The sequence below is a fragment of the Culex quinquefasciatus genome, chromosome 2 (genome assembly GCF_015732765.1).
Source record: "Culex quinquefasciatus strain JHB chromosome 2, VPISU_Cqui_1.0_pri_paternal, whole genome shotgun sequence".
NCBI lineage: Eukaryota > Metazoa > Arthropoda > Insecta > Diptera > Culicidae > Culex > Culex quinquefasciatus.
In genome coordinates this window covers 145,792,035-145,864,123 of record NC_051862.1, presented here as the reverse complement: position 1 = coordinate 145,864,123, position 72,089 = coordinate 145,792,035, and the positions used below count along the sequence as shown (strand labels likewise).

Here is a 72,089-nt window from a genome sequence, read left to right as displayed (position 1 = left end):
CTTTGAATGTCGCGGCATTTTGCGGTAATTACCAAATTTCACGGATTACGCGGCTTCCGCGAAATCGTGAAAAATCACAAGTCCTAACAATTTGTCATGAAAATAAATCAACATATTGCGCGGATACAAATTGTAGCATAAAACATTATTAAACTTAGAGTATTTCATTCCAAAAGTATTTATTACAAAACAGAAGCCCAAAATATTTTCTCAGTCCTCTGCCATATTACACCATTTCATTCAAAAACATTTTTGAAATAAATCTAACTGTAGACAACAGTATTCAGAACAAGTTCGGTAAAAAGTGTCTGTTTGGTTCATTATAAGCAGACAAATGCTTAATTTCGTGAAACAGAAACTGACCTTCTCAAAAATTTCTGGGTTTAATGTCCTCTCACATGATGAAACCCGCCTTCTCAGATTATTGTGACTATGATAATATTTTGTTAAAACATGAAAATTATGTAAAATTTAAATGAAATTCGTGGAAATTGTTTTAGTAAAATCATTTTTAAAAAACATTGTGATAAGTCAATGAAAAATGTTTTAATAAAGATCAAATTAAGATGGAAGCTGAAAAATGAACAAAAAATGTCAATTAAACATTTTTCGATAAATCAAGCTACAAGCGGTTCTGTCTGTGTCCTGTACTTTCGCTCATTCAGCAGCGACTTTTCCGCCAAAGCTTTTCCCCACCTCACTGCTGGTAACAGCGAATCGGTCGGTCGCTTTTCCCGAAGGCACCTGTCTCTGCTCTTACCTCCCGACCAAAAGAGAGCGCCCCCAGCGAGAGAGAAAAAAGCTCTGCCGGTGTGCCGAATAAGTGCGGCAAGTGTGGCTTATTTTCCCCGTGTGTTTTCCATCCACCATCCGCTCGCGCTCGGTTCGTTCGCCAGCAGTTATTCGCAACAGGTCCGGGCCCGGGTTCGTCGCCGGCAGTTGAGGTCTCCGCGCAAGTTTCAAGATCATTCCGTGTTTAGATTTCGCGCAAAACGGTCGTGTCTTTCGCGTGCAGCTACCAGGTGCCAGTGCCAGTTTGTGATTCGATCCAGGAAAAACACATCGCTCAGCCGGTAATTTTGGAGTTTTCCAGAGTTTTCAAGTGTGGTGTTTGTCGTTCAAAAGCTTGTTCGCATATCGAGCGCTCGGTGAAGAACTTGGTGAACACTTTGAGTTGGGGGTTTTCTCTACTCGGAACTAATTTTACTCTGCAGAGTGCTCACGGCGCGTTGAATGTGGAACAAAAGTGGCTTATTGTTATTGTGGACTGTTTTTGCTCTCTGAGACATCGTCACCGTACTTGCCGAGTACGCCAAGGAAAAACTGAAATGAAAAACTATGCTGTGTTTGGTTACCTTCGTTCCGTTCGAGCTGTTCGCGCTCAAAGGGCTCAGTGACATAGATCAAGGAGAAACGACGTGTAATTTCGGTCTTTTGGGGGAATTGCCAACTGCTGCGATGGATTAACTGTTGGAAACAATTTTCGCAACAACAACAAAAAAACACGCACTGACTCTAGCGGGCCAATGAGATCGATCAGGAGGATTCGTGACCAATTCCGGACCCGGGGTAACGGAGTTTGCAGTCGGTTTGATGTGCACGCGCACTTTTGCTAATCGATAATTGCAAGCAGGTTTGTGGGAAGAGCTGTGAGCTTCAAGGTTGCAGCGCAAGTAGCAGGAACAGGTTGTAGAAAGTAAAGCTGTGGGAAGGCTTTTCTTTTTGCACAACGTTTATCGTCGCGGGCTTCTGTTCGTGCAGCAAGTAACGGCAAGAATCGTAACAGACACCTGCAGAAGGTGTCTGAAGTACCGCGGTGGTGTGATGAGCTGATAAGATGATATGAAGAAGTCTGTCTATTTTATGTATTTGAAATTAATAAGTTTCTAAATGGACTTAATGTTAATTTTTTTTTTTTTGAGACAATAAAAATATATAAAATTGTGTGATTATTTCTTGTAACAATGGCAAGCGTAAGAGTTGATATTTAAATCAATGGTTTTAAGATGATTAAATTTGGTAAATCCAGAATCAATTTTTTGAAGAATAAAATATTTGTTTTGATTCTTACTTCTGTCTCAGGGTTAGATTCATGCATTACACTTTTCTTTTCTAAATCAACTTTTATTTCTATTCTATTCTATTTCGTAACATATTTCTGGTTTTCAACACCAACAGAATAGAAATAATACCATTTTTCAGAAAAGCTCGACTTACTCACAGTCAGATTTTATAAAGGATTAATATCTATCTAAATTCATATTTTAGAATCTCAGAAGGTATTATTTGTATCAATATTACCGCTGAAAATTATATTTCAGATACATTCGGCTTCAAAATGTAGAAAATTCGACTGTTGACCGTTCGATTTGATTTCAGATTTGATCAGATTTTAAAAGGCTTTTTTCAAAATGTCACTTTTTAAATACATTGGTAATTTTTGCGATTTTCTTCAATATCAGTGCCTTGTAGACCAGATTATGATGAAAAATATTGGTCTCTCTATAGGCCCCTTAAAGTTTGACTTTATTAAAAAATGACTGCAACAAAATCATATAAAAAAAAGGTAATGTTTCGAAATGTTCATTGTTGCTTTTGATAAGCATTTAAAATTTAAATTTTATATTTTGATATTGAATAGTAACGTAGAATTGTGAAAATCTGAAATAAAAATAATTTGAATAATAAAATGGCATTTAATCCTGATTGTAGAAATCTCAAATGCTGGACATGTGCACTTTGATTTTTTTTAGCTGAGTCTGGAATGGAGAATTTGAGCGATTCGCTTCTCCTAAATATTGCATAAAAATTTCGAATTGTATTAGAGCGTCCAATTTCTCGGGGTTAAAAATTTCCTGGGAAATCCTGGGAATTCCAGGGAAATTTTAAATATAACGAAAATTATTCTGATCCTGTTTCTGATTAATATTTTGCAACAGAATTGTTTTGCACAGCAACTTTAATGGTCAAAATGAGTGTGAGGATCAATTAATGGTGAATGCTTGTAAAAAGATATCATAAATTTCCTAATTTTGCAATGCTGTTTTTCAAATCATACCAAATAAAATAAATATCATTAGTATTTTTTTGTTGAGAAATATTTTTTTAATCAAGGTGTTTGGACAAGCTTGCTAGCAAATGGCTTTAAAATTTGTCTCAGTGACCATAAAGTTGTAATGAATAAAAATCATGCAGAAATATTGTTTCTCATGGCAAATTACTTATTTCAAAAAAAGTATTCTCAACTTGTGAATAAAAAGATAATCATAGAATTGTCCTTAAAAATCTAATTTCAAGCGCTATTTAACATGAAATACTATTTCATGAAATTACAACTCAAAGTTTTTTAATATTTGAAGCGAGTTTTCGAAATATGGTAGCATTTTTTGGGTAAATTTCATATGATACATTTTTTTAATGATTTTTCATTGTTTATAGTTATAGGCCTAAAAAATTAATTAGATTAAAATAATTTTCATAGTGTAAAAGTGATTAGAATTTAAAGATATTTTTCATATGGGTAATTCTCCGCCAACTCACACAGCAGTTGCCCCGACCCCTCTTCGATTTGCGTGAAACTTTGTCCTAAGGGGTAACTTTTGTCCCTGATCACGAATCCGAGGTCCATTTTTTGATATCTCGTGACGGAGGGGCGGTACGACCCTTCCATTTTGCACATGCGAAAAAGAGGTGTTTTCAATAATTTGCAGCCTGAAACGGTGATGAGATAGAAATTTGGTGTCAAAGGGACTTTTATGTAAAATTAGACGCCCGATTTGATGGCGTACTCAGAATTCCGAAAAAACGTATTTTTCATCGAAAAAAACACTAAAAAAGTGTTAAAAATTCTCCCATTTTCCGTTACTCGACTGTAAAAATTTTTGGAATATGTCATTTTATGGGAAATTTAATGTACTTTTCGAATCTACATTGTCCCAGAAGGGTCATTTTTTCATTTAGAACAAAATTTTTCATTTTAAAATTTCGTGTTTTTTCTAACTTTGCAGGGTTATTTTTTAGAGTGTAACAATGTTCTAAAAGTTGTAGAGCAGACAATTACAAAAATTTTGATATATATACATAAGGGTTTGCTTATAAACATCACAAGTTATCACGATTTTACGAAAAAAGTTTTAAAAGTTGGTCGTCATCGATCATGGCCGTTCATGGTCACCCGCGACAGACACGGACGACGAAACAAAGAGAAACGCAAAAGTAACTTTTTCAAAACTTTTTTCGTAAAATCGCGATAACTTGTGATGTTTATAAGCAAACCCTTATGTCTATATCAAAATTTTTATAATTGTCTGTTCTACAACTTTGTAGAACATTGTTACACTCTAAAAATAACCCTGCAAAGTTAGAAAAACACGAAATTTTGTTCTAAATGAAAAATGACCCTTCTGGGACAATGTAGATTCGAAAAGTACATTAAATTTCCCATAAAATGACATGTTCCAAAATTTTTACAGTCGAGTAACGGAAAATGGGAGAATTTTAAAACTTTTTAGTGCTTTTTCGATGAAAATACGTTTTTTCGGAATTCTGAGTACGCCATCAAATCGGGCGTCTAATTTTACATAAAAGTCCTTTGACACCAAATTTCTATCTCATCACCGTTTCAGGCTGCAAATTATTGAAAAACACCTCTTTTTCGCATGTTCAAAAATGGAAGGGTCGTACCGCCCTCCGTCACGAGATATCAAAAACGGACCTCGGATTCGTGATCAGGGACAAAAGTTACCCCTTAGGACAAAGTTTCACGCAAATCGAAGAGGGGTCGGGGCAACTTTTCCCGATTTCGTGTGAGTTGGTAGAGAATTACCCATATTTCAAATTTATAACTCCGAACAGTTATTTCTCGAATACTTTTAAACAAATTCTTCACGAACAATCCTTTTTGAAAAATTTAATTATATCAAATCAATTTTCATCCAATTTGGTCAAGGTAAACAAAAATGGTAAATATCTTATTTTCAAATTATATAACAAAAAAATCGTTGAAATAGGTTGTGGAAAATAAAATAGGTATCATTCAATCCAAAATAGCGTAATTTTTGTTGCCCAACATAATATGCAAACAATATTCCTAGTTGAGAATGCTTCAGAAATAAATATTATATGAATTAAATCTTGACATTAAATTTACAGACAAGCTAATTAGTTCAATATGAACAGTAGATTGAAATGAATAAAATCAAATCAGGTTCTCTAATTATTATTTTTTGTATGATGCGCAATCATTATTGACCGTTTTTGTTAGTTATTGTTGAAGTTTTAAAGTGAAAACATGAAAAAAATATTTAGAATCAGGGTGAAAACTGGGTTCTATACCCTGTCATAACCCTAACTCTAAATACAAAAAAAAACATTAGAAACTATAATTTCGCTCTCGACCTCAACGTATGATCTTCGGTTGAAATTGAAACAGCAAATCAAATCAAGTAGCATTACTTTTCTCTATCCGGACGTCAGATCACCACACTGCAACTTTGCTTCATCTCGAGCAGCCGCGCAATAGTCGATGCTCTAAATTGGCTAATTTTATCTTTATAAAAGAATGCATCCGTCTGCACGACCAGGTACGTTTAATCACCCTCCACGCGCGCGCTCGCTTCCACTTCCCTTCAATCTCCTGCAACTTGCGCCGAAGGAAAAATGTGTAATTTTCACAGCAAGATTAGTAAACTGCCCTGCCACGAGAGAGACAGAGAGAGACCTCGCCGGTGATGATCGCCGTCGCACCGCGATGGGAAGTCGACTAGTTTGGGTCGGGTTTTTTTTCTTCTTGTTGTTGTTGCTTCAAATCACCCCGCGTACCTAATAGCGGAAAATCGAGAGCAAACTCGCCCGCGTTTTGCGACTGCTGCTGCAATATAAAAACGAAAACTAGTCTACGGCGGCGTTGTGGAAAATGTGCCAACTGATCGCTTTGGGGGGTTTCTTTATCGCACACGTGTTACATTTTTAAGTTGATTTGGTTTGGATTGTTTTGATTTCGGTACAAGCACAGTCCGATTATCCATTTAACTTGTTTCATAGTTCGTTTTGAAATTGGTTGCTCGAGATTTAACATGAGAGAGAGGAATTTGTTTTGAAGATATAACCTGTTTAATGCTATTTTTACAACAACCGAGTACAGGGAACAATATACCTTACCGAAATGTTCAACTTTATAGCGATATTTTAACTGTATTATATTTGAAATTATAAAATTCAGCTTCATTTTTAAAAGGATACAAATCATCATTCAAAAGTAAAGCACAATTTGAAAAGTATTCAAAATAATAATAATAACAAAAAATAATTTCAGCATTGAAAATCAGTCCAATGCCTGCTGTGGCAATGTTATTAAAATATATGACAATTTTTAAGCAATGAATATTTTAAAAAATAACATTGTTTCACATTTTGTTAACCTATAACAGAAGCGGTTTCTAAGTAAAAATAAAATAAGTAACAAAAAACTTTTGGAAAAAAAATCAGATGTAGTCGAGCATGGACATGACTTTTACATGTAAAAATATCAGTTTTGACATGAAAACTATGCTTTTTTTAATTTGTATATAGATATACACATTTTGCTTCTCTGAATCTTGTCTAACCGATACCACTTAAAAAAATCAAAATGAAAGGTTAAAACAGCTGTCCCAATTCGGCCCAGATGCAGTACAATTTTTTTAATAATGTGATATCATTTTTGTTCAGAAAAGTGTTGACTTGTCCCGTTCACTAGGGTGAATCTAGACTTTAGTCCGAATTAGAGTTGTTAGATCACCTGAAAGCTTCAAATTTAAACTCAATTTAAATAAATGTTTCTCTGTGTCTGTTCTAGTCGGTTTCATCAAAATCAAAATTGCTCATTTTATGATTGTTGATTGAAATTCTCAAAAACTCATTTTTTTTATTTAAAATCATTCCAGTGTGCAATAAACGCCATTAAAGTTTGATAAAGTTTTGACAAATGTAAATTTTTGTGGTTTTTTTTCTCTTGAAATCAAATGCTACAAAATAAAATTGTTGTCTGGCTTTTATTTTGCATGATTTTTCTTTCTTAATAATATCAGTGTTATCTTATCTACATCTTCCTTATACTTTGAAATTACTCTTTTATTTTTAAACTTCATTAATTAAAAAAATTTGGTTTCAAATGAAAGGGAAAAATGTCTAATAATGTTTGTTGAAATATGAATTTATTATCAAAGCAATATCAGACCATGTCATTTAAAACCATATTTTAATATTGATATAATTATGAAAGTTGGTAAAATTATTGTAGTAAAAAACGGCGTTCTCAGCCAAAGTCGTGCATTGTGTTGAATACAATCTTTTTTTTTTTAATTCAGGAAACACATTGGTTTGTTTTATTTTCAGTGAAAAGTCGATTTTATTATCATTGAGACTGAAAGTATACACCCAGAACTGGGCATCGGCATACGAGAGAATAAAGAGCACGATTCGGTAGTAAAATGGTACTGTGTGCGGACGGAGAGGATAAATCCCGAAATTACCGAGAGTACTTTACTCATGGTTCATTTTCCAAAAAAGTTCATCTATCAAAAAAAAAGTACCGGTACCGAGACTCGAACCCAAGACCTTCGACATATTGAACCGTGCCTTTGCCGTATGGGCCACCATGGTTCGGTGACTAAGTTGCGGTCGTTTGTCCATATAAGCCACTCATAGGATGAATTGTTCCAATGAACGAATGAACACGCGAGAGGACTATACTCTCGCAATATAGCACTTTCCTCACGTTTCTTTTCGTGAGGACTATCTCCTCGTTCTTTAACTTTGGGTGTACAGTAAAAAAAATCATAGTAATATTACATCTGGGAGGGGGTACATCTTTTAAGTCAGAGAAAAGTGTAATTTTACCTATGAAAATGTGTGAAATTCCTCTTTTCTGGTGAAATGTCACTTTTTCCAGTCAAATTGAGGTAAAATTACATCATAAAAGAGGTTTTATTCATTAAAATTAGCATTAGCAATTAAGATCGCACAATTCTGGATGGATGCGTAACGCTTATCTTGCTTACCATCCAAAATTACATCTTCCAAATTTACACAATTTTTTATTGTGTAGCTTGCAGTATTGTTATTTTTGCGATCCAAATTAGGACAGTTCATTATTCAAGAACGACTGTAAAAGTAAGTTCACAACGCAATTTACATCATTTACAAGATTGAACGAAACTATGTTTATTATTCTTCACGAACAAACTCAGTTTACAACATCGTGAACAAATTTCATGGTACTTTTTTTATAAACGTTCCATGAAATTTGAACACTGTGTTCTAGATTTCCAATTTCATGAACGCTTTTTAACGATTTTGGGAATTAATTTCTGTCCGTGTTGAACTATTTATTATTGCGTTTTATTGAGATTTAAAAGGAGGCATTTTGAAGCAAAACCTGCAGCCTTTCCACAAAAACAAAATAAAACAAAAGGTTAAACACCTCTGCCAAATTGTCCAAAATCAATCTTCAAAATCTTCAATCGTTCCGCCCGAAATTTGCATCAATTTTCGCGTTACGTTGCGTTCCCGCCCGATTGATTGTTGGCAATTTTTCCGATGAATCAACAACTTGTGCCCCTGTGATTGATCCCGCGGTGCTAATTGAACGATTCGACACTCTTTGGGGTCCTCCCCCCTCAGCAAAAGTGCAGATCATAGCAATTTAATGTTGATGGCGCGAGGTATCGCGATTAGTTTAGAAAGTCTCGGGTGAATTTCGACGGTTTGTGGGTACAATATCTTTTATTTTGATGTTGTTTTGTTTTTTCTCGATTTTTTTCCGGTAGTCACTGTAATCAAGATCGAGATCAAGGCCGTAGTCTTCGCGTTCAGCTTTGGGGTGAAATTTGTTGTTGACGCGCGCGCGCACTAGTAGGGAAAGTATCACCCGAGACACTTAATCGAATAATGAGTGTTTGTCTTAGGCGCATGAGCAAATTTCACGTCACGCTACCTTTAATTTTTTTTTTTTTATTAAACTATTCATACAAGGTGCCGACGAAAGTGAGAGTCTCTTGGTTTGTTATTGTTCGAGGGCATTCATCACTCAAACAATATTTTGAATAAATGAAGTGAACTTCTTGGGAGAGTACTTTTTTGTCCAAAATTTCCCATGAACTTGAGAGCTGGGGCTTAACAATGTGCTCAACACATTCAAGTTAATGCAAAATTTTGTTTATTATTTGCAAATGATTGATCGGGGAACTGAAGAAGACACCTCCTCCGGCAAGGTAAACGAACCCCTGCGAAGGCAAATAAACCTCCCCCTCAATATCAGTGACCATTCATCCTACCGCGATGTTGTTGTTGAGTTGTGGGATGATTCTCATGAGGGTTCATTGAATGTGGGTTTGAAAAAAAAACACAAACTTGTTTGTTCGCGCCCCCACTCGCGTGCCAACCTGGCTTGCAGGGTAAATAACTTATCTATACTTTCGAAACTACGAACACAAAGTTTCAATTTGTTAACCGCATCGCAAAACAACCTTTCGATTTCATCCAAACCAGAAACTCTCACCCCCGCGCGCGCAATTCTGGATAGAAATCGAAAGCCTGCATGGTTTCACCTTGAAACAGAAGATAAAAAGTGCGCCAGGCTGCTGCTGGTAATAATTGAGGTTAAGCCCGCAGTCAAACACCTTTCTCCAGTGGAAAGAGAAGCATAAAAAGTGCCAACCAAGAGATGCACTGCCAATCGCAGCATCCGCCAACCGGCCACAGTGCATTTAACTAGACCTCTAGAAAAAAAACCGGCCCTTGTCCAAAGCGGTTGCTGCGGCTTCGGAACTTCAACTAGTGGCACGCGAGTCGTTGGCGCGTGAACCGATTTGGCGGGAGAAATTGAACATACGTTGGCGTTGGAGTCACTTTGAGTAATCGAACATATTCTGTAAAAAGAAGGTTGCTCAAGGTTGAATTATTAATTATGGAATGTGTCATATAAGTCTTGCCATTCTCTCTTGCAATATTTCCCATATTTCCTATCGGACTTAGGCTTTCGAAAGTTGACTCAAAACTAACTAAACTAAAATTAATCCAATCTTGGGAATCCAACTTACAACCTACGGGCTGTGAATCCAGACAGGGGTCTCTTCTTAATATAATCTAATACCCCATCCAGACGAGCTACTTATAATCGGTTTTAAAATGTATACAAGGTTTGAATTCATACAGCTTTGACAGATACGGTTTTTAAAAATGGCTTTAACCGGCTATAACTCGCCCTGCAAATTTGGTATAAATGCAATTTATAAAAAGGCCAATGCCAGCAAGGTGCTTGAAATTTGAAATTTTCATATTGGGAGGGTTGAAATTACACCTTTTATGTAATTTTACGATACAATTTGGGTAAATAAACAATCAGTCCCAATACTGAGCAATTTTAATTTGTCAGAATCGCCACGAATCCACGGGTCGACCTTGGCTGTGCTATATCTTTCAAGATTAATCATTTTGTCCCAATTTCTCTGGATCAGAAAATGCAAAACAATCATAAACCCCAATTGACAAATTACCTTCTCTTCGCCACTTGGATCTCATAATTAAAGCGTGTCCCAAAATGAAGTTGCAATAATTCGCATTTCTTTTGCACTTTTCTCTTTTTCTCGCTTTTTAACTATTTTTGCACGTGTGAAAAATTAAAATCAATCTTCCGCACTTGTCAACCCGTGCGGAAAACACTCCGGCTGCTGGCTGCTTGTTCAATTATAAATCAATTAATGCAAACCCCTGAACGGAGAAACTTTGCGCCCTGTGGTGTGTGGCAAGCGGGTGCCATACTGCCTCCACGTGTTCGTTGCGATTGGTAGGGTAGAGTAGTCATCAATGAGACACGGGGAACAATGATAAAATGGCTCTCACAAGTCGTAGCTTCAACCAATCAGGCTCATATTTGGGGGAAAGGTGTGTCTACTGGATACACATCTGCCATAATAGTGGCTTTGGTTATGGACGCTCCCTTGCAAAGTTATTCATAAATGTTTAATTTTGGGGTGTAAAAGTAAATTATGACTGAAAATTACATTTTCGCTCATAGGCTGCCAATAACACAAAAACTAATATTTATCCAAATTTCTTTCGTCATTTCATAGGGCATGAGTTGGGCTACAATGGCCTTTCATTAGATTTGACCAAAATTATGAATATACCCAGAATCCAGGGCTGTCTCATTGTTCCCCACTCTTTTCAGCCCATGGGTAACAATGAGACACTTTGATTTTTCTTCGTTAAACTTTTCAAAATCTAGGGAAATCTTTCAAAATATGAATTGGAAGTGATTTTTGGCATATTTATTGAGGTTTGACTTCATTTAGCCAAAAATATAAAGTTATTTGGTATAAATAAATGGATTTTACTAAATTTATTTACTTTTTAGTATAACTTTTGTTAATTAAAGTTTCAAGTTGGCAAAATTGCTTTAAAATGTTCAAGGTAAGTCACCTGCAAAGGAACAATACAAAAACATGATGTTTTACTAGAAAAGTATTGATTTTCGTAGAGTGTCTCATTGTTCCCCACCTGTCTCATTGTTCCTGCCAAGTGCGTCTACAATGAGACAGTTGGATAGCTCTGGCTGTAGAGGTCGGATCGATCTCATATTTTGATCAATGTTAGAACACATTAAAAGAAAGAAAATGCAACAAAAAGCTCATTAAAACATGCTGATGAAAAAAATACAAAAATCGTTGAAAGTTGAAAACCAAAAGTGTCTCATTGATGACTACCCTACCCTACTCGCGTGAATGATGGTTTGATGGCCCTGCTACTTTCGACGCACACCTGCCTTCTTGTGGAGTAGTACCATTTTAGGGTGGTTCATGGATATATGAAAAAGACAAAAGTGTTCTATTTCGTTTGCATCAACCGGAATTTCAAAGTTCTATGACCCCAGAAGCTAGCCTGAAAATTTGAGCTCATTTGGTTAAGGTTTAGTTGCTCCAGTTTTGATCTGAATTTAGTATGGAACTTGATTCAATTTAATATGGAGAATTGTTAATTTTACATGTTCTTATAGAAAATTTCCCAAAACCCTATCAAATTTTCCTATTCATAAGTTTCTTATAGGTTTTGATCTACAACTTTGTAGAACATCGCAAAGTGCTACGAATTGATCCTGGAAAGATACAGGATGTTTTTTAGAGTTTACTTTTTTCGGCAAAATTTCAAAATATGCTAAAAAAATTAATCTGTATCTTTTCGGGATCATTTCCTAGCGCTTTGCGATGTTCTACAAAGTTGTTCCCCGAATCAAAACCTATAAGAAAACTCTTACATGATAAAGTTTTATCGGGTTGAGGAAAACTTTCTAGAAGAAGAGTTAAAAAGTGAAAAATAAATCAATTAAATTTATTGAAATTCCATTCTAACTTCATATCAAAACTGGAGCAACTAAACCATAACCAAATAAGCTAAGCCGAGCTTCCGTGTCCGTGAGGTTACGGGTTTCGCCTTGTAAGCGGAAGGTGATGGGTTCGATTCCTGTCTGGCTCGGCAAAGTCAGATCCCTTCAAAGAGTAATTCTACTCACTGGGAATACTGACCGGTAGGGGATGGGTTTCGACTAGCGGCGTGCTGGGTTTCCAATCCAGCGGTCGTGAGTTCGATTCTCGTACCGGGATGATGAAGCTTAAGTAAAAAAAAAATTTCAGGCTAGCTTTTTGGGTCATAGTACTTCAAAATTCCGGTTGATGCAAACGAAATTGAACACTTTTGCCTTTTTCATATATCCGCGAACCACGCTAATGTACAATAACCCTTGTCGGATTTAATTGCTGCGGTTATAATGTAAATAATGCGCGTGCAACGAGAAAGTTGACGGAACATCACGGCTGTGGTGGGTCGGGTTATTGCGGAAGCTGTGACCACGTGCAGGTTGAAAGTTGAAAATATTGTTTGTTCACCCATACAAGGTAACATACAATTTTGACAGGTGTCCATTATGGTACCCAGAATTTGGGACTTTTTTTCAAAACCTAGCTCCACAAGTTGAGCTCCTTGAGATAATTGAGAACTCTGTGCCAAATATGAGCAAAATCGGTAAACATTTTTCCGTTGATACTCAAGGATGAAAAATCGAAAAAAAATATGAAAACCCCAATTTTCTGACGGTTTGGTCTGCAGGGTGCGCTACTTCCATCCAAATACATATTTCCAAAAGTGAGATTCCCGTTGGAAATTGAAAAAAAAATTGCTAAATCTGTAAAACTCGATCTTAATTTATTATAATTTGAAAAAAGTAATTTTTGCAATTCTGTCGTGAAACTACTTACTTTTCCTGTCATTCTTGAACGACGAAATAACCTACTTTTCTGTACCGAAAATAACAGAATCGAATAGCAACACTTTTCAAAATAAATGCTGAAAAGTTCTACTTTTCAGCACTCAAATGGGTGCTGAAAAGTTGAACTTTTCAGCACTTGTTTCGAAAAGTATCACTTTTCAACATTTTTTTTGATTTAAACGATTTATTGACAAAATACATGAAAATTTGACATAAAATTTCACTCAGTGTGTGTTTTTTGGAATCGCAAAAAATGTTGTATGGAACTCGTTGCCAAACTTGATTTTTCCAGCACTCTTCATATTTATCCAACTCGGTGAACCTCGTTGGATAAATGTACGACTCGTGCTGAAAAAATCCTCTTTTTGCAACTTGTTGCATAAACTACTATTTTGTATGAAATTGTTTACCAACTTTTGGCTCGGTATCAATAGGTTAAACTTACTTTTTGTGTGTGTGTGTGTGTGTGTGTGTGTGTGTGTGTGTGTGTGTGTGCAACCAACCAAACGGGACCACGCGGTCGCTTCTTACAAATTGAGTTGTTTCCATGTATTTTTAGATCTACAATCTATACATGCAAATAACTCGCATAGGCATTTGGAAGGTGTTAGCTCTACCGAGCTTCGGTGACCCATTTCTACGCTGGCTAGCCGAGCGCGAGGTCCCTCAGCTTTTATCGACAAGCCCCGCCCTGAAGAACGTTTGCACCAATCGGGTTCAAACGTTATTTAGAACTTCCGAACCCTTGTCAAATGGACAAGGACCCAGCGCGTATATAGTTTGATAGTAACAGTATTCCTAATTCCAGACGTCGCTCACCAAGCCGTGATGGCCTAGTGGTTAGCATTTTTGCTTACCAATCCAAAGGACGGGGTATCGAACCCCGACTCGGGCGACTTTGAATTTTCGTTCATGTTCAGAGTTTCAAGATTAATATTTCCTATACTTACTCGTTGGGAGCAGATGGGAATCGAACCCAGGACCATTCGCTTAGAAAGCGAACACCGTAACCAGTCAGCCACGGCCGCTCCTGGGTTAAACTTACTTTTCATACAAAAATGGTACGTAATATTCAAAAATCTGTATCTGTTGGAGGAATTTTCTGTTTGATTTGGGGTCTTCGGCAAAATTGATGAGAAAAAAAGAGGAAATATACTTTCAACCAGTCAAAATCAGTTTATTTTATTTGTTTATTTTTTGTATGATTTAGGAGACAAAAACCCGCAAAAAAACAAATATTTGCCGCCAAGTTATTACATAACGCAAAAAAATAGATTTTGACGATGAGGTGTTTGAAGCGTCCGGGAATTCGAATCATGACGTTATACCAAATTTTCAGTTTTAGCTTTTTGGGAGTTTTTTAATACCCCTGACTCAAGGTGGTTTCAAAAACACCCAAAAAGCAAAAACTGAAAATGTGGTTTATTTGACCTTTAAAAAAAAACTCCAGAAATGCTCTGTATTTAATTCATTTTTGCACCACAATGAATCAGCATATTCTAGTTGTACTCTTCACTAAAGACCAATGGATTTTTTATGTAAATCTAATGTATCTGTACAACTTTTTTGAGGGCCCTGATTCCTCCAAAAGATACAAATTCTAGAATAATTTCGTAACATTTTTGCTTCAACAGCACGTCAGTTGTGTGCTTTCTTGTGACAGCGACCATTTAGTACTTTTCGAGAAAATCGATTTTTAAAGTTTGTTGGTGAATAATTTCAAGACTTTGAATGATAGAGCCAAACTTTTTGAAGCAATCGGTTCGTATACTATCGCTTAACAAACGCTCTAAGTTTCAACTAATTTGGTTAAACCAGTTAAAAGATATAGTAAATAATGTATGTTTAAAAGCAACGATATTAAAGTATTACAACAACTGCTAATAATGTTTCAGAGATGGCGAAAAAGATTCCACTTGGTGCAGGTGGGATTTGAACCCACAACTGATCAACGGTACTGATCCGCGTTACCAATTATGCTACTGCGACCGGTGACAAATTTGTTGTCTATTGGTGTACAGCACAATCGAATGTCGCGTATTGGATTTCAAAGCTTTCCCATACCAATTGTTTCTCTTTCTATCCTTCTCTTCCACACTACCGTCGTTGCTATTGTATCTCAAATTCTCGAATAAAAACGGTACATTAAATAATGTAATCAAAAATCTGAAAAGCACGTGTCACAAGTGTGTTTCGAAAGTAAAATTGTACTACGTGTCACAAGTGTGCACAAAATTCCCATACAAAATAAAATAAGCTCAAATCAATATTTTAATCGACTTAATCAGTATATTTTTATAAACAAAAGGTTGCATTGCCTTTAGAAAGTATGTGTGGACATAAATTTGTGAAAAACAAGAAAAATTTTCCACATTTTCCAACAACATGTATTGCGTGTCACAAGTGTGCACAATCATGTTGATGATAAATTGGTCTATGTCACAAGTGTGCATTGCGATATCCGGGAAACGGAAGCGAATTTCCAAAATCGGGTTAAAGCATCTTGTAGTGTTTGTTAAGTATAGCAAAACGTCATCATTAACTCATTTTCGACCAAAATGGTCTATGTCACAAGATAGCACACAGCTGACGAGCAATCAAAATTGTATGAGTGAGCCAATGACCCAAAATTTCTTCTTTGGTCATAGGCCCCTACAAAGTTTGAGCCAAATCAAATAATACAAATAAAATCAATTTCGGGCTTTGATGGAGAATTGCTCAGAATTTTTCGATTTTTTAGTTTAGTTACAATCTTTTGCTTCAGTAATGTGGATATGATGATGGTTTATTTCTCTACAGAAAATACTCAAACCTTGAGACCCAGTTTCGAATAAAAATCAATTTGCTAAATTTCCTCTCCCAGGCTGGATTCTCTCGCCATCAAGCTTTCCCGTTGATCCTTCAGTGCGTTCCCATGCAGCCACCAATTATAACGTTTCCGAATTACCGCCGGTAACCTAATTCCGTAACCACGCAGAATCCCACTACTTCCCCCATATGTGAACTGAAAACTCATTTCCAGAAAGTGTAAGTGTGAGCGCACACACACACACGCGCGCGCACACATTAACGCTAATCGATCTTTCAACACCGCAACATTTCGGGGGTTCCACCGGGAAATGAAGAAATTTCGAACAAACAGGTGTTTACACGCGAACGTGCGCACAAAACAGTTAAAACGAAAACGACACCAGTATAGAAGCCAGGTTGCAGAGAGGTGAGACCCCAGAAGACCCCGTGATTAAGTGCAATTATCACCACCGGAGCCAACACACGCGAAAGAACTTTTGTGTACGCCCGCAGGGGGGTTGGGTGGCAAGTAGTGTGGTCCAACATTAACAGCTAATTTCCAAATTTGTTTTTTTTTGTGTTTAGAAGGTCATTTTGAACACTTTTTGTTCTACATTATTTAACTTATCTTGTTTCGTGTTTTTAAACTTGATTGTTTGTTTCCGTTAAACGAAAAAAAACAACAATTAAATTGCCACAGATGTTTCACACTAGTATAGTTGAAGCAAAAACGACGAGCAAACATAAACACCACAGCTTGAAAACGAGATGCTGTCCACTTTGTAACGAGCTAATTTTAATGTGAGTTTTTCTTTGTTCTTTTAGATATTCTCTTTTTCTTCAAACTACCAACAAACGGCAAATCTTCAAATTAGCAGCGAAATTAAACAAGGACCCCAACTGCCAAGTGAGCGGAGCCTTGAGGCGATCGACGCTCTCATCGGGAGGGGCCGGCTTATTCCTGCTTATTCTTCCCCTTTTCATCGAACACCGGGAGTAGAACCGAACTGTGCACGTGGGCATCGTCGTGTCCCACACCGCGGAGAAGATGCGGCCAAGCAGCAGGATGGCGCGCAGCAGCAGCACCAGAACCGCCCAGCTGTTGGTGGTCGCCACGGTGGCCTTTTCAACGGTAAGTACCTTGTAGAAGCGCAACTAGTCACGGTTATTGGGTGTTGTGCTTTGTGTTCGATGAGCATTGTGCACAAAAGAGTTCAACGTGCGGAAGCAATGAACCCCGCTGGGTTTTTTTTATCAGCGATTTGCTGGGATTTGTTCTAGGCTGAAGTTCCAAAGAACGGTCGAACGCCGAAGTTTATTTTTAAACATTTTTTTCCTTTAAAATGGGCGAGAAGTCTAACCTACCAACCAATTTTCAATTTTTGTTAAATTCCAATGTACAGCACTGCAATACTTGGGATATTTTAAAACCTAACATTTCAAGGGACATAAACATCAGAAAAAAATATTTGCAATGACCTTACTTGCTAGTAGATTTACACAAAAAAAAATGATGGTAATATTCATCAGGAAATGGTGACAGATTTTGTGTCTAAAAAAATGATTAATTTTACCCCAAAAAATGATGAATTTTCATCAGTTTTCGATGAATATTCATTAGGTTCACATTTTACACATTTGTTATGTAATATTACTCAAAAAAGAGGTAATATTCAACCTACCAAATTTTCAACATTCCAAAATTCTACTTTTTTCTGTGTATCCATTACTAATCCAGTTACTTTATGTTAACATTATATTTGTGAGTTTGTTTCAGCTGTTGAGTTACACATATTGAATTTTGATTATCAAAATTAAAAATGAAACTGTTATTGAGCAATTCCAGCACAAATCTGGAATTATTCTGGTACTTTTTTACTCAACCCTCTCGGATTTCAACGAAACTTTGTGCACATATCACCCTAGGCTTATATAAGCCATTTTTGTGTATATGGAGCCAGTTGCACTCGAAAATGACATTTGACGTAAGTTATTTAAATATTGAGCAATTCTCTGAGTTTTCGGTCATTAGATTTTTTTTTGTATTTTTTAATCCGGCTGAAACTTTTTTGGTGCCTTCGGTATGCCCAAAGAAGCCAATTTGCATCATTAGTTTGTCCATATAATTTTCCATACAAATTTGGCAGCTGTCCATACAAAAATGATATGTGAAAATTCTAAAATCTGTATCTTTTGAAGGAATTTTTTGATCGAGTTGGTGTCTTCGGCAAAGTTGTAGGTATGGATATGGACTACACTGAAAAAAAATGATACACGGTAAAAAAAAATTTGGTAATTTTTTATTTAACTTTTTGTCACTAAAACTTGATTTGCAAAAAAACACTATTTTTAATTTTTTTTATTATTTGATATGTTTTAGAGGACATAAAATGCCAACTTTTCAGAAATTTCCAGAATGCGCAAAAAATCTTTGACCGAGTTATGATTTTTTGAATCAATACTGATTTTTTCAAAAAATCGAAATATCGGTCGCAAAAATTTTTCAACTTCATTTTTCGATGTAAAATCGAAATTGCAATCAAAAAGTACTTTAGTGATTTTTTGATAAAGAGCACCGTTTTCAAGTTATAGCCATTTTTAGGTAACTTTTTTGAAAATAGTCGCAGTTTTTCATTTTTAAAATTAGTGCCCATGTTTGCCCACCTTTGAAAAAATATTTTTGAAAAGCTGAGAAAATTCTCTATATTTTGCTTTATTGAACTTTGTTGATGCGACCCATAGTTGCTGAGATATTGCTATGCAAAGGCTAAAAACAGGAAAATTGATGTTTTCTAAGTCTCACCCAAACAACCCACCATTTTCTAATGTCGATATCTCAGCAACTATAGGTCCGATTTACAATGTTAAAACATGAAACATTCGTGAAATTTTCCGATCTTTTCGAAAAAAATATTTTCAAAAATTTAAAATCAAGACTAACATTTTAAACGGGCCAAACATTCAATATTACGCCCATAACATTTTAAACGGGCCAAACATTCAATATTACGCCCATTTGAAATGTTAGTCTTGATTTTAAATTTTTGAAAATATTTTTTTCGAAAAGATCGGAAAATTTCACGAATGTTTCATGTTTTAACATTGTAAATCGGACCTAAAGTTGCTGAGATATCGACATTAGAAAATGTTGGGTTGTTTTGGTGAGACTTAGAAAACATCAATTTTCCTGTTTTTTAGCCTTTGCATAGCAATATCTCAGCAACTATGGGTCGCATCAACAAAGTTCAATGAAGCAAAATATAGAGAATTTTCTCAGCTTTTCAAAAATATTTTTTTCAAAGGTGGGCAAACATGGGCACTAATTATAAAAAATGAAAAACTGCGACAATTTTCAAAGTTACCTAAAAATGGCTATAACTTGAAAACGGTGCACTTTATCAAAATTCACTAAAGTACTTTTTGATTGCAAATTCGATTTTACATCGAAAAATGAAATTGAAAAATTTTGCGACCGATATTTCGATTTTTGAAAAATCAGTATTGATTCAAAAATCATAACTCGGTCAAAGATTTTTGCCCATTCTGGAAATTTCTGAAAAGTTGGCATTTTATGTCCTCTAAAACATACCAAAAATAAAAAAATAAAAATAGTGTTTTTGCAAATCAAGTTTTAGTGACAAAAGTTAAATAAAAAATCACCAAAATTTTTTTACCGTGTAACATTTTTTTTCAGTGTAGTCCATATCCATACCTTCAACTTTGCCGAAGACACCAACTCGATCAAAAAATTCCTTCAAAAGATACAGATTTTAGAATTTTCACATATCATTTTTGTATGAACAGCTGCCAAATTTGTATGGAAAATTATATGGACTAACTAATGATGCAAAATGGCTTCTTTGGGCATACCGAAGGCACCAAAGAAGTTTCAGCCGGATTAAAAAATACAAAAATTAAAATTAAAGAAAAAAGACCGATTCCGTAGAGAACTGCTCTATTGTTTTATTTCGTAATTTAAGAATTACTGCATCTCGAAGCCGTTGCATCGTATCAAAAAGAGATCAAAAACAAACGTGTAAGAAATTGGACGGGCTCTCTGAAAAAATACACTGAAAGAAAAATATATGCCACTTCTATGTGATTTTTCAATTTTAAAGCTTAAAAGTTAAATTTTAAAACGATGTCACGATTTTTTCTGTTCAAAAAATTGAAGAAATAGCGCAAGATATTACAAGAAGACTCACAAAAAAAAGTGTGTCTCTCAATAAAAAATACAAAAATCATTTACTAAAGCTGTTTTTTTTTATTTTTCCAAACGTTAAAATTTCTTATGAGAAATTGGACGAGCTCTCCGGTAAAAATATTTTCGAGACTGAAAAATCGAGTCAATCACTTTTCACTTTTCAAAAACCCGATTCAATCCCACCAGGGGTGAGATAGATTAGAGTATTAAAATGATATGTTTTCCAAAAGAAATTGAAAACGTAATTTTCACCGAAAGAATATTTTTAATCGTACATAATCAAACATAGCAAGCTTCCCATGCGCCAGTGACGAAGTACGCCGCGGTTTTGGTTTTCTAGTTTTAGTGCCGCACAGTGCAGGGAACCTTGCCATTCAGCATCTCGTCAGTTGTGTGCTATCTTGTGACAACGACCATTTAGTACTTTTCGAGAAAATCGATTTTTAAAGTTTGTTGGTGAATAATTTCAAAACTATGAATGATAGAGCCAAACTTTTTAAAGCAATCGGTTTGTTTACTATCGCTTAACAAACGCTCCAAGTTTCAACTAATTTGGTTAAACCAGTTAAAAGATACAATAAATAATGTAAACAAAAATCTGAAAAGCACGTTTCACAAGTGTGTTTCGAAAGTAAAATTGTACTACGTGTCACAAGTATGCACAGAATTCCCATACAAACTAAAATATGCTCAAACCAATGGTTTAATCGACTTTATCAGAATATTTTTATAAACAAAAGATTGCATTGCCTTTAGAAAATATGTGTGTAAATTTGTGAAAAACAAGAAAAAAATTCCACATTTTCCAACAACATGAATGACGTGTCACAAGTGTGCACAATCATTTTGATGATAAATTGGTCTACGTCACAAGTGTGTATTGCGATATCCGGGAATCGGAAGCGTGTTACCAAAATCGGGTTAAAGCATCTTGTAGTGTTTGTTAAGTATAGCAAAACGTCATCATTAACTCATTTTCGACCAAAATGGTCTATGTCACAAGATAGCACACAGCTGACGATCTACGAAAGTGAGAGAGTCAGAGATAGCTATTTTTACAACCGCACCAGGCTAAGGCTAAGGTTACCAGGTGGGCTTTTACCTTTTTAGGGATTTTTTCTGGATTTTTTTGGTAGGTTAATCAAACGGCTTTAACTCCAGAACTAAATGATGAATCCAAATGAAAATTTGGGAGGTTGTAGAGCTCGAAAAATGCATTTTTTGAGACAAATAAAAGATATGAAAAATATTGAACATATTTTCATTTGGAAACTATGTATTTTGTTGAAAAGTCTGGCCACATCCGAAAACAGATGGATATTTCAAAATTTGAGCGGCAACTCGCCCAGGTTCAGCACACTAGCTTTCATCTGCATTCAGAAGAATTAAAATCGGATTCAGGGGAACTGAGAACAACGCGACACAAAATTTGGCAAAATTTTACCACACACGAACATCACTCGATCTCCACGGAATTTATTTTCTCAAAATTCGAGGGTTGAAGATAGACGATGTCAAGATGAATTGATAGAGTGTCGAAAATCGATGCAGTGAGATTTTTAGCGATTTTTTCCGAATAAAATTCATGCTGAATCGTCATATTTATGAACATGAAAATGATGTCCAGCCATAAAGTAAAACCTAGACCTTTCTTTAGTGAGAAAGGCAAAGACAGTCTTCGTTAATGATTTTTGTATTTGTTTAGGAGAGACATACCATTCTGCAGCCGTGAGTCTTTTTAGTATTTTCGTTTCAGTGTATTTTTTTATAAAGCTCTTCCAATTTCCTACAAGTTTGCTTTTGATCCCTTTTTGATCCGATGTAATGCGCCATGGCTTCGAGATGAAGTAATATTTAAATTACGAAACACAAAAATGTTAAAATAACTTACGCTCTTATCAAATATCATTTTCAAGTGAAACTGACTCCATATACACAAAAATGGCTTATACTATAAGGTGTACAAAGTTTCATTGAAATCAGAGAGGGTCGGGTAAAAGTACCAGAAAAAATCCTGATTTGAGGTAGCATTGCTCTATTACAATTTGTTTGAATAAAATTAATTTGCGCAAAGTAAATTAAAAAAAACAGCTGCTTAAAACTTAGGCACTGGAGAGAAAAAAAGAAAAAATTTGTTTAATTTGGGTCATAAAAATAAAATGTTTTTTACTGTGACCATTAACAACCTACAGAAGCAATTTTCAAGTAATTTATAAGCTGTTAAGTGGAGCATTTTTATGCTACGTTAACATTTGATGTGGTCTAAACGTGCTTTCCACGAAGTTCATCCAGAATCCGCGGCCACGCGGCTCTAGTCCACTCAAAATTGGGTCAAACGCGATATTATTACCCACGCTCACGTTCACGGTTCTAATGGTTGCGTTTATTCGCCATTGTGCAATTCGAAAAATATATATTCCATGCTTGCTTGCGTACAATGTCTCTCTATCTCTCTGGGGCGGCCAGCTTTAAAGAGCATATATTTTACCTGTTGATATGCAGTTCGCACAAAACTACACACTGATAGCCCCTCTTGTACAGAAGTTATGTTTTGATATCTCGCTTGCGTGTGTTTTCTTGTGAACAGTTCCAACTGCTGTTAGTAAATTTAAACATAGCGAATATTTTAGAACCATTCCTCTTTCCTGATTTCTTTGAAAAAAAAAATTGGATTCTCTGGAATGTTACAAAAAAAGATGTAATCTTAAGTCAAATTATTTATAAGTAAATTATCAAAACAAAACAACGGGTATCTGCTCTCATTTAAAACCTTCTTAACGAGAAACCTGTCTGCCTTCCAATAAACCAATTCCGTGCCGAAAATGAGTGGAGTGGCCTACCTTCTCGTTTGTGGCAATTGATCCAATAATGAACAGAAGATCGTAATAATACACTTCACATTTAAATTAACGGCCGCGAGCGCGCGGTAGGCAAATTGTTTCACCTATTTGCTTATTTCAGCGGTTTCCACTTTGGGGCGAAATTGAAAAATCGTTTCTCCTCCTCCAGTTTAAGCCGAGGAATGCTTCACCGTGCGAAGAATAATGAGAGGAACATGTTCCCCGCAAGTGAGAGTGAAGTTTATGTTCACTTTTATGCTGCTCTGCAAGTAGATCAGTTTCGCTTTGGCCCTAATTGAGCGCTGCGGAATCCCCCAGGAGATATACATCTCAAAAGAATCGCAACATATCCGCTGGACGGATCTTTTTTCTCCTTTGCAGACCACCTCGGCAGCATTCGCAAGTCGTGTAATTTAATGGAATTGAGCCATCCTCTAATTAGTATCTCTTTTACCTTCTCTATTCACCTCACCACTGCAGAGATTGTATTAGATATTTACCGCTCAATTGCATAATTACTGCAATCACTGGAGTGAGCATAGACTTTGGCTGTACAGTGAAGGGACAAGATTTACGAACCTCTCGTGTGATGAAACCGAACAATTTCGCAGATTGTTGAGCCGCGTGCCAACCCAAGTGTTACTAACGAATTTAGTTGGTCTTCTTATCAGCTCCAGAAGAGCCCTCGCGCAACCTGTAAAATCGATCACCAGAAACTTAGGTAACGTCTTCTTTCTACATAAAGCACGCAAAGCTTTGAAGCAAATTCCAATTACACGTAAAGCCACACTGCAGTTCAGTACTGACGGCAGAGGAGTTGTCAATGCTACCAATTTAGCTAACGGAAGCCCCGGCCCGGCCTAGTGGAAGTAAGACAAAACGGTTGCGGTTGCTAAAAGGCTGTCATTACGTGCACATTGCACAGCAACTGCACTTGGAACGGCCCTGAAGACCTGAAAATAAGAATGCAAGCGGCAATGTGCGGTTTCGGGGGAAAAATGGACCAACATAGCAGCAGTGGCGGAGTGAGGGACCATCATGAGACTGTTGCAATTGCCGGTCTGGTACTGAGTCAGTAAGACAGTGCAACGGGTGACATCGTTTTGTGACTGCGCCTCCAGCGGTAATATGGACGGATTATGTGACGGGAGTTGCGGTGTACGGTATGCTATACATAGATTGTGCTGCAAAGTGCTTGCCAATTTATCTGGTGATCTGCGGTGATGATGCAATTGGAATAAAGTGTTGGTTGTCTGGAGATTCTAGAGATTGACTCATTTAAGATGATTGTTGAGGCCCTCAACCTGTTCGTACCAATTCGGCACGGATCGACTAGTGTACGCATTCAGTTTCCTTTTATGTTTGAGTTTATTATATTATATATAAAATTTGAAAAAAGGCAAATGTACAGATGCTGAAAAGATTCACAGTTGACTCAACATCAAAAACACATTGTATTGTTTCTAATAAAAACCTCAAATTTAAATGCGATTAATTGAGCCTCTGATTGGTACCAAGTCATTAAATGTAAATTTGAATAGGAATGCCTCATGTTTCCACTTCAATATAGAACAATTAAATGTACAGTTGATCTCTTATTTTCCATATAAATTTTATAATTTGTGTTTCCATAAATTTTGCAGATTTTCGACCATTGTTTTAATATACTTTTTAAATGGGTTTTTAAAGCGTCCAATTTCCCGTGGTTACAAAATTCCTGGGAAACGAGAAATTTTCGCAGGAATTCCCGGAAAATTTCAAATTTATCGAAAATGATTCTGATACTGGTTTTGCCTTCCTCACTGAGGTAAGGCTATAATTCTGCTCTATAAATGAACTTGTTAAAGCTCGAAGACCCACCTCATGTATACATATCGACTCAGAATCGAAAACTGAACAAATGTCTGTGTGTGTGTATCCGGATCCATCATCCGACCCATCGATGGTTAGGTAATCAAGAGACCGTTCTAATGCGTCCACAACATTGAAGATCTGGCAACCCTGTCTCGAGTTATAGCCACTTAAGTGATATTTATGTACTTTTTTGAAGCCGGATCTCAATTAAATGTATGCAAACGATGTCAGGATCCATCGTTCGACCCATCGTTGGTTAGATAATCGAGAGACCTTTCCAACGAACTAACACCATTGAAGATCTGGCAACCCTGCCTCGAGTTATGACCACCTAAGTGATATTTATGTACTTTTTTTAAGCCGAATCTCAATTAAATGTATGCAAACAATGTCTGGATCCATCACCCGACCCATCGTTGGTTAAGTAATCAAGAGATCTGTCAACGAACTCACAACATTGAAGATTTGGCAACCCTGTCTCATGTTGTGACCACCTAAGTGATATTTATGTACTTTTTTTTAAGCCGAATCTCAATTAAATGTATGCAAACAATGTCTGGATCCATCACCCGACCCATCGTTGGTTAAGTAATCGAGAGACCTTTCAATGAACTCACAACATTGAAGATTTGGCAACCCTGTCTCGAGTTATGACCACCTAAGTGATATGTTTGTACTTTTTTTAAGCCGGATCTCAATTAAATGTATGCAAACGATGTCCAGATCCATCACCCGACCTATCGTTGGTTAAGTAATCAAGAGACATTTCCAACGAGCTCACAACATTGAAGATTTGGCAACCTTGTCTCAAGTTATGACCACTTAAGTGATATTTTTGTACTTTTGTTAAGCCGGATCTCAATTAAATGTATGCAAACGATGTCCAGATCCATCACCCGACCCATCGTTGATTTGAGAGACCTTTCCAATGAAAACACAACTTTGGAGATCTGGCAACCCTGTCTCGAGTTATAACCACTCAATTAATATTTATGTACTTCTTTGAAGCTGGATCTCAATTAAATGTATGCAAACGATGTCCGGATCCATCACCCGACACATCGTTGGTTAGGTAATCGAGAGACCTTTCCAACGAGTCCACAACATTGATAATCTGGCAACCCTGTCTCGAGATATGACCACTTAAGTTATGAGAAGTATTATGTGTTTATCAAAGTGTTTGGACAGTGAGTAAAATTAATTCATGCTCCACATCCATAAAATTGTTTTCAAATTTGTCTCTGTGACCAGTTTGAGAGAATATAAATACACCCAAAGGAAAAATATATATCAAAATCTGCAACAGTGGATTTGCTGCAGAAAATGTTAAATTTTCAAACAGTTTTTGCAGCATGCTCATAGCTCATTTTTGCCCGCGTGTAAACATGTCAGCGATCTGCAGTTCTCACCAACACATATAATGCTGGCGCGTCCCTTAGCAACACTCCAGAGAGAAGCTTATGTTGGTGCATGTCCCTCACATTTCATCAAGCGTCCATGGCGTGGTGGTAGCGTGTCGGATCAATAACCAAGAAGTTGATGGTTCAATCCTCGTTCTGTTTAGATTTTTTTCTCCAATACAATCAATCAGCCGTCGGTAATGTCGATAATTGTCGGTAACGGGCAAAAATGTCATACCCCTATATCGCAAAAAATGCATGAGGACAGATTTCATGCAGATTCTGACATACTTTCATGCCGCCATGCATCACAATAATGCGACTGCCAGTTGGGTGTAACATTGGCACATAAAATTGAAATGAAAACAAAAATCATACAAAAAATATGTTTTTGATGGCAAAGAACGCGGTAAACAAAAACTAAAATAAACTAGATTATTATCATGGCCGGAAAAGGTTAGTACCTACCTCATTTACAAATGATATAACACCAATTATCCTTAAAAACGGTTACCAAAAATAAAATATTACATTTTTATTCCAAAGCATACAGTGCTGGTTCCTCTCTAACAAATAAGCAATATCTATTCCCAGTTGTGAAAGCTTCAGAAAAAAAGTTATCTGAAATGAATCTTAACATGAATCAGACGAACTTATAAGTTCAATTTGAACAGTAATCTAGCAAGTCTTTTTTTTAATTTTGCTTGCTCTTGTTACTGCCTTAGTTAGGATTATGATGCAACACACAACTGAAAGGAACTCCAAAACTCTTTTATGAATTGCAGTAGAACTGATTGTATCTTGATTATTCACCAAAAAACCGGAATTGAATTGAATATGAACTGTCAATTGAATTAAATCATATTAAGTTCTCTCACTAATTTCTTTAGAAAATTATATTATAATTTTTTTTCCGGGGAATCCCGTGGATTTGGACACTCTCAGTTTTACTTTTAAAAGGCTTTCCATGTGACCCATTTGTAATTGCATTTTGGAAGTCTCAATAAACTCTAATTACCTACTCTAAGTCACATATAAAGAAGATACTCTAATATACATACAGCCATCCCTCATATTCGGAACAGTTTACAGATCGGCCAATGTTCAAAACATCATAGCAAATCGATAATTGAATTTAATGATTCGCTTTTACCTTCATTTGGAAGCTTTTCATGCGATCTTTCGAATTCTGTATCGAACAACTGCAAATTTTGACTTTTATATCAAGTTTTTGAAGAAAAACTTTGACCCTTGAAATCCACAAATTCGGAACACTTTTTTCTTACGGAAACTTTGGTTCTCTCCATGAGTACATCATTTTTACAAAATAATGACTTCACGCACTGATTTTTTTTGTGAAAATATCAGTTAATTTCAGGTGTTCCACAATTGTGGGAGGCACAATAACATCCCACAATTATGGAACAGGCAATTTGGAGGCAGTGTTTTACTGCTCTGGATAAAATAGTCTTGAGATGAGGTTTTTTGTTCAAAAAGAACTACTTTTACTAGTGAAAAAGCAAGAGAATGTCCAAATCAAGGTCCTAAAAATAACAGGGTCGACAGAAAAGCTGCATTTGGCATGTTAAAAAGTGTTCCGAATTTGTGGGTGTTACGCATATGTGGATGACTGTACAAAGAAGACAATTTTTTTATATGATTTTTTGGGTGTAATTTTTTGCTCGGAAGTTTTTTTGCGGTAAGTTTTTTTTTTATTAATCACACATTAACTATAAATTTTGAAAATCGTTTTATCTTTTAATGCCTCATCACAATCTGGAAAAAATAGGCTCCTCAAATGCCCAACCGGCATCAAAAAGAAAAAGTTCAAGATGGTATGTCAGAGACATAACCGAAAGACATAGGACCAAAGAATTTGAATGTGTTGTTGGATTGCTAGTGAAATCTGGAATAAGATTATTTTATTTTGTTTCATAGATTTGTCGGCAAAATTGTCATAAATGTTCTCCCAAGGTGAACCTTCCATGAGGGCACCGGCAACTCCAGGTTGTGGCCACTACTGTCGAAATGGCCATTATTATGTTCAGTATCAAAAACCATGAATTTTGATACCCATATTGCCACAACTCGTACGTTTCTGTAAATGTCCCCCCAAGCCCCGGGGGAACCTTCTTTGAGGGCACCGGCCACTCCAGGTTGTGGCCACTACTGTCGAAATGGCCATTATTATGTTCAGTATCAAAAACCATGAATTTTGATACCCATATTGCCACAACTCGTATGTTTCTGTAAATGTCCCCCCAAGCCCCGGGGGAACCTTCTTTGAGGGCACCGGCCACTCCAGGTTGGGGCCACTACTGTCGAAATGGCCATTATTATGTTCAGTATCAAAAACCATGAATTTTGATACCCATATTGCCACAACTCGTATGGTTCTGTAAATGTCCCCCAGGCCCCGGGGAACCTTCTTTGAGGGTACCGGCCACTCCAGGTTGTGGCCACTACTGTCGAAATGGCCATTATTATGTTCAGTATCAAAAACCATGAATTTTGATACCCATATTGCCACAACTCGTATGGTTCTGTAAATGTCCCCCCAAGCCCCGGGGGAACCTTCTTTGAGGGCACCGGCCACTCCAGGTTGGGGCCACTACTGTCGAAATGGCCATTATTATGTTCAGTATCAAAAACCATGAATTTTGATACCCATATTGCCACAACTCGTATGGTTCTGTAAATGTCCCCCCGGGCCCCGAGGGAACCTTCTTTGAGGGCACCGGCCACTCCAGGTTGTGGCCACTACTGTCGAAATGGCCATTATTATGTTCAGTATCAAAAACCATGAATTTTGATACCCATATTGCCACAACTCGTATGTTTCTGTAAATGTCCCCCCAAGCCCCGGGGGAACCTTCTTTGAGGGCACCGACCACTCCAGGTTGGGGCCACTACTGTCGAAATGGCCATTATTATGTTCAGTATCAAAAACCATGAATTTTGATACCCATATTGCCACAACTCGTATGGTTCTGTAAATGTCCCCCCGGGCCCCGAGGGAACCTTCTTTGAGGGCACCGGCCACTCCAGGTTGTGGCCACTACTGTCGAAATGGCCATTATTATGTTCAGTATCAAAAAGCATGAGTTTTGATACCCATATTGCCACAACTCGTATGGTTCTGTAAAAGTTCCCCCAGGCCCCGGGGGAACCTACTTCGTGGGTACCGGCCACTCCAGGTTTTTTCCACCACCAATTCAAAATTTTTCATGAGAACCGCCGCATCATAGTGGCTTCAACGCGGTCCACTTCGCTCGAATTTCCTCCTTCTGCTGCTGGTGATTCTTCCTTCTGGTTGCTGGTCCTCTTCTTCTATTGGCCGCTGCTGCTGCTGCTACTCCGCGCCGGCCCGACGTGCACAGTTCGAGTGCTCGTTCCAAAGTGACTTGCTTTTGCGAAATTTTTTGCTTAAATAGCGGCAGAGCCGGAGAACGGCACAAAAGGGGCGCGGTCTCGAATGCATACGCTCGCTCTGATTAGTCATCTGTCCGATTTGTACTGAAAAATTACACATTTTGATTGCATATTTTAAGTGCTTTAACTATGTTTAGCCAAACTATCTATGTAGTTAAACAATAGCTGAAGTCTTCCTCTTTCGATTGGTGGTCCAACCGTCTGTATTGATTCACAGGGAAAAAAGATATAAGCGTTCAAAATGTCCCCTTTTTTAACGCTTAAATGTGACGCTTTGGATCGAATTTCTGAACTGGCCCCCCAATATAGTAAGTAGAGACATAGTCCTATGTCAAAAAAGAAATTGAAATTGAAAATTCGGCTATTATGCCAAGTTCAATATTCCGAACAAAACGATTTAAAAAGATCGTCAAGGAAAATTTTCTCATAAGAATGTATGGGTAATGGTTTGGTTGCATTGGAATATCTTCTACCATCCACAACCCAACGAGCAACTTCTTGTTGCTTCCTCCAACAATTATGACGATTGACAGCCCGCACAGGTACAAATTGGCTTAGCCACGTGCGCACTGGCGCGATGTAATTGTGTCGGGAAAAGTCCACAAATGTGACATTTTCCAGTGAAGGAAGTGAAAGAGAAATTGTGACAAGAAAAGTTTCCTCCCGCGCCCGAGGGACTGGACCACAATGAAATTCAAGGAATGTAGGTTTTGTGAAAAGAAAGAAAAAAAAAACAAAATCGTTGCAGTGCGCTGACAGACAGATGACACACGTGTGTAATGGGACGGTATAAGGCCAGTTTTTGCACTGGTTGGTCCGAATTTAGGTCAGCGTGGTTTAACTGAAGCGGCACGTAATAAAGTTTGGATGAACCTTTCATGCTAATCCAGATTTGTTGTTCTTGGTTTTATCAGTATTTTTTCACGCATAATTTAATAATCAACCGCAAAGTGTAGGTCACTTAACATCTTTGCCGAAAAGCGCTACTGCTGCCATGTTTTTTCTGCCTTTAATTATTACGTTGTAGAATTAAACATGCATGCAGCATATTCACACACTAACGAGTCACCTCCTCCTCCTGAACTTGATAATAGCTCTTCCACGAAAAACAACCTCCTGAACTAATTTTAAGCCCAGTTTTTTTGTAGCCACTCTCTGTATGGTAATAACCACGTTGCCCTGACTGTTCTTTCACGCTTTTTTTTTATCTGTGCGTAATCATGTTTCCCATGCATATTATGGCTTATAATGTTGTTATACGAATAGGAGCGGCTTTTACGGTCGCTATGAAAGCAGGTATGGGCGATGGGAGTTTTTTTTTTTCAAATGTTGTTGGAGAAAATATGCCCGAGATTTGTTTGTAAATTGTTACTTTAAATGACAACCTTCCGGTTTTCAATACATATATGTATATATATTTTTTTTCGTTAAAATTCCATCAACTATTTTTACTTTTGACTTTTGAGCAATTTTCTACGAAATCGGCAAATTTCAACTATTTTTATGTATTTTTTGATTGGCTGAGAGCCTTTATTTGCGCATTCGCATTCGCATTCGCATGGAGGTGGTGATCTTAGCGGGTTGCAGACTGGATTTCGTCATGTATATGTGATAATTGTCTAGCCCAGGTTGCTTAGAAATTGTTTAAATTGATGAAATTGATTGGCTGAGAGCCTTTATTATGGTCAAAGAAGCCATTTAACCCATACAAGTCTCGATCGAGAAATTAAAAGTGAGAGTGTGTGCGTGCAACATGGAGTTAAACTATTCAAAGTGCTATGGTAATCTTCACAGCAACTTCACAGAAAGTTTAACTCCATGTTGCACACACTCTCACTTTTAATTTCTCGATACAATTTTGGCAGCTGTCCATACATAAATAGGCAGTGAATGACATAAATGTTAAAGCTGCCTGAAATAAATTAACTACCACCACCCTTCATAAACGGTACGTAAATATTTGTAAACTTATAACTTTTGAAGCAATTTTCTGATCAATTTGGTGTCTTCGGTCAAGTTGTAGTTATTAATGAGGACTGTTCAGAAAAAAATAATTACACGAAAAAATGTTGCCGATTTTTAATTAACTTTTAAGTTTTTTCACAAAAAAAACTTAATTTAGCAAAATTGGTACTTTTTGGTTTTCGTGATTTTTAATATGTTTTAGGACCCGCAATTTTTGAGCCATATAGAAGTATTGTCAAAAATTTTGCCGCCGAGTCATGATTTTTTGAAAATTTCATGCATCAACATTTTTGGCCGCACTGCTTTATGTATATTTGAATTTGCAATCGAAAAGTACAGATTTTTTTCATAAATTGCCTCGATTACATAGATATATGCTTGATTTTAGTGAAATATTTGCAGTTTTTCTATTTTAAAAATAGTGAGTGATCAGTTCTGATTTTTTTTATGTTTAGGAAATTTGCAATATAATTATCTAATAGACATTGAAAATTGGACCTCTGGTTGCGGAGCTACAGCCAGGGTTACCAGGTCTGGACAGAAAAAAAATCTGGCAAAAAATCTGGCAAAATCTGGAAAGCCACTTTTCTCAAAGTAATAAGCAATTTTGTGTTCAAAAACAGTGTATTTTCACTTTTTGTACATTATAGATTCACAAAATAAACAAAATACATCAATAAAACAATGTGTGGAAGAAATAGAAAATATTTTTTTAGCAATTCCGTCGTGAAACTACACTGAAAAAAACCAATTCTCGAAATCGTGAATTAAATTCACGAATGCGAGAACCACGAATGAATATATTCACGTTTATGGTGCAAATTCCTTCGTGGTTCTCACATTCGTGAACTTAATTCACGATTACGAGAATTGATTTTTTTCTGTGTACTTACTTTTCCTGTCATTCTAGAACGACGAAATAGCCTACTTTTCTGTACCAAAAATAACAAAATCAAATAGCAACACTTTTCAAAATTAATGCTGAAAAGTTCTACTTTTCAGCACTGAAATGGGTGCTGAAAAGTTGAACTTTTTAGCACTTTTTTCGAAAAGTTACACTTTTCAACATTTTTTTGATTTTTAACGATGTATCGACAACATACATGAAAATTTGACTTAAAATTTCACTCAATAGGTGTTTGTCGGAATTGCAAAAAATGTTGTATGGAACTCGATACAAAACTTGATTTTTTCAGCACTCTTCGTATTTATCCAACTTGGTGAACCTCGTTGGATAAATGCACGACTCGTGCTAATAAAATCCTCTTTTTGCAACTTGTTGCATAAACTACTATTTTCAAATCGGCACTCAAAAAATCTGGCAATGCCAGATTTATCTGGCAACCTGGCACCCCTGGCTACAGCGGCTAAAGAATTTTTTTCCATTTTCCAAAACCGACATCTCAACAACTAATGGTTTGAATTTCATTCGTGAAATTTGTCGTTCTTTTTGAAAACCATATCTGGAGTTTTTTTTTGAAAAGGTCCAATAAACCAAATTTACAGTTTTTACTTTTTGAGTGTTTTTTAATACCCCTGACTCAAGGCGGTTTCAAAAACACCCAAAATGCAAAAACTGGAAATTTGGTTTATTGGACCTTTAAAAAAAACTCCAGATATCTTTATTTTATTTAATCAAGAATAACATTTCGAAAGGGCCCATACTAATCTACATTCTAATTTGACTATCAAAGGGACCCTGACAAAAAAAATAGAAAATAGATTAGTGTAAGCTAAATATTCAATATTACGCGAAATGTTAGTCTTGATTTAAACAAATTTAAAATATTGTATTTGATATTGACGGTAAAGTTCATGCCTTAAAAACGATCTATAAGATCATGACAAAACTGAACTAAAATGCATAAACTTTAAGGACAACCCGTTTCAATTTCAAAACCTGTGCGAGCGGGGGAGAGAGGTATGCTTTTCCGCGTGCATATATTTGGTGTGCAGATATTATTTGCACAGTCGCAAAATGTGGTGCGATATTCCAAGACATTCGATTTGGGATTATTTTTATCAAAATTACACATAAGGTTTTAAACCTCTGCGTTTTTCGTTACTTAACTGCAAAATCGTGAATCGTGACTTTTTAAGAGAAATGTATTTTACTTTTCGGATCTACAATAACCCAAAAAGCCGCGGGTTATCGTCTCCCCTCGTATTAATATTTACACGCAAGATCCTCCTTTGTCCTGCCCGTGTGGATCAATCGGACCGCGCACTGAACTCACAATCCAGAGGTCGCCAGTTCTCGAATCCCGCGGTGGGCGCTCTAAAATTCTTTGTGTAAATATGGGTATTCGGCGCCGTCGCTCCGTGCCATACTTTCATATACTTAGAAGCCCAGGGCGGCGATGTCCTTGTAGATAAAAGGAAGACACTAGTGGTTGGTACTAGCAATGGTGGTCGACAGCTATAAAGTCAACTTTGTTTTTTTTCGTCTGTAATTACTCTTAGCTTTAAGAAAAATTTAATAACAAAAGCCGACTCGGTCATAACCAGGTCCCAGTACCGAAAAGGAACTATTAAAACTAAATTTATGAAAATAATAACCCAAAAATGTAATTTTATCATTTGAAATTAATATCTAATAAAAAATCCAGCCGCAATTTGAACAGTGCTTATAATGCCAGGAGACTAGACATATTTCCCATATGTTTAAAAAACAACATCTTTTCGCATTGATTTGAAACTTGACCTCATTTTTTTTTGTTTGCCTTTACGTAAACTATTCAAACATTTGCTACGAACTTGTCTTTAAAAAAACCATTAATTTCTGCTTTGTTACGACTCATATTGATGAATCGATATTCAATTGCTCATCATGTTTTTCACAACCATCATGAAAAAAGCACCTGAACCATGCCAGCCCGATGCGTGATCTGGTTATGTTGCGTTTCCCTTTTTTTTCTTGCCATTTTTGCACTCTCGCCATCCTCATCTATCGCGCATCGAATGACTTTGACGGCGATAACGCACCATGATCCATGTTTTTCCAGTTCAGTTCAGCGAAAGTGTGTCAATTGGCTGGCACAAGACCGCATCACCGACCAGACCCAGACCCGCCAGCATAGTTCAGGGAAAAGGGGCAACTCTTCTCCACTTTTCATCTGCACCTCCCTTTTTATCGAGATCGATGCAAGAGCCCCCCAAAACATAACAACATAACATGCACTACACGTGCTTGTTTTGGGCCTAACGGCCACGAACCGCTTCAAGGCTTCCTCCACTCATGTCGGTATAGCTGCCTGATCTCCGCCCGATATCTGGCATTAAAATCTCAAACAAACAATTAGAACAATTACCGCCCAATAAAACCCCCCAACCCCCCCGGCGAAACTGAGAAGAGAGAAAGCCGGTAATAAAAATAACCTGGAAGCGTTTATAAATTAGCAAGTGGCCGTGAATGGGCGATAGAGATGTGGAAAATTCTCGTTGAAAACACTCAAAATTGTTCCGGTACGGCAAGTGGAAAATGCTTTATAGTTGAGGCTCTTTGAAAAATGTTTGAGGTGAAGTGATCTTCTTTCATAGAGAATAAAATCACTTCATATAGGAGGGAGTTATTAAATTTAATGATAAATTTAATGTTTGTCAATTTTGTGTTATTTCCATTTTTAAATCCTCTCTTCGGTTAATGCTACGCAGTAAGCCTGGCCTCTTTGAAGATATAATAGCATTTCGCCGGTTCTCGAAAGAATTGCAAGTAATATTTAATTAATTGAAATTGTTCCGTCAAAACCAGACCCTGACCTAAAATACTCAAATTTAGCGATTCACGCAGTCTGAACTCTTTCCCGAGAAACACACATGCATGATGATGATCCACCAACCTGACCAACTGAACAATACCCAATTTGCGGCCACCAGCACCGATTATGCAATTATTCTACCGATTCCGGTGCCGCGGTGCTTGTTGCTGTGGCGCGCTGCTTCCGCTAGTTTCTTCGCCAGATGCCGAAAGGTGTGGGGTGGAATGCAAACCCCTTCTTGTTCGAAAGGAAAACCCCAATGTTTTCGATACTGATCAGCTAGAAAAGTCCGCCAGAAAAGTAGGCGGTGAGTGCGGTGTGAAAATTGTTATTCATGTTTTCTCGCTTTCGCCTGCCGGTCATCGGTTTATGCTTATTTTGCTATATGTTGATGGTTCACGTTTTGAACTGGATTCGGTATGTTTTTAAAAAGAAAAATTGTTAACATTTTAAAATCATTGGAGCATAATTGACATATTTGACTCATTGTGATATGTTTTACCCAGTAATTTATTTTTTTGGGTATTTACGGATAAAACATGGAGGTAGGACAAGAAGGTTCTAAATATTAATAACAATGAAAAGAGTCTTAAATTTTTAAATATATATGTTCAGTTAAAGATTATAAGTTGGGTAAATTAGGTTTATCAAAGCAAGTTTGATTTTCTAACTTCCCTCAACAAGTATTATTTATTACAATCATTATTTTTCATCAAAGAATATTCATATAATGATATAGAGAAATGCCTTTCAAATATAATGCAATATGGAGCTATTCATGTTAGAGGTCTTAAATCATTAAATTAATTCAAATTTATTTGTACGAAAAATTTACAAATAAACGTACGATTTCATCTAAATTTACATTTGGCTAATATCAAAGAGTCTGCCAACTCACCCCTGATCCGATCTCTGATCCACAATCCAAGGTCCATTTTCGTTACGGTGAGGCGGTACGACAGCTACATTTTGCTGGATTTTAACTAAGACACGTTTTGCCTTCGACAAAAGACCCGGGGGTCGTTAATGTGGATGGTTGGATTTTTTTTTTTACGTTTTGCCTTCCTCACCTTACTGAGGAAAGGCTATAAAATCACTCGAAAAATGAACTTTTTGATTAGACCTCTTAGACCTACCGTCATCTATACATATCGACTCAGAATCACCAGCTGAGCAAATGTCTGTGTGTTTGGCTGTATGTAGACATGGGTACCAAATCAATGTGACTGGAATATCTCGTCACTAGCTGAACCGTATTGGCCTCATTCGATTTGTCTTGGGGTCCCATAAGTCCCTATTGAAATTTATAAAATTTAGTGAAGCACATCAAAAGTTATACTCAAAAACTGCTGCATATAAATATCAAAAATCAATCATCAAACCATCCACATTAACAACCCCGGGTCTTTTGTGGTCTCTATTGCAAGTTTATGCTCGAACCTAGGAGTCCGAAGGCTTGAATGGGGAGAGCACCCAAACCTCTTTCTACTCCAAGGAACCTTCCACCCCAGTGTTTGAACTGACGACCTTCGGATTGCGAGTCCAACCGCCGCCAGCGATTCCACCGGAGTAGGCTTATATGACTTATATGACTTATCTATCTAAAATTACAAGCAGCATAAAAAATGGTCTGAATTTACATAACCTCAAATGGTCGGGTCTGATCGCCACAAATTTCCGTGTAGAGGGATGCCATTTTCCTCAAAGCCGGTGTCTGTATAATCTTGACAAAAGTCTGTAGGTAGTCTGTTTTGTGTAAATTTGAACGCCCATTTCGATGGCGTACTAAAAATTCCGAAAATAACGTATTTTTCATAAAAATGAAAAAAAAAGTTCTAAAATCGTTGCCCTTTCCCGTAACTCAACTGTTAAAAATCGAGAGACAGGTCATTTTATGGGAAACTTAATAGTTTTTTCTATCGAATCTGCAAGAAGCAAGGGAGGACATTTTTCATTTAGATCAAATTTTTTTAGTTGAAAAAATCTTATTATTTTGCAACTTTTTAGAGTGTACCAAAAGGGCGTCCCAAAAAAATGAAAAGTTGCCAAAACCTTGGTGCTCACCCCTAGTATTATATATGGATGTCAGGAACAATGTTTCCAAACAACAAAAATGGTTTAGAACTCGTCACTTTTTGTTCACTAAAATGCAAATATCTCGGCTTTGCGTGAACATAAATTGAATGTCAAAAAATTTCGTACAAGTTGAGTGCGTTAGTTTTGGCAGGATTTTTTTGTTTGGCTCATTTTGTGGAACGATTTTTGGCATTTTTTCGCTAATAAATACATTTTTTTTTCTCTCAAAAACGCCCTGCCATACGCAAACACATGCTTTTATAGACTTTTGTCTGTACAGGAATTTGTTCAGAGGACATAAAACTATAACTTAAAGCCCCAGATGATCAAATTTTATTGACTTTAGTATGTTTGATGGGTGCATTTCTTAAACAATACTCGAAAAGGCACTTTTTCCTTCAAGCTCAGCGCGCGAATTGTAAACCATTTTTGCGAATTTTTTGTTGTATGAAAACATAGTTCCTGACATCCTAATCTATCATTCTAGGTGTAAGCACCAAGACTTTGTCAATTTTTAAGGTTCAAGATTTTACAAAGTTGTAAAACAGACAAAAATAAAAAATATGATGGATAAACATAAGGGATTCGCTTGAATTCTTGACGAGTTATCAGATTTTTACGAAAAGTTTTTTGAAAAAGTGTTGATTTTAACCAATTTTAATCAGTTTTTCAAAGTTTATCCTTAAAAACCCAAAGCCTTTAAAGTATTTTTTTTCAAAAATTTCAGCAAATTTGGCATAAGAATGACCTTTTGAAAGTTTTTACATTGCTGAAATGAGAAATTTCGTTATAAGGGACCAATATGACCCCCAAGTCCCCAAGAGCAAAATTTCAAATTGAACCACATTGTGTAAATCTAAATACAATTATTTGGATTTTAAAGTCTTTAAAAAGCTATTTTCCAAGTTATTATTCCTCTACTTTTCTGTAAATTTTGACAAAAAAGGGTAAAAACCTAAAAAGCAAAATTATTGTTGTAATCTGCAAAATAAATAAAAACTTAACGAATTTTTTACCATCTCTAAAAACGTAAGTAACTAAAAATATATTAATTAGTGTACCGCCACTATAAATTCATATTCAAAAATATTTTAGAATGATTTTAAAACAACACAGCAATAACTTTTTTCAACAGAATTTGCTGCTATCACTTCGAATCATTTGTCCATGAGGCATGCCCTTTTTGACAAGTTTGCGTCAAATTTACTGAGCAAAGTCTTAAAATCACTCGAAAAAGGAACTTTAAAAAATAGAGACCCACCTTCACGTATACATATCGATTATCTCGGCACTGAACCGATTTTGGCCGGGTTGGTGTCATTCAACCCGTCTTGGGGTCCCTATTGAACATAATGTTATATTATAAAAAAAATAAACTTAAAAGTTTAAAAAAGTATTTACAAAATTTATCCTAAAATAGCGATTAAAACATTTCAGGAATTATGAAGATCCGATAATTCTATCAAAAATGTTGCATGGTTATCGGCTCCAAACCTATTTCCTCGATTTAAAAACATGATCGATTCTTCCTCAACTTTCATGGTCCCTCATTACGCTATTATTTAAGCAAATTAATTTGATTTTTGCCTTTTGTTAGCGCATCATTAACTTATTTTCTCTCTTTCTTCTTTCAGCTACTTCCACTGGCCAGGGCACAAGACTACGATGGTAAGAGCGCGATGAAATTTCATAATTGAGCAATCCTTCTAATATGTTAAGTACCCCGTGAAACAAAAAAAAAGCTTGAATAAGCGCCAAGGTTTCAACGCGTAAACTCTACAACCTGTTGCCTGGTTATTCAAATCTTATAATTATTTTATTGCCGCACGTTTACGGCGGCGAGGGCCCTCCCAAGGTGGCCACCACCGCTAACTTCTGCTTTTTTTTTTGTTGTTCTGTCCGTTCCAGTGACTGACATCCAGTGTTCGTTCGCGTCCCAGGGCTCCAACCTGGGTGACATCATAACGGCCAAGCTGAAGAAGCCGATCGGCTTCAAGGGGGCGCCCCTGTTTGCGGATGACCGCGCCGTCAACCCGGAGGCCGACCCAGCCTGCTCGATCCGGCAGGACCGGAAAGACGCGGCCGAGCTTAGCTATGACCTCAAGATCACCGACTTCTCACGCTGCGGCGTGCTGAAGAGGAATGTAAGAATTTGGTGTGCTTGGTTTAATTTGCGGGACTTTTTATTTGAGTGACCCAGATTCTCCAAAAGTCGGTTTCGGGGACATTTTTATCCCACTTACGTACACTTTTTCCCACCCATTTACACACGCAGGGTTTCGTCCACGTGCGCATCTGGTTCCCGCAGTTCCCATCGGTGGTGATGCAGTCCGACCAGGAGCTGATCATCATGTGCAAGCCGCCAGAGCCCACGGTTATCCAGAATAAGGCCGCTGGATTTGCGGGCAGCTTGTAAGTAGCGATCGTAGTGCGGTGCCAATCTTCGAAAGAAACATTTGAAATGTTTATTTCGTGCTTGCCATTTCATTAGGGCACATAACTTATTTAGGCTAGAGTGTGTCCCTTTCACACCTTATGTAAACTGTCATTTGAGTGAAAGGGATACACTATTGTTTACAAAAGTTATGTGCCCTTTTGAAATGTTAGACTCCATTTATGAAAAAACGAATGATTAGAACTGGTCATAAAAACGATTTTAAAAAGTGCGCATTTATTTCACAGATTTTACGAATCGAATTTTCATTGAGCTTGACTTGGCTTATGATTCGTCCATACAAGCTTTCATTTTTCGTAGAACCCTGTGCGAAGGGTAATTTAAACACCTGATCACAAATCACAAACAAATTGTAAAACAAAATGCATTTACTTTTCTAAAATTTAAAAGAGAGTTTAAACAAACGTTAGAAAGTCAGTTTCCAACATTTTGTCATGATTTCGTATAAAAATGTACCTATACAGAGCATATCCGGGGATTAAACATCAGAGCTTGAGCAGGATAGCAGTTTTCCCAAAAAAAATCAAATCAAAATCAAACCATCCACATTAACGACCCCCGGGTCTTTTGTGGTCTCTATTGCAAGTTTCTGCTCGAACCTAGGAGTCCGAAGGCTTGAATGGGGAGAGCACCCAAACCTCTTTTTACTCCAAGGAACCTTCCACCCCAGTGTTTGAACTGACGACCTTTGGATTGCGAGTCCAACCGCCGCCAGCGATTCCACCGGAGTAGGCTTGGTTTGGTGTGTTGTTTGTACTTATGGCATGGAGACAACTCCTACACCTGGAATGACTAAACGGCCTAACAACCAAGGCCGGGACCGACATTTTACTTCCTCATCCGATGGAAGGTTGCAGCAGATGGGAATCGAACCCAGAATCATCCGCTTACAAAGCGGACAGCGTATAACCATTCGGCCACGCACTGCCACAACAGTTTTCCCATAATTCCTTTATAAATGACCGAGAGCTCATGCGCGTATGAGCTAACGTGCGCTTCAAACATAACCTCATTTCAGTCCCCATGGAGCACGTGTTTCCGGTGTGGTCGAAGAAACCCCCGGACGGCTAGAGTACGAAGTGGCCCTGTACAAGGAGGCACCCCCGATTGCGCGCATCGCCGGACTGAAAAACCACTCGTCCAACTCGCTGCCATCGGTGACCAACAACGAAGTTCCGGTCGATCAGGCCGTCCCCATCGGCACCAAACTGCAGCTGCGAGCTCGCATCAGCGCCCAAAGCGTATGGAAGTACGTCAAGCTACTGGAGGTGACCGTTTCGCCCGATCCCGATGATCCGCACGCTTCCGGCTCGGTTTCGCTGGTCCGCGAGGGCTGTCGCAACCGGGACTTTGCCTCGATCATTCCCCACCAGCCCGCTCGCTATCGTGACAAACCGAACGAGGTGTTCCTCGATTTTGAGGCGTTTTTACTTAGCTCAATGAAGGAACGAAGCACTCTGTGGATCCACTCCCAAATCAAGGCCTGTATGGACGCGATGGACTGCCAACCCGACTTTTGTCTGGACCTGTATGAACCCACCAAGCGGAAGGGTAACCTAAATGAAAAATTTTTAGTTGCCTTAATTTTGTTACAATTAATCTCGATCCACAGGACTCGGCAGACGTCGTCGCTCGGCGGGAGAGGTCGCGTACGGCAACCTGCTGTCGATGATCGGCCACGATCGATTCAAGAGGGCCTCCGGTACGCAAAACACCACCGAGTTCACCAAGTTTAACGAGAACATTGAGTACACCGTCATCATGCCAGGCCAGTACGACGATCTGCGATACCAGGAGGTTCCGGACCAGTGCAAGAACTTTGTCATGATCTCGGGACTGCTGGCCGGTCTGTTGGCTCTGTCGACTGTTATTGTAAGTCGATCAAAGATCATCAAGTTTGAACTAGCTTTTCTCAACTCTCATCTAATTGCAGACTTGCGGACTGGCTACCAAAATGCAGGGCAGCGGAAAGAAGTCCTCCATCGATGAACTCAACGTGAAGGGATATTCCGGCCGAGCGATGGTCCAGTAAGGCGTGGTGTGGTTAGAAGTATTTGAAACACAAATAGTATTGGATCGTTTAAAAAAAAAGACTATTTACAATGATCAAAGAAGCTTGCTAGTTCTAGATTGCAACATCTCTAAGAACACTGTAAATTTAAGAAGCTAGACAAAACAAATACTTAGCGCGTAAGATGTAGAGAGACTTAGTCTTTAGGTAAATCGAAATCCACGCTGCATCGCCGCTGCAGAATAAGCCCAACTTTTAAGAATCATTCGCTCTGCACGCACCGAGAGCTGCACAGCGCAAAACCTTGCCTTGAAAAGTGGGGCTTACCGGTGGCGCTAGCAGGACCCAAAAAATAAAACCCGCGTTTAGGCAAGCAACCCCGCGAAAAAAAACGGAACGTTAGATACGTGCCCTTCATTGTCACGACGTAGACTGCATTTTCATTAGATTAGAAAACGACGGAAAAAGGAAACGGAAGGAGTATGTAAGAAATCGTAATTTATTCTGGAATGCATTTATTGCTATTACTGCTATTTATTTATGAGCTAGCGATTTTTTTTTGTAGATTATTTTAACAGACGCGACGTGTAGTGTTTAAGTTTGCATTCCAAACCAGCATGCTTTCGTTATTAGCGTGAATGTACAGTGATTTTATCGAATAAAATAAATAGTTGAGTTAAAACCCATAACTGTGTGAATTATTTCTTCGAAAATATAATAAAATATTAAATGTTTGGCTTTGAAATTTGGTACCAAAAGAAACCTTCAGAAGAAAACTTTTTTAAAACAAACTAGGTGAACAGAATGCAATTCAGAACACAGAATAGAATGTAAACAAAATTCGATTTTCTTTGGTAACATCTTCTAAACAAAGATTTATCTGAAACCAAGTTGAAAAAAATCTGCGCATTGTATGGAAAAGTGATTAAATCCTCAACCTGTCACACATGCGCGAATTTTTCCCTTATGAGTTGTTCGATCAACAAAGTTCAAAAAATCACGAATCGACTATTCCTTGTAATAATCTCGGCCCTGTAGTGTTGAAATTGCAATCTCTCGGAGGAAAAAATGATCGCCGGGAAATTTCCTACAAGCTGCATGCATTGGTTTTACTAGGAAAAGTGGGCTACTCAGAGCCGTAACTTGGGTTGACGGCGCCCTTGGCGAAACATCAATTTGGCGCTTCACCCATATTTACACGCATTTTGATAAATTGATTTTATTTTGCAATGATTACTTCAATGAGTTTTGATTTTGGTACAAATTGTATAATTGCAATTGGAGACCTAAATGTGATGGTTAAAATCAGAAACAAAGTTTTTTCTGTTTTATTTTTCAAATTTATATTGAATTAAAAATATATTGTAGAAATTAAGTTAGCTGAATATTTCTCAGATTTCATAAAAAGAAAAGTATATGTTGTAATGTTAAAACATAACTCCTATTTCAAAGAAGCTTAAAACATAACCATATTTTTTCACAATTTGGCGGATTCTGATTCACAGCAAAATCAACGTGAAAATAACATATAGTTGGACAATTCTTTAGTCTGGAAGGTATGACTCAAACTTCATTATATAACGGTCCAAACTTTAATGCTGTATTTATTTTGAAAAGCTCTTCTAGAACTCCTTGAGCTTTCTTCAACTTGAGCACCCCTTCTTTGATGACAAAATTAATTTTGCATTTACTATAAATTTTCAAAAACACGCTGCTTAATCATTTTTTATATGTTTTACCAAATTATCTAACCCAAAAAAAATATCCAGGTATTTGTAGTTATCCTTTATATTTGCTTTGACACCCTTTCACCCTTAAATACCTAATGAGTATGTTATAACCGTTACGCATTCTCTCTATTCATCACCCAGGTTCCCACATTAATTCAGTGCGGACGTTACGCATCGGCGGCCGTTACTGATCGTGTGGTCCGCACTAGAACCGCCCTGGCGAACCGAGGGCGGGCCGCCTGGGCGGTTGAAATTTGACCTTTGAAATTTTTCAATTTCGTCCGCCCTCCATCCGCCTTGGCGTGCCATGAGCGCATCGCCTGGGCGGTTCAAACTGATCGCTGAAATGTTTCAATATCGTTCGCCTTTCAATCGCCGCGGCGAGCCAAAGGCTGATTGCCGTGGCGGTTTGCATCTGAAGGAATTTATTTCGAATTTGACATTTCAGTCAGTGTTCAACGAGCTTCGGTGGGTGTTGTTATTTAATCGGCGGCTACTGATTTTCGTTGTTAAGTTTGTGTTGGGAGAAGTGTTGTGTTGTTTAGATTGTTTACTTATGTAAACCAACAGTTGAAAGTGCGTTTGAAATAGTGATTGAAGGTTGTTTTGCAAGAATAATCGTTATTGTTGATGTAATTTATGTGACACCCTTATAAATATTGTTGGCAGATGTGCAATCATGTGGAATACTTAGAATTTGATATGTTTCATTGTTGTTATGATTTGATTTATTCATTTTTGTATGTTTGTATGGAAATTTGGCGTACATTTTGGTAAAAAGTATATCTTTCCCAGGGAAACCTCTTGAAGAGTATCGAGGTGGCATTTACAAAGCGGATTTTGTGCCAATGTTTACTCAATTAATGTTAATGTTTTTTTGTGTGAATGTTAACACTCCAAAGGTTGCGGGTTCAGTGCCAGCAGTGGAGGCAACTAGTGGTGCAGAAGCGATTTTTGTCTTTGTTTTGTTTGACGTTTTTTAGGTGTGCATGATGCAGGACGTGGGTAGGAAGTAATTTCAATAATTTTCAATTATCAGTTCAGCGGCAACAATATCATTTAAAATGTGTTTAATTTTTTACAGCTTCCTGGATCATTTATAAATGAACTGCTTATATGTATTTATCTATTCTTCATTTGATTTATTTGAATGTTTATATCATTCCTATTCCTTGTCCTTTTTTCTACCATTCCTCCATACCATATATGATTAAATTTCATGAACTAACGACAGTTACTGAAATAGCAATGGAACCATCTGAAATTTTTTTCTTTAAAATATAATTATCTTTCTTCCAGCTTCCGGGAATCTTCTTCAATTATAATGCCTACATTTATCTATTCACTAGATGATTTATTTAAATGTTTATATCCTTCCTTATCCTATTCCTTTTCTTTCAGCAATGGAACCATCTGAAGCATTTGTCTGTTTAATTATATTTTTTTGCAGCTTCCCGGAATCATCTTTAAAATTACTGCTTATTTGTATTTATCTTTTCACTGTAAGATTTATTTTTATATTCATATCTACCATTCCCCCATACAATATATGATCAAATTGAATGACAAGAAAGGGCATGGGGTGTAATCTACTAGGATACTTTCTTCGGATTAGCTGCGCTTGTGTTTGATTAGATTAGAGTATGAATTGTTAACATTCAATACGTTGACTGTTTATATGTAAGTATTAATAATACATGAACATTTTAAATAATTTAGTTTTTAAATTAGTTAAAGAATTATTTTTATTTGCAGGAAATGGAAAATCTTCGCAACAAGTTTGCTTATCAATATATTATTTTGTTTCTTTATTTTTTTCATCATTTCACCTCAGTGAACTAACAACGCACGTAAGATGTATTGAGAACAATTTTTTTTTGAAAATTATGTTTTTTTTCATATTTTTGTTTTATTTCTAAATTTTAGCACACAAGAATCTACAAAGATCTGCATTTCTATATAAGGCACTTTATGTTTTTTTCAGTTTTAGATGAACTTGAAAAAACACTATCAGAATCCTGAAGGAACCTGAACGGGTATTCTGCGTTGGCGGATGAAATATGTATGAAAGGCGAATCGAGGGCGGGCCAAGGCGGTTGGGGCTTTTTGGGCGGATGAACTTTATATAGGGGGCGGATCGGGGGCGACCCGCTAGCGGACCATCTTACAGGGGCGGTTGTACCGTATATGAAAGGCGCATCAAGGGCGAGCCAAGGCGGTTGGGGCTTTTAGGGCGGATGAATTGTATATGGGGGGCGTATCAAGGGCGACCCGCTGGCGAACCAACCTACAGGGGCGGCTGAACCGTATATGAGAGGCGCATCAAGGGCGAGCCAAAGCGGTTGGGGCTTTTTGGGCGGATGAACTTTATATAGGGGGCGGATCAGGGGCGACCCGCTGGCGGACCAACCTACAGGGGCGGCTGAACCGTATATGAGAGGCGCATCAAGGGCGAGCCAAGGCGGTTGGGGCTTTTTGGGCGGATGAATTTTATATGGGGGGCGTATCAAGGGCGACTCGCTGGCGAACCAACCTACAGGGGCGGCTGAACCGTATATGAAAGGCGCATCAAGGGCGAGTCAAGGCGGTTGGGGCTTTTTGGGCGGATGAATTTTATATGGGGGGCGTATCAAGGGCGACCCGCTGGCGAACCAACCTACAGGGGCGGCTGAACCGTATATGAGAGGCGCATCAAGGGCGAGCCAAAGCGGTTGGGGCTTTTTGGGCGGATGAATTTTATATGGGAGGCGTATCGAGGGCGACCCGCTGGCGAACCAACCTACAAGGGCGGCTGAACCGTATATGAAAGGCGCATCAAGGGCGAGCCAAGGCGGTTGGGGCTTTTTGGGCGGATGAACTTTATATAGGGGGCGGATCGGGGGCGAGCCACTGGCGGACCATCTTACAGGGGCGGACGAACCGTATATGAAAGGCGGGTCGAGGGCGAGCCACGGCGGTTGGGGCTTTTTAGGCGGATGAACTTTCTATGGAAGGCGTATCGAGGGCGACCCGCTGGCGGACCATCCTATAGGGGCGGTTGAACCATACAAAACGGCGTATGTAGGGCGGATGAACGGCGGGTGAAACATTTCAAGGCAAACCTGGGCGACCCCGGGGCGAGTCGCTGGCGGACCAACGTCACGATAAAAAAACTGATCGTGCGCCAAATTGTTGCAAATTTTATCCGCCTGCGGGTCGCCCGTGGTCCGCCAAATCAAACGCTGGCGGATCGCCAGAGCGGTTTGGCGGTCCGCCAGCGAACCGCCGGCGGGCTGCCCAGTCAATGTGGGTTATAGGGGAACTATACTCTTTTTCAGCCTATTTCTATTATCGGCCTATCAGCACTTTGTTCATGAATTACGGCTTTCAAAAAGTGTTTTTGACTGTTTCAAAGTTATAAATAACTCGAATTAAAGTGAGCAAGCAACTCTCCATTGTTGAAATTTCTGTAAATGTTGATTTAATAGCGGAAAACGGCAAAGTGATGAGAATTGGTCGAACGGCTTAGAGTGATTAAAATGGGTATATTTCCCCTAACTGACATAAAAAAATTGTACAATCAATAATTTCGGCGCCCTCAGCGGTCGCCAACTGCGCCAACCCCTAGGTTACATAAATTTTAGATTGCTTTTTCAAAACAATCAATGTGCCATGGTTTTCTATGAACATAGGACCTTTTGAAAAAGTAAGCGAGAATTTTGGTCCAATATTGATTGTGCATCTATCGTTTGAAAACAATACACATTTGAGATTTAGTGAGAAAAATAGTTCCAATTTTCAAAACTTCTCAAAAATTACAAGCAAGGCCTACTGCTTTCATGTAATAATTTTGGCCGCTGAATCCAATTATAGAATCTAATAACGTCATGATTCGAAATCCAGACACTTAGTAGCATATCATTTTCGTTATAGCTGACAAAAAAACATGTAATAAGTTGGAAATGAAGAAATATCATCAGGATGTAGTATTAACAGTCAGTTTTAAGAGAATGCATGCAAAATATGTCTTTTCTAACAATTTTTCATCAGAATTTGAATATTAAAATGACTTGTTGTGCTTCGAATCCCGGACACTGACTAAAGCTGATTCGAAATCCGGACACTTTTGCTCAGAATTCCGAACATTCGTTTTTGCTAATGAATCGCACAAATTTGGACTGAAATGTTAGTGAATGGCACTCTTTAGATCTCAAATAAGCTGTTAACATCAAAACAATCTATATTTTATAAACAACTTTGTCCAAGACTGCAAAACGATCCGATCTAACCCTGACGAGTTATTAGCGATATAAAAAAGACGATATTGTATGAACAGATTTTTTTTACAACTTAACGATCAGCGATGGAATAATCATCCTCAAAGAAATCATTGAATGTTCATCAAGGGAAAAAATCCGAAGGGAGCATCTAAAAATATCATCATCTTAATTATTCGGCGGAACATCTTTTTCACTACTACACTTGCAAGTGTAACGTCACACGTCGATATATGCAGGGCCTGTCACATTTGTAGATGGGCAATGTGTGTAAACAACGTGAAATAAATATTTCTAGATTAAATTTTCAAAAGGTTATCTGCATAGGAAACCTATGACGGATAAATTGTTTTGAAAATTTAATCTAGATTTTTAAGTGGTGCTGACAAGGAAATTCACAAAAAAAATCATCAACAGATTGATTTTCTTGGAGAAGTTCGGGAGCAATTTTATTATGCGTGATTTGCCTCCTCTCTCTTTCGCGGGTGATGAAAGTTCGCAAACGAAATTGATTTTTTTGCGATTATTCCATCCCTGATAGCGATCCTTAAACCTTAACCGATTTGGCTCAAAATTGGCACTATTACTCATGTTTGCTTAAGGAACAGAGTCAGGTATCCATATTATCGATATTTTTATTGTCACCCTAGTCCTGCATCCGCCAGGAACCGCGGTGTAGGGGTAAGCGTGGTTGTTTCTCACCCAGTCGGCCTGGGTTCGATCCCAGACGGTCCCGGTGGCATTTTTCGAGACGTGGCGCCTTCCGTCGGACGGGGAAGTAAATGTTGGCCTCGGTCTAACCTAGAGGTCGTTAGACCAGTCCAGGTGCAGGAGCCGTCTCCCTGGGTCCTGTCGCGGTGGAGTCGGTGGTAGGCATTTGGACTTACAATCCAAAGGTCGTCAGTTTGAATCCCGGAGTGGATGAAAGCTTAGGTGTAAAAAGAGGTTTGCAATTGCCTCAACAATCAAGTTTCGAGAAGGAATCTCGCAATCGAGAACGCCAAGGCAATGCGGTAGAGCGAATAATTTGATTTTGATTTTTTTAGTCCTGAATAGAACTTTCGACGATTTGAGGATTCAGAGTTATCGCAGTTTGAAAATGAAAGTCTTTCGCAATTTGGTACCACAAGAAGGGGGTAGTCCAATTCGAATGAAAATCGGGATCCTTGAATGTTTTGGTAGAAACTATTGATTTCAATTTTGTACTTACCTATGTAATTTGTTCCGTCTTTTAAATCAATTCATCCAATTATTCAGATTGGATATTCAAAAATGACGACGAAATCTAACGATCTTGTATATTTTTTTAAAACCATCATGAGGAGTGACATTGGGTTTGGGGGTGAGATTGGGTGTAACAAATTTCATAATTTTTGTATGACCCAATGTTACCCCTGGTGACGGTAGCAAAAAAACCTACTGTATGAATATGAATTAACACCTTAACTTCCATGTTCTAAAAAGGGAGGATTTTTCACACGAATTCCCATTTTTTCGAGTTTGGGAGTTCAGTGGTGTTAAAGCAATGAGAAATTCCGGAATTCTCAAGGGCAGAGGATTAAATCGACCACGAGAAACAAGAAAAGGAGGAGTGTAATGAATCAAAACCAATCAATTTAGCTGCTTATTCATGCTTGTTTATTCAGATATCTAAATAATTTCAAAAATAATTCAATAACAAGATATATGTATATTTTTCATACACAGTAAATTTAATGTGTTTGCCTTGATGTATATTAAAATTAATAAATATAGTTTAAATTTTTCTTAATATACCTCACATTTCTATATCTCTCTGTAGTATTTTACTGCTACTTACCTTACAATCTAAAAAACTGACTTAGACAGCTATTATTATGTTTTTTTTTTTCATCTTTAATACTAGTTTTATGTCTCGTTTCATTCTTGTTTTTTTATTCACTTCAAATGTTTATGCTCTGTTTTCAGTGTTGCTGTTTTGCGTGTTTTAAAATTTATGTTCTGTTCATTCAATTACTTATAAAAGTTCTGATGCGATTCCAGAGTGTGTGTGTGTGTGGTATAAAATGCGCGTCGTCGACGCGGGCCGATCAACTTCAACAACTTAGATGCAAATCTCTGCCTCTCGACCAAGAAACATGTGATTTTTTTATTCGGCGTGCCTCCGTTTCTGCTCCTCGGGATGATGATCGTGCTTCTGATTAATTGTTTCGATCAAACGATGACAAATTGACTGAGAAAATAAGTGCGCACGCGCTTTTTTTGGGGGGGAAACACCACCGTTGAGTTATGCGATTCAATTGAGTTTTTGTTTTTTTTTCGTGTTTGATTTTATTTCATCAAAAATAAACAAAACAATAAATATTGTTGAATGTATAATATGGATTAAAACACAACCTTGTAGCAAAAAAAAAATAAAGAGAAAATAAAATAATGAACGTTCACTGCCTTGCTGCGCGGGCAAGTTCGAGACTATCAAAACACTTTCATTTCTTCTAATTCAAATCGGTACCGAGTAAGCTTTCTGGCAAAAATGAGTTCAAATTGGAAGGAGTGCCTGCGGTGTTTCCCTCGAGCGGTGCCCACAGTCCGCCGCCGCCGCCTCCGCTTCCGCCGGTTGCACCAGCTCCACTGGACGGTGGCCATCCGGAGCCCCACGTGTCCGCACCTGTTGGAAAATCGGAAACGCGTTTAGAATCGAAGGGAAAATCGAGATGAACTTCGCTGTTTGGTTACCGGAAGTTCTGGGCGCTTGACGCCAGGACTGCGCCACACTCGTCACCGGACCGCTGCTGCTCGGTGGGAGTATGCTGCCACTGCTGCCAGCCGGTGCCCCCAACTGCTGCAGATAGGTTTGGGCGTCCGCTTCGCTTGGGCATTCGGCCCCGATGTTGGTGCTGCCGAGGGGACAGTTGTTGAGCGCCTGTTGAGCTTTACTGGCCTCCTCGCGGGAAGAATATTTGCACAGGGCCAATCCGTGGTTCGGGTACAGCTGCAGACTCTGCAGCGGCCCATGCTGCATGCACAATGTTCGCAAAGTGGCGCCGTCAATCTGGGGAGAGAAATTGGTTTGGTGAGTTGATGTGAATTTCGACTCAACAGCGAATGCATTACCTGGGAGGTCAAATTCTTCAACAGTAACCACGACGATCCCCACCCGTTTCCACCTGGCCAATTCCCACCGGAATTGGACCGTTGTGGGCCACCACCAGCACCACCGGCCCAACCGTTAGCATTTTTGTTGGCACCCAACCCCGGTGGCGGACCGCGTGTGGGCTTTCCCATGGGAGTTCCCCAGAGATCGGAACCACTACCACCGCCGCCACCACCACCAGCACCGCTCGACGTAATACTGTCCGGCCACACATTCTTGCCCGGTTTGCCCCAGGCGGACGCTCCCAGTCCCATCGCATCCGACGGGGACACCTTACCAGCGCCACCTCCAAACAGATCCGCCTCCTTGGCGGTCGCAATCGACAGCGGACTGCGCGCCACACTGCCGGGCGTAATACTCGGATCTTCATCGATCTTTAGCTGGGCTCCCTGTGCAACGCAAGAGGAGAAACAACTTAAATCGGTGATACCTTGGCGGTCGAATGGTGGGGGACGCGCGATCACCTTTACCTTCCATGGCTTCCCGGGTTCAAACTCGGGCACGAGATCGGAGAATGCTGCGTTGTCCTGCGATGGGTCCCAGTCTTTGTTGTCGGGCTCGCCGCCGCCAACGGCACCGGACGGTTGATCTGGCCAGCCATCCGCCAGAGTAGAGCGACCCGATGACCAGGTTCTGTTGAAAATATAAGATTTTTTACTGATTTGTGTGAACCTTTTAGACACAGATCTTCACGTTTAGCAAATCAATTTCAAAATCGATTCAAAAATTCAAATTCAAATGAGATTTAAAGAGAGCTCTCAAAACTCAAACTCAAAACTCTCAAAAACTTAATACAATGAATGTTTCCACATCAAATAACAGTGCTTTTCAATCTGAAAATAAATGTAAAATGCTGAAATTTTGAAGTTTCCACGAGCTTTACTGCGTTGCATTAGCCGCAGAGATGATTCTATGAACGGATCACATTTCACAGAATCTTCAGAGGAGGAAGGATGCGTGGACGTACCGTACCAAACGCCTAATAAAAACTAACTTAATCCACCTATGGGTTTGGAAACTAATTTCATCAATTTTGTTAGATCCAGAATAAAAAAAAAGTACAGAAATATCACTTAAGTGGTCATGACTCGAGACACGGTCGTCAGATCTTCAATATTTTAAACTCGTTGGAAAGGTCTTTCGATTACCTAACCAACGATGGGCCGGACATAGTTTACATACAGTATGTAAAAAAAGTATTTACACCCCTTGGGCACTATGCACATATTGTGATGAAACATCTAAACAATTTAATGTTGACAGAAACCTAGTACTACGTTTTGTTCAGAAACTCATGCCAGACATTTTGCTACAAAAAGCTCATGAAAAGATGATTTCTATAAAAAGTTATATAACAAATACTATTACGAAACTAAAAAAGGTGCAAACAAAGTTTGTACACCTTTCGAAAAATTAACATAAATAATGTTATTTGTTGACAAATCACCATAAATCCAGTCTCCCAACTTCAAATAGGCATCCTTGACTGATTTATAAAATAATTTGGATTGAATATAAAGTTTACTAACAACTTAGTATAAAAGTTTATATAACTCTGGAAATTCTATATAAAACTTATCTAAACTTAATTTTGCAAACTTTTAATTCAACTAAATGTCAATATATTACCATATAATTGCTAAATAAACATTTTGGAGTGGGTATAACACCGTTTTGGGGGTATTTGTATCGATAGAATAGATTTTTCGTTGGAATTTCGTACCAACCCGGAATTACGTCGTCGGAAAATCCGCCGGCATCGAACCGGTCCACAATTCTTAAGTCAACCTATGTGGCATCGGAAGGGCATAAAATTTCCGATCTTTTGATACCCATACATCTAGGTTTTCTATAAAACCCACGATTTTAAATACCTAGGTAAAAACGTTGTTATGGTTTTGTTTGAGCAATCTGCCAAAAATGTATGGAATTTCGTAATTTTTGTTCTCGTGGATCAAACTTACTTTTGCCCAGGTATTTAAAAACGTGGGTTTTATAGAAAACCTAGATGTATGGGTATCAAAAGATCGGAAATTTTATGCCCTTTCCGATGCCACATAGGTTGACTTAAGAATTGTGGACCGGTTCGATGCCGGCGGATTTTCCGACGACGTAATTCCGGGTTGGTACGAAATTCCAACGAAAATCTATTCTATCGATACAAATACCCCAAAACGGTGTTATACCCACTCCAAAATGTTTATTTAGCAATTATATGGTAATATATTGACATTTAGTTGAATTAAAAGTTTGCAAAATTAAGTTTAGATAAGTTTTATATAGAATTTCCAGAGTTATATAAACTTTTATACTAAGTAGTTAGTAAACTTTATATTCAATCCAAATCATTTTTTTAATCAGTCAAGGATGCCTATTTGGAGTTGGGAGACTGGATTTATGGTGATTTGTCAACAAATAACGTTATTTATGTTAATTTTTCGAAAGGTGTACAAACTTTTTTTGCACCTTTTTTATTTTCGTAATAGTATTTGTTATATAACTTTTTATAGAAATCATCTTTTCATGAGCTGTTTGTAGCAAAATGTTTGGCATGAGTTTCTGAACAAAACGTAGTACTAGGTTCCTGTCAAACTTTAAATTCTTTACATGTTTCATCACAAAATGTGCATAGTGCTCAAGGGGTGTAAATACTTTTTTTACATACTGTACATTCAAGTGAGATCCGGCTTCAAGCAAGTACATAACTATCACTTAAGTGGGCATATCTCGAGACAGAGTTGCCAGATCTTAAGTGTTTATGTTTCATTGGAGAGGTTTTTTTTTTCATAATCTATCCAACAAGGAGTCGCATGGTTGTTCCGGACATAGCTTTGATCAAAATTACTGAGATTAGTTGCCAAAAATGCTTTAAAACGGCACTGAAATGGCTGTATCTCGAGACCGGGTTCCGGAATCAAAGACCGGGTTCCCAGATCTTTGAATAATTCAATAGCGATCTATGGGACGCCAAATCGGATCAAATGAAACCTCCCGAGCTAAAATCGAGTGCGCGGTCCGTTGATCCACACAGGCAGAGAATGATGTAATTCAAAGCAGGAAATGGATGTCAAAAGTTAAAAAAAAAACATTTTTATTTAAAATTCAAAATTTGGTTGAGAAAGATTTCATAAAATACAGTAGTTGTTCGGTAAATGGGCGTTGTTTAACTGGGCTGCTTTTAAACTGGGCGCTCGATAAGTGGGCCGTAGCCCTCTTAAAAAGCAGACAAACGTCAAAAAACCAAAACAAACCAAAATGATCGAGGGGTTAATAGATGCAAAAATCATATTCAATAAATAAAAAAAAACTTTATTCAAACTTTTGTTTAATTCCAAGTTACAATTGAAAAATATGAAAAGTAAGCATTGTAAATAAATTTGAGTAACTTTTATTTTTATATTTCATCTGGAAAATGTTATGCATCGGTGGTCCCCTCGTTATTTTTTGTTCAGTCCAGTTAACGAGCACCATTCGGTGACTGGGCTACGTTCTCAGCCCAGTTACCGAACAACTACTGTACATAGTTTACAGCGATCATGCAAATACCCGTCAATCTTAGTACCAACTTCTAAGAAAAAAATATTGTTCAAATTCAGGAAGAGTTATTCTTCCATTTTTTAATTTATTTTCGTTCTTTTTAATTGGGTGAAATTTTTAAGTAGGTTCATTCTCTTTGCCCACAAAAGCCATAAAAACACTGTGAAAATATAAAAAAAAAATCAGCATCTTGAAAACGATTTTTTCTGATCGATTTTTTATCATCGACAAAAGAATTCTAAAAATAAAGTTTAGTCTTAACAATAACCGGTTTTTTTATTGGCCTTGAACTCCATTTTTCTTGTTATGTTGTACCCACTTAAAAGTGATTGGTTAAAAAACGTTACCTCTTGCCAGTAGACGTTATGATTAAGCTGGACAAATTTTGACTATATGTTCCAAGATATCAAGATGCTTGTTATGACTTTAAAATTGAAATTATGAAAATACATTTACCTCAAAGAATATTAAAAAAAATCAAATGTTTTATTTCTTGATTTAGAAACTAGAATGCTGAATGCTCAACACGTTTTGATAGGTATTATACAGTTGAATGTTTCATTAGGCCGCTGCAAATATTTTTCAAAGTTTATGTCGAAACCCCATCATTTGAGGGGTAAAAAATAGAAATCTAAGAAACGCTTCCAACTCACCCATCCTGCAGCCCTAGAGCGCCAATGTTGGAGCTCGCCGTGGACAGTGTTGATTTGGCAGTCGTGCCCGGTGCACGAGAGAAATCGGTGAGATCATTGGCACCGCCGCCGCCGTCCTTGTCGAGCGATGGCAGCTTCCACTGGTTCAGCCGGGACTGTTGACTAGTGACGCCCGGTCCACCACCCACGTTGCCGCCAGCCGCAGGGAATCCACCGGTCGGCGTGACCGGCTCCTTGCCCATGCCCATGTCGGCAAAATTGTTCTGCAGCGAGACCAGATCCTGCTGGCGCAGAAAGTCGGCTGCTCCTCCGCCGAGACCCACGTTAGGCGGCTGCCCGTGAGGACCACCGCCGGGCTGTTGTTGTTGCTGCTGCTGCTTAACGTAGATTGCCTGCTGGGCGGCGATCTGCTGCTGCAGCTGACTGATGGTAGATTTGTGTTTGTTAATCTGCATCGTCAGCTGAACGGTGCTGACGCCGGTGGCGCCACCGCTCCGGGCGAGGTTGTTCTGGATGTGCTGCATTTGCTGAAAAGTATGGGAAAGTGTTGTCTTAACTTGCACTGACGGACGCTAACCGGAAACTTACTCTAATGTTAGTGAGCAACTGGTTCAGAAGGAGCAGCGTCTGCGGTGCCAGCGGTTGGTTTAATATCTGGTGATTGAGGAAGCCCGCGTGGACGGCCATCTGGATCTGCTGCACCAACATGCGCAGGTGTTGCGTTGAGGGTTGTTGTGCTTGTTGATTTTGCTGGCTACTAGCTGCCGCTGTCAACGGGTTCGGTCCGCCGCCGCCGGGTTGTGAGCCGAAAGAGGAATGACCTCCGGCGCCACCTTGTGAGAGATATTTGAGGTTGTTGAGGGCGGCCAAATTCGGATTGGGACCACCCACACCTGGAAGGTTGTTCAGCAGATTCTGGTTCTGGGGGATTGGAAAGACATTAGCTTTAAGGTAAACATTTATTCGATGAACTCTATTCTTACCTGTGAAAATGGCATTCCTCCTCCAGGGCCGGCCTGGAATCGATTGGAAAACGGCGCCTCGAACGCACTGCCCGGATGTTCGTCCGGACGTCCCCGCCAGTCGCCGGCAGAGTTGTGGCGTTGCAATATCTCCAGCGACTCGTCAAAGTTCATGTTGGTCGTGCGCAGTACAAGCTCGACGTCCTCCTTTTTGAAACCGTTTTCGCACAGCATCCGGTACTGCTTGCTGCTGCGAATGATCTCCACCGGGCTCATCTTGCTCGGTGGTTTGTTCATGTTCCAGTCGTTGCCAGAACCGCCGCCCATCAAATCGCTCGGATCTGGCCAGCCGCCTACCGACGGTTTACCCTGCTGCTTCCACAAGTTGCTTTGACCAAAGTCATTCCACGGACCGTTTCCGCCTGCAGCACCGAGACCCTTATCGTCCCAGTTGTTGATGCCTCCGGCGCCAGCGCAATCGTCCCACGAGCCGTTCATCGGCGGCAAACCCTGGTTCTGGCCCCACATGCTGCTGTCTGGTTTCATGCCGGGATTCATGCCTCCGAGTCGTACTCCACGTGATACCGCCGGTCCTAGTGGAAGATTAGCACCACCTCCGAGTGGAGTTCGTGGCATTGGAGTGCGGACCACGTTGTCCGCCGACATGTCCTTCCAGCTGGATACGTTCGAGTTTTGTCGCGACAGTTGTCCCTGGTTCCACAGTCCACTGGGACCGTCGTCCAGCGTGGGTCGGTTGTTCATTGGTGCAGGAGAATCGTCCCACCCGCCGGGCATCTTGTTCGGAACCGGCGTGTTCCATTGGCTGTTGGCTCCACCGCCGACCGAGGGAAGCGAACCTTGAGCAAGTTTGGCGGCCGTCGGCAGATTCGGAACGTTCTGTTGATCCCACATGCCCGCGTTACCATTGAGTCGACCGGATATACCGCGAGGATCACCGCGAATCTCGCGAATCGCCTCAATCGGATTGGTCTGTCCAATGGGTCCCGGGGGAACGTTAACGGGCGGTACCGGAGCGCCACGCGAGTCCCAGCCAGAAACCGGCGGAGGAACTGCCGCAGCACCTGCGTTACCAATCACGCCAACTCCGGCCCAGTCGTTGTCTTTCTTGACGGCGGCAGGATTCGGACCGGCACCCGGAGCACCCGGCGGCCACATCGGCGGGTTGTTTTGATTCCACGCTGGTGGCGCTGCAGCCGGAGGATTTCCACCGGCGGCTCCGTTCCAAACGTTTGCCTCGCCAGAATCATCATCCTCACCCCAGGTTCCTCCAATGTTACTCGCCGGCCCCCAAGGAGTCTTTTGCACAGGAGCCTGCGGTGGCGGTGGTTGTCCCCCATTGCGCAAGTTAGCTTCCCACAGCTCGGTGCCGTTGTTCAAGTTGCACGGCTTCCACCCTGTGACCACTGGCGGGTTTGGACCACCGTTCCCCCCTCCGGATGCACTGCTAGGCTCCGGCTTTGGCGGCTCAGGCGATCCGGGCACCTCCCAGTTCGTGTCCTGGTTAACATTCTGGCAACCCCAACCGTCCTGGCTGAACAGCGCATCCCGCAGATGACTCAGCTGTTCCAGTTGACTCTTGGTCGCTACGTTTCCATTGTTGCCCATAACAAGTTGCGGCTGCTGCTGCTGTTGCGGTGGTTGCTGCTGGTTTGGATTCGGTCCTGGCGGTTGTGGCTGCTGTTGTTGCTGCTGCTGCTGGGTCGGATTGCGGTTCCATGGGTTCGAGGTGCCTCCTCCGTTTGGTGCCGATCCGCTGCCCTGTTGGGGCGCTTTGTTGGCATTGTGATCCTGCTGCGATTGTTGTGATGACTGTCGCTGAGATTGACTCGATGTCGGTTGATTGTTGTTGTTGTTATTGTTGTTGGCGCTGTTGTTGCTAGCAGTTCCACCCCAGGCCTGCGGGGGTTGCTGTTGCTGCTGTTGCTGGTTTGGAATGCCCCAGGCGCTGGTGTTGTTGGCCGAGGTCGGTGGCGTTCCCCAAGCGCTCGTACCGTTGTTAATCGAGTCTTCGCCGCCACCGCACAGCCGCAAACGTGGCAGTACTCGTCCTTGAGATTCCAGAGCCGATCGACGCTTCAGCAGGGCTTTCTCGCCGGCAACCATGGCCAGCAGGTCGTCGAACCTGATGTACGAACCACCACCACCACACCGATTCTCACGGACTGCCGCCACCGTCGGAACTTTACGGCTTAAAGTAGTACATTGATCTAGTGCTAGGTTACGACTAATACTAACATTATTCAGGTAAGCATTTAAATCACATTTCAAAGTCACAGAATTAGTGGTTCGCATCAGCTCAGTAATATGGCCAACGAGCGCTCGGGAGGCGCCCAAGTCATCCAGGGGAAATCTTGTGACCAGCAACGCCCTGCTGTCCGTTGATTGTGTCAAGTAGATGTAGTCAGACTTGTTCGTGGTGGCCACTTCCGTGTCCCGTGCGCCGGAAGCCGTGCCGTTTACAGTAGTAATCGTAGTAGTGTTGGTGGTAGTAGCATGCGTTTTGAACAATCTGTCCTCCTCGCAGCCGGCAACCCGGCCCGGGGGGAACACCAGCGGAATGTAGCTGCCGAGCATCGTACGATCCGATCGTAATCGGAACACCGTGATGGTAGGACTCTTAGTAGTACTACTCTGCATCATAGCTGCACACTTTATAGCCTAGGACCAAAGAAAAACAAGCAATCATTCATCAAAAAGCTTCTGGACAAATCAAAGCAATACTGACATTTAGACCATTTAGGCCAAAGATCTCCAATATCTCGTATGGTTGTTCCGAAGAATCGAGCAACAAGCCCCGGCACCTAATCGTAGGAAGAAACAAAGAAACTTTGAGTACCCAATCAGAATCCGCAAGTAAACACGGCTTACCTCCGCACACGATGGAGCTTCAGTTCAGCATCCAGAGAGTAGTTGTTGCGTTCGCTTTGCAGAAACACTATCACAGATGTACTCCTGCTGGATGTTAACGCTGACGGATGGGGCGAGGGGGGTGTTGTCCCCTGTGCGGCATGCAATCCGGAACTTTTACAGTGTGCAAATGTGGCCGTCTAATTGTCTGTGGAAAAGCAAGAAAAGTTTTTTCTTGTAAATATTTGGTTTTTAAAACGCCTAAACTTTCAATTGAAATGCGTGGCAAGCAACATTTGTCTCTCTCTCTCTCTCTCTCTCTCAGCGTGTCACTAGTCTCTCTGGTGAACGCCACAACCATACCACTGGTCAACACAGTGTGCATCATAGAACAGATACACAGAGGCTTCATTTGCATTCCCTCCCTGACCAACCAACAGCCCCCCTCCCTTCACAGCACGAACGGGGGTCGAAGTGCACGGTAGCATGTTGCAGAAAAAAATAGTAATGTTTGCGCTCTCGGCGACGGCCATTTCTTGCACAGAGCTGGTGTTTTGTACATCATCATCATCATCACTCTCATGTATGTATCTATGTAGTATAGAGCTGGCTCAGATTTTGCTGGATTGGTGCCAGAGTTTAAAGAATGTTGTACACTTTATAGATCAACGGAAATCCGGCAAATCTGGGGCTAGTAAAAAAAATCATTCGGTAATTGACAATTTTCTGTACGATTGCTTTCAGAAGGGGCAAAAGTGTTAGTCATGATGAGCATTTGTTTAAAAAATAAATCGACCTCTAAATTAGTTTTTTCATGCAACCTATTTTAATCGGCTATTTATGACTGTCGTTATGTTTTTGTGATTTTTTTTTATTCTTTAATAAATGAGCGGTTCTTAACAAAGTTGGACTTCTGAAATATTTTTTTGTTTTTATTTTATTTTTAAGGGGTTACATACATGTATAAAATTTCAATATTTCATATTACGGCAAAATTGTTATTTTTTTTTTTTTTTTTGGGAGTGATCCAGCCTAGGGACCTACATAGGGAAATGAAATGTTCTCGGAGAAATTTCAAACACCCAAAGTCATTCAAATATAAGGTTGAAAAACTTGTAGTTTTTCTTTGGTGCTGGCACTTTTCTTGTACCGAAAAAGCATAAACATAACAAAAACTACCAGATTATTATCAACGACAGTTTTACAATACTTGTGATTGTTATACTGCCGTTCTACGCATAATTGTCCCATGTTCGAAAAAGTGCAACTGAGAAAAACACGATTGAAATTTTTCGATCGATATCTGTGTTTCTACGCATAATTGTCCCGTGGGTTCCTATTCGCCCTATGTGTCCCTAATTGCCCCAGTTAGCAGTGTATCACTCTTATTTATGATCCTCTTGCTAAACAACAGGTAAACACGGCATAATGCTACATAAAACTAATGATTCCGTATAAGAAAATACTTGGTGGGACAATTATGCGTAGAAGTTTAACGATGGGACAAACAGACTTGATGTTGTTTTCAATCAGTTTCCGAACAAAGTACCCGATTTTATGTGTTTTTCTTAAAGTACACGACAAACTAAACATAAAAATGTTAAAAAGTCACAATCGTCCACAAATGACATGGGACAATTATGCGTAGAACGGCAGTATAAGTCTCGTTTTTTTTGCCAAAATTATTTTAAATTGATTCCAACCTTGTTCTTGCGTGATCTTGTTGCTCGATTGGAACCCCGATTTGACAGTTCGATTGGAACCCTGAGAGTGACATTTCGCCTCTCCATATAGGCTCTCTAATCCAGCCGCACATCGTTGTTGCGAAACCTCTAAACTGGGCCCTCGTCCTGTCACGTCCGTCAGTAGTCTTGTCGTACATGACAACTAGAATCAGATCTGCCAATGAATTACAGTCGACTCTCTGGCTGTCAATCTTCTCGATATCAATAATTCTCCATCTATCGATGAATTCTTCAGTCCCTTCAATCTGCATGCTTCAATTATCTTCATTCCTCGATATTTTCCCTTGCTTGGAGGATCTCTTCCTCGACGGTCCCTTGGATTCTGTTTGCTTTAAAAATCTCTTCCGGTTGTCAATAATTTCACTTTCTCATGGCTTACATAGACATTTTTCTTGGCGAAACGAAGCTTTGAAGGGTGTTTGACATTAGTTTGTTTTTGTTTGATGGACGTTGCCATGATTCTCTCCCATAGCTGGGTACCAAGAAAAAAATATTTTCAATCGAGTCTTCATTTTGCATCGTTCTGTAAACTGATGATTCTCTTCCTCGACGGTCCCTTGGATATTGACAACCAGAGAGTCGACTGTAGTACACTTCGACCAAATAAACACTGACGCTGTATGGATCTGACTCTAGAATAAATGCACAGTTGTGTGTTATTCATAAGTCCAAAATGTTCAATTATTCATATAAGTCCAAATATTCATTTGCTAACTACTTTGGATTAAAAATCTTAACTTTAATCTAAAATCCTCTAAACTTAATGTTCAAAACTAAACATTCCTTTAACTGTTGTAGTACTACTTCTATCAAAAACAATAAAAAATTATGAACTGATATACAAATAGGATAGAATCACGATTTGAAAAAGAAATGGCAATTTACGTCAAAAGATCCGTAGTTCCTCGATTCGCAACAATGGTCAATACAACCATAATCCGAAAACCGTTAGTTCAACAAATCAACGAATTTTGTCCGATATCATTACATTATTGATTGATCGAGACTCTATGGACAATTTGACATAAAAGAATGCCTAGTATTCTACATCAATCAAAGTTTATTGACAGCATTACTCTTACTTAACAATTGCAACTAACTTTAACATCAAATAGATTTGGAAAGGATACAGGTTTATTTTAAATGCTAATGCTAAGCAACAAATCAATTGTACTATCCTGAAGACCCAACCTAAATCCCACATTGTGATAGAGAAAAAGTCTCAGAAGCAGCGGTGTCTTATGCAATTGTGATATTTTCTCTATCGGAGAACTACTTAGTTCACGAAGACAGCTTATCGGTCAACGCTTAAGCCCTTGGGCTGCGGCAAAGCGAGTTCTCGTAGCATGAAGTGGTGTACATAGTGCTTATAAAAAAGAATGTTTACCCAAATTTTAACTAATGCACTAGGATCAAATCATGCCCCTTGACTTTACAAGGCCCAGGGATATTACGGCAAAATTGTTAATTCCACTAAAAAGATGATATCCAATCACTCCAGAAAGTTTCATGAAGATATTTCATGATTCAAGTTGGTAACAGACGATTTAAGAGCGAGTCCACGAGCAAAGCATACCCATCTCGCATCGACCTCACCAACCTGCCTGAAATTTTCAGGGGTTGTTTGTATATATAAAACTAGCATCTTGCCAAAATATGAGCACTCTAGATCAACGGAAAGTGGGGCAAATCGGGACACAATGTTTGAAGGTTACAAATATCTTCGATTCACATTAATTGAAAATCAGGTTCGTTTCCAAGGATACTAGATTCAATTCAATTCAATTCATTTTATTTACCGAAATAACAATTTTACATCTTGTGCGATTGTCTGGTTCACAGAGATATGGTGTTCCTTGCAACTATTTCTTTTTCATTTACCGCTTGGTAACAGAAGGTTCTTTAAATGCAAATAGTAAAAAACTAGGGAAAATTTGGCCAAAAAAACCTAGTGAGATCGTAACTTGGGGTTCCTTAAAACTAATATCACAGAAGAGTAAAGGATACTAGATGACACCAGAAAAAGCAGCTTCTTAATTTTTTTACCTTTCATATTTTAAAGGGTTAAAACGGATGAAAATAAACATATTTGTGCATGTTTTTATTATGAAATTGTCTCAGGAACACGAACATGATGAAATTATCACCGGAAAATGTACTTAGATCACTCGAGCAAAAATTTACAACCAAAAAATTCACTAAAAGTAAAAGTTTCTTTTTTTTATGTTAAACTGCCTTACCCGAAGCGTTCTCCGTCTCAGATGGTAGTCCCAGATGTGCCTTACAAGTTGCAGGTCGAACCGAGTTGATATCTGGCTGGAACACTTTTTTATTTTAGTTTGAAAATTATGCTATTTTTTCACTACAATGCCAATTACTTCCCTTAGGTTTAATCAATTGGGATGCTTCTCCCTGCATTTTGTTGCATTTTTAAACCCTTTCAGATGCATGTTCGAATTTTGAAGTTAATTTGAATTTTATTTTATGTTTATTTCAGATTCATTCATTTATAGTAAAGTTCATAACTATGAAAATGTAATCATAAACGAGACTAAAATACTAAAGAGGCAAGAGATATTTGAATGCGTGTCTCAACGTCTAGACCGTTGAAATTCAGTGATCCACAATCTACGTTTACTGGAAGTAGAGCCTTTTCCAGAACTAGGACCAGTGCAATTCATTCTTGATTGAATAGAACTTATTTTATGGAATATTACTCATAATGGTATGTAGTTACTTGTTTACTCGTGAGCGTTTTTCTCTAAACACAGAGTTGATTTACGGGTGCCACGATAACTCGAGAACGGATAGGGGAAGGTGGGGCAAGACGACCATGTGGGGCAAGAGGAACAATCGCTCGTACGGCCGTAATTTTAACAATTTTGATTATTTCCAGAATGAGGAATTGTTGCTAGCAATGCAATTAGTTAATTCTACTACCACATAACCGCCAAAACGACGTAAACGCCACGGGGCATAAGATTAAATGAAGTTTTTTTTCAAAACCTTCGTTTTCTTAGCATATTTGGAAAGTACAAAATAAGGCTTAGGGTTTCTTTAAGGCTCATTCTATCCAAATGATATTTTAGATCAGTAGTGTCCCTTCCAATGACTTGCACCTATTATAAAGTATGATTTAACTTTTGGTTATTTTTGTTGATAGCATTTAAAAAATCTTGTTCAGGTGGGGCAAGTGTACTATATGGATTTTTAGTATGGAAAAAATACGAATTGCTGCAAAAACATATTTTATTGGAAAATAAATACATAAAAATTCTTTAAAACTGATAAACAATTGTTAAAAAAATGTCAATACAAAATGTAGTGATATTATGTAAATTTACTATTTATCATTTAGGTAATAATTTTTTTTTCGTAAAGACGATCAAATTTTTAGTAAAATATTATTAGGGGAAAGTGGGGCATGCATTTCCTTAGCAAGTTACACTTGCATGATTTTGGAGTCTATCGATTCCTTACACCATAGCGCACCTCTGTGCAAAAAATAAAAACAATCGCTGATATATTTTTCGAGATACAGCCCTTTTGAGATGTTACATCCGATTATTAAAAAGAAAACAAAAAAAAAATCTATACAATTTTAGCATTTCAAAGAATATGCAATTCGAGATAATGATGTTTTTTTATTATTTTGATCGTTTGCAGGGACGAATGTTGTATAATCTTGAAAGCGAAAAAGAATTATTTTTGGACAAAAAAAAAACAGTACATTCATATTCATTATTATTATTCATATAAGTCCAAATATTCATTTGCGGATAACTTCCTAACTTGAATTGAATACATGATTTAAAGCAACCTATCCGAAAGCTACTCTTATCTCAAATCCCCGACATTTTAATTATTAACCAAAAAAAAACGTTTCTTTTTAAACCTGTCTGGCTTCTTTAAAAAAAAAAAAAAGCAAAATAAAATAACAGTTGATATTTTACAAGTCGTGAATTGAAAAAGAGACGACCATTTGTTCGTCAGAATTCCAGTAGATCCTCGATTCGCAACAATGGTCGATACAATCATAATCCGACAACCGTTAGTTCAACAGATCAACGAATTAAGTCCGATATCATTTCACTATTGATTGATCGAGACTCTATGGAAATTTTGACAAATCAGAATGGTTTTTATGCTACTTGAATGAAAATCACCGATTCTGATAGAATTACTAAATTCACTGTTACTAATTTTGTCCCTAAATAACTAAAGGCAAAGTATAAAAAGTTGATATTTATAGTTAAAATCCTAAATTCTAAATACAAACACTATTTTTTTAAACCCGCATCCTAAACTGACACCCACATTAAGATAGGGAAAAATCACATATGTAGCGGTTTATTGTACAAATGTGATATTTCCACTATCAGAGAACCTCCTTGTCTCGATGACAGCTTACCGGTCATCGATTAAGCCCTGAGACTACGCCAAAGTGGGTTCTCGCAGCATGAAGTGGTGTCCATGTGTAAAAATGGAAGCTTCAGCAATATACTGAACACTTCGATTTTAATTCCACATCGAATCAAATCATACTCTTTGCCAAACAAGCATCAAACCTATGACACTCATTATGACAAAGCCCAGGGAATAAATCTAGAGTACTTTTTCAAAAGGTCCTATGTGCAAAAACCTCAATCTGAGAAATTTGATGATAAAGTTTTGGTGCACATTTTTAAATCCCATTCAAACACGTTTGGGTATTTTTCGATTCTGAAAACGCCCAAATGGGTCTAGAGTAATGCTTTTCAAGTGTACATCTCGGGATTATATAAAAGACAAGATTACGCTTAGTTCTGACGCAATTTGGTTCATACAACCTGTGAGTGCACATAGGACACGTTTCATAGAACAATTTTTGCACATAAGACATTGGCATTGGACTATATTCATGTGGCATTGCACATAAAACTTTATCAAATAAAATTTAAATCTCGATTTAAACAAAAACTATTTTTTTGTAATAATAATATATTTCCAACCCTCTCGCAACGTGTAGGCATCAGCTGATGAAGAGCATGAAATATTTCAATGCCTCCAGCGCGTGAGAGGAGAGAGAAGCCGTTATTTACCAATGAGCATTCTGTCAGATGGGTGGCGGGTAGGATAATTTACGATGCCAAATTAACCAATGCGCCAATGTAAACAATCAATATTGTTTACTTTGGCGCATAGGATAATTTGACATGGTAAATTGTCTTATCCGCCTATCGAGCTGTGAGCGCACATAATACATTTTTAATCTTTCGTTTTTGAAAGTTTTTGGCCCAAGTAGTGTAAACATATTATTTAACACTTATAAACAAGTGTTTCGATAGCCCCCCAGCAGCACTGCATGCGCACAACTTTTATGCCAAAGTGATTACCACGTCACGGATTATTACCATGTCCGATTATCACGTCACAGTCTCACGTACCCCCTCCTCTCCCTTGTCACACTTGCGACAACTCTCCACCCCCCCCCCCCTTAGAGCGTGACGTACTTTATGGATGACGCCTACGGCCTAACGAAGGATGATGCAAGATGTTGATTCAGGAGCGGCCCTGAGAACCTTGCTCTTCGCCAAAGAATTATTCCGATCTCAGGGGTTGGATCTCCGAACGGGTTCTACGGCTGTTGCTTGGCCGAGGGGTGAGGTCAGCTTGGGACTTGAAGAGCGCAAGTCGCACAAAACTGGAATCAATTGCGTTGATCGAGATGCTTATGCGGCGGTCCGAATCGCGCGCCTCGAAGTCATGTCCCCGAGCAAGTCCAGGATCTCATCCGAGTACTGGGTAAAGTGCTCGTATGAATCGAACGCCGCTAAACTGCCAGGGTCATGAACGAGTCGGTTAGGTTGCCGACTTGATACCGTTTGGGAGGAGTCTGGAAAACGGAAAACATCGGGTCACAAAAACAGAGGCACAGAAGAAAAACACTCGTAACGTGCTGTTGGCAGTTCATCAGCGGGACTTTGCCGGACAGCTCCAGATGCTGCAGGCAGGTCAAATCATAGGACGAGTACGCCCAATGGACGTAATCCAGCATTGCATTGCAGACTGCACGATAAGAAAGGTAGAAACGAGTAGTCGTAGAAAGGTCGAAAGGTAGTCGTGCGGAATATCCAAGATGGAAACATCCGAAAAGATCAACCACTGCAGGTTTTCGTGCTCTTAGACAGACAGATGGACTTTATCTGGTTGTGACGTAGTTCTTAAGCTGGCTGATGAGCAGCTATTAGGACCTGTCGAGCGCGAAGAGTCACAAGCGATTCTTCAGCGAGGTAAGTTCGCTCAGATTAGCAGCCAATTCCTCCGTAAAACCAGGTCGTTTATGGCTGGCTGTGAGAAAAGATCATCACGACGACGAAGCCGCGACGCACTTGTCGTAGTGTCCATGCTGGAACTGAAAAACCACGGCGTAGTACTGACAGATCGTGCACGGCCGCCATGCGACCGCGTATTCCGTTACGGTGACGCTGATCCAGCTGGACGATACCCTGCGTAGTCAGGAACAACACGTCGTGATCGGAGCGCTTCTGCAGAGCCTTTGTTACATACATGTAAATCGATAAAAAAAAAAAGTCACAGGTTGGTGTGAGCACACACTTAATTTTATTAAAAAACTGTTATCAGGGCATTAAAATACACATTTTCATCTATTTTCAAAACATATTTGAAGACATTTGGTTGTATCACTGCCGAAATATACACAGAAAAAAATATTCCTAATCATCTTTTAGTGGATTCAAAAAAAAATCTGTAATATGACATTTTGTGATTTTCTACATGTATGTAACCCCTTAACCGCCGCAACCTCTATGTTTCCGCCCACTCCGGTGGCCTCAGAAACACTAGTCTCAGCAGCTCGTGCATTTTTGGATTCTCGGACACGTTGTCCCTAGCGGCCCAGACGACCTGCATCTGCGTGCGTAATTATGAGTTTGCCGTTGGCGAAGTTGTTGATAGCCGATCCGCCCGGGTTCCGGCCATCTTAATGTACTCGACGTTCGTCTTGAGGTTCTCTGACAGACCATGACCACGAAGCGGATGGCGCGCTCTTTTTTAAGGTTTCTAGAAGCGTCCTCCGTACCACGTCCGCCGCCGCTTGGTTGGTCGTTGTCGGGGACCAGGTACCGTAAAGCAGTGCTGCGGGTGATGAAAAAGTAGTTTAAGGTTAAGGTTTATTAAATTTAACAGCATAACATTTCCTCCTGAAATGTGTTAACCGGTACCGTGGCCATCCTAAGTCGTCCCTGGCCAAAAGGTGGGATGTTTTCTGGCCTTCCGGATGTTTTTTGGTCGGTTCCGTGGCCATCCGGATGGCTTCTCTGTGCAAGAGGGATGATGCTTTTGGCCATCCGGATGGCCACGGAACAGACAAAATCTATCCGGGCGGCCAAAAGCATCCTCCCTTTTGGACAGGGACACCTTCCAGATAGCCACGGAACCAAGAAAACCCATCCGGAAAGCCAAATAATGGCCACGGTACCGGCAAACCCAACCCGAAAGGCCAAACAAATATTCGCCCTCTTGCACAGGGACGCCTTTCGGAGCCGATCCCATGGTCCTGGAATCATCTTTGGGAATCACGGTAATTTTCCACCCTACTTACCGTATTTTTTTGTTGCCGCAATCCTTCGCCCTCCGACACTTTTCTTTAAAAACTCAGACAGTCCACAACAATGATCTGTCCGGGATCCTATCAACCAAAACAAAAACATATTTTATGCTGTTTTATGAGTTGTTTTGGTATGTCATGCTGGGAGTCGTATCCGCCAGATTCGGGAGAGAGAGCTCATTGGTTAAATTTTGCTCTTCTCTTTGCTGTGTCAGGCATTGAAACATTTCATACTCTCTTACAGCTGACGTCTACACGTTAACCGGAACCTAGGCAAACATTATTTTTAAAAAGATATATGGATATAAAAAAATCTATCATTACTTTCTAATTATTCAATAAAATGCGTACATACGTCGTTATTATATTAGCGTATGTGCATAATGATTGAAATATATTTAAAATTGTACATAGGTCGATTTGTTATTGTCGTATGTGCATCATTTTACTGAATGCACATAGGACACTAAGAGGTAAAACGACGTAAATTATTTTGTATGAAAATTTAAGAGAATGCTCATAGGTTATTTTGCATTTCGCTAATAATTTTAAAAAATAAATACTTAGAAGAAATCGGGTTTGAGGATAGTGTAGTTTCGGATATGCAGAACGTCATGCATTGTATAACTCAGTTTGTTTACTTTTGGCGCATAGGACCTTTTGAAAAAGTACTCTAGAAATATTGTTTACATTGTTTACATAATTGCAATATTAAAACGACTAGTATCTTGCTGGAAGATCTAAAAAAAGACATCAAACCGGTAAAAAACAAATGATTTTGAGTTAATTTTAAGCAAACCAAAACCCCAAACTGTTTCCCCAATCCGCGGAATTCTGGCACCCCTGGCACTGTTGGTTGACCTGTATTGCCTCTGCCATACCTTTACCAAAACCCGACCCGTTCGACGTCGACGGCTGAGAAGAGCAAGCAAACATCGAGCTCTGAATGAGAGAGAGATAGAGGGCGACGATGGGGCTAAGGTGGTTCAGCAGGGGGAGGACGTGGGGGAGTGGCATTCACTGTTCGGGGGAGGATTGGAGGTGGAGGTGGACGTGGGGCAAAATATTGAGCAAGTGGTTTCTGCTGAATGGATCGGAGCTACAAATTTTGCCAACATTCCAATTCTTGACGCTTTTTGGACATTCAATTTTTTTCCTGTAACTCTGGTCATAAGGTTGACCTCTGCGTAAAATCACACACAGGGGAAGGGACAAAGGCCGTTCCTGGTACATGGTTTGGGGCTTACCTTTAGACTGGACCCGTGCTGAAGAACGAATTTGACGACGACATCAATTTTCTGCTGCTACCATTTTGTGGAAGGATGGAATAAATAATATTTTGCTCAAATTTCACTCCCAACTGCTTCCTCGTTTCTGGCCACAGCACTTAATCCAGATTGTGGTCACTTTTTTCTAACTACACACTCCAAATCCACAGATACGCACTTCCCTTGGACCTGTTCCAAGCGACTCCAAGAGGAACTCGGTTCCGCGGAGTGTTTTTCGGGGGTCGCCGTCGCAAACCCACAGTGTCGACGGAATCTTCCTCTGCCACTTCCGGTGTCGGAAACACCCACAAATGCGAGGAACCACTATTTTTTCACTGGGATGGTTTGTCTTCTGGTATTTTCTTATAAGGTCATTCCGGCCAAAGGCAAAAATTTATTTTCTTTCAGACTTCAACTCTAGCAATTGAAAAGGGCAAACAAAATTTTGAAAACAAAGGAAAATGTTTACAAAATTTTTAAATGCCCTTCTCTAATATTCCTCTCAGAAAACCACTGTTTCACTTCACATTCAATATTCTGTATTATACTGTTCCAATCTCAAGTAAAAATCTCAGCACGCAAAAACAATTGTTTACAATTGCCATCTGCGCCATTTTAAGATGTTGGTTCGAAAATCGTCTGAATTTTTATAAACTTCGCCACCGATTCCAGCCCAGCGAAAAGCTCCGAACACGAACAGCGATGGCCACTTGAGACTGTCCGCGCGGCACTGGACCACCAAAGATTCCGGAACGTTACCTTTTTCACCCGTAAAATCACCGAAATTTTCAGATCGAAATTATAATGGTGGATCGCGAGTTGAAAAGACTGCCGAAGAATCAGTGACGTTGAGCTAAGGTCTGACTCGTCCTGAAATTATTTTGTCAGCATGGAATATTTTAAATAAAAATGTATGAGAGAAGTTTCGAAAAATACCTTTTAAATACTTGTTACAAAATATAAAAATATTTCGAAATATTCTTCTAAATTTCGCAGATTGTAATTTTTATTAATCTTAAAATTACAATTTTTGTTCTTTGCCAGACCTCATAATGGTTATACTTCTTCGCATTGTTGCCCGATGCAAACGTCAAAGCTGCTACCACGTAAATGTGAGGGTCATGTACTCGCTAAAATGTGTCTCGACTTGCTACCAATTATTTATAAACACGATAAAGGTGTATTCACATTATACCGCATCCGCAGCCGCAGCCGCATCCGTATAAAATTTGACAGTACGGACGCACAGTGCGGAAGCGATTCCTCCAACGCATTTCAAATGTTCCCATTCACACTGTTCCGCATCCGTATACGGATCCGTACTTCGGATACGGATGCGGAACAGTGTGAATGGCTGCATATGAAATGCATTCGAGAAATCGCGTCCGTACTGTCAAATTTTGTGCGGATGCGGCTGCGGCTGCGGATGCGGTATAATGTGAATACACCTTAAATATACAGAGCAACAATCTAGTACTACATTTGTACATTGCAACCCCGGTGGTTTGATACTAAGACTGTCTGCAGCGCGAAGTTTTATAATTGTTTCAAATTACGAGCAGTTTTAAATTTTTAGAACTGGCGGAAATGAAACTAAAACACGGTGCTCGCAACGCGCTGATCTAAATGTTGTTTCAAAAAAATGCTTTTAATTGTGTGCGTATGATTATCAACACAGCATCATAGCGTGTGTGTAAGAATACGTGGATATCTTTATATATCTGATTTTTTTTGAAACTGAGTTCTATTCCAGTTCCAAACCGTCTCACGTTTGAAACAAACTCGTCGAGCAGTTTTATTCCGGTTTCAAAATACTGCTCGAAAAATAAAACTGCAACTCCGCGTTGCGCGTGGTCTGTTTCAGTTCGATTTGAAAAATGAAACAGCTAGACCAAAGTAGAGCCGCGTTGCAACCAGTCTAAAAAGCGAATTCGCTTATGTGAATAATGCCGCCATTCGAATTTCCAAATCCGATCTCGCTAATGGAGTACCCGCCGTCGAGCAATTTTTTACAGTTCGCTCCATAAGAAATACATTGTAGAACAAAAGCAGTGGCCTAGTGGCACGCGTTTCGCTTTGTAGGCGGGAGGTCGATGGCTTGAAACCCATCTTGCGAGGCAAAAGGGGTAGGTGGCGGTCGAGAGGGGATTTCGGCTGCTGCGGGAATTGACTTTGTCATGTCCCAGACCTCCCCAAAACCCATCCCATCGAATCTCTCGGACGATCTGTTGGCGACTGTCTGA

At 39.1% G+C, this 72,089-nt stretch overlaps 2 protein-coding genes across 5 annotated transcripts; one reads left to right on the top strand and one right to left on the bottom strand.

The window, feature by feature from the left end:
- Positions 1-16,922: 16,922 nt before the first annotated feature.
- On the top strand, positions 16,923-42,771 carry LOC6054231. The gene is made up of 7 exons (XM_038258353.1): positions 16,923-17,222; positions 39,254-39,287; positions 39,528-39,763; positions 39,895-40,031; positions 41,093-41,625; positions 41,687-41,946; positions 42,008-42,771. The coding sequence occupies exons 1-7, from the start codon at positions 17,139-17,141 to the stop codon at positions 42,104-42,106; spliced, it is 1,383 nt and encodes a 460-aa protein (XP_038114281.1). The 5' UTR covers positions 16,923-17,138; the 3' UTR covers positions 42,107-42,771.
- A 7,159-nt stretch (positions 42,772-49,930) lies between these two features.
- Positions 49,931-70,714, bottom strand: LOC6044604 (protein Gawky). Of its 4 annotated transcripts, none has more exons than XM_038251570.1 (11): positions 70,606-70,714; positions 69,826-70,263; positions 59,246-59,432; positions 59,103-59,178; positions 56,378-59,035; positions 55,983-56,315; positions 55,395-55,921; positions 51,669-51,837; positions 51,165-51,593; positions 50,787-51,102; positions 49,931-50,718 (listed from the first exon to the last, which is right to left on the bottom strand). In XM_038251570.1, the coding sequence occupies exons 5-11, from the start codon at positions 59,015-59,017 to the stop codon at positions 50,546-50,548; spliced, it is 4,587 nt and encodes a 1,528-aa protein (XP_038107498.1). In that variant the 5' UTR covers positions 59,018-59,035; positions 59,103-59,178; positions 59,246-59,432; positions 69,826-70,263; positions 70,606-70,714; the 3' UTR covers positions 49,931-50,545. The 4 variants fall into 4 exon arrangements, with proteins under 4 accessions (XP_038107498.1, XP_038107501.1, XP_038107499.1 ...); XM_038251573.1 differs by having other exon boundaries at positions 51,675-51,837; XM_038251571.1 differs by having other exon boundaries at positions 69,826-70,208; positions 70,606-70,708.
- Positions 70,715-72,089: the final 1,375 nt, after the last annotated feature.

Excerpts from the sequence above, each read along its gene's own strand:
- LOC6054231 (XM_038258353.1), top strand. The coding sequence starts at position 17,139 with ATGCGGCCAAGCAGCAGGATGGCGCGCAGCAGCAGCACCAGAACCGCC. Across the intron at positions 39,764-39,894 it reads GCGGCGTGCTGAAGAGGAAT|GGTTTCGTCCACGTGCGCAT; the intron begins GTAAGAATTTGG and ends TTACACACGCAG. Across the intron at positions 41,947-42,007 it reads TGGCTCTGTCGACTGTTATT|ACTTGCGGACTGGCTACCAA; the intron begins GTAAGTCGATCA and ends ATCTAATTGCAG.
- LOC6044604 (XM_038251570.1), bottom strand. The coding sequence starts at position 59,017 with ATGATGCAGAGTAGTACTACTAAGAGTCCTACCATCACGGTGTTCCGA. Across the intron at positions 56,316-56,377 it reads GAGGAATGCCATTTTCACAG|AACCAGAATCTGCTGAACAA; the intron begins GTAAGAATAGAG and ends CCAATCCCCCAG. Across the intron at positions 51,594-51,668 it reads GGAAGCCATGGAAGGTAAAG|GGAGCCCAGCTAAAGATCGA; the intron begins GTGATCGCGCGT and ends TGCGTTGCACAG.